We start from the raw sequence: 72,089 nt of genomic DNA on the forward strand, positions 1-72,089 counted from the left end.
ATATAGAAAGTAATATACTTGCAACGTATAGTAGACATGCCCAATATAAAAACACTTTGATGCCTATCCTATAATCATGCCAATTACCAATTCAATGAACCCGTACGAAAAGAACAGTTTAGGAGTTGGAAAACCGGTAATCATGCTGAAATTGAATTTCTTGAAAAAGAAATGTTTTATAACAGATCTAATAATCAAATAAATGTATGACTTAAGCAGTGTAGTTTATCAATCTGATATAAGTACCAATACATTGTTAACATCCTTGTAGCAAAATTATATCATTTGATTCAGCTCCATCAGAACTATACAATCATGGCAGTTAACCAAAGAACAATTTGTGACAAATGCAAAGGGTCTGTATTACTGGATCACTTACTAATTTTCTGGTCATTACCGATTTATTCATTTATTTGGCAACGATACGTTTTCCCCAAGTCAACCATCAAAGTGATAACTGAAAACCACAGCTTCTATCCAATCCTTGCCATTGAAGATTCTTTGACAAATGATACTGAATACAGAAGAGGAAATGATAAAAACATGGGGCTAAGCACAGATTAGCTCCATGGTAAAAAAAAATAGGCGAAACGAGGAGGATTCCAGCCCAGTCACTGCCCAATGCAGAACAAATTTTCACACTGCGTTCTATGGTTAAAAAGTGCCCGGGATGCCTGTCATGCCGGATGAAGGTAAACCAGCATGTAGACAGTTGCAGAAGTCCAGTCTAGAGGTTATCCGGTCATGGATGATATTTTCTGCACCACCTCATGTAAGACAATGTCTGATCTCAGCAATATTGTGGAGCTGGTAATATGCAGATTAGCAGACATCTGATGTGCATTTCTTCATGCTCATTGTTCTATCAAAGACTACGCCAAGAGATCTAGCCTTGCATACTGGAGATATATAGCTTCCTCAACTATTAAGACTGGAGTTGTAGTCATAATAATTACGCATATATGGAGATGACAGAACAAGATACTTCGTTTTTTATCGTTAAGCTCCAGGAAGTTGACCTTCATCCAAAATCGAATCCTCAATGGCAGCACCAACAACAGCAGCTGCACGAACCTCTGTATCTTTAATAGATCAATAGTTAGGTATACAGCTGGATGACATCAGCATAGTATACCAAGACCATGAAGCCACATTATAGAGCCAAGAGGAAGATTAAGGGACCAAGGACAGACGCCCAAGGAACTCCATAGCAAAGGGTAGCCACAGGATACTGCACGCCAGTGATGAATAAAGCTTCATACAGCTATGTTGGCAAGGTAAGAGGAAAGCCACTGGAGTGCAGAATCATCAATTCCAAAACAGACTGTCAGTTTTCCAAAAAGAATGACATGTTCCGTGGTATCAAAATCGGTTGTCAAGTTAAAAAATAACTTTGGCAACTGTTTTCCTCATAGAAACAGATATCCTGGCTCTGCAATCGAAGAAAATTCTCGACCTAGACTTTGATGGTGAAATAATTATCAGACTCGCATGCCTATCAGAGCTTTGTAAGCTATTGGATGCTGTTGAGTTTAATACCGATCAAAAGAAGTGGATTAATAATAACCTACAGGAACGCCAAACATGTCAGGTACCCACCATCCTCTGAAAGATATCTTCGTTATCAATTAGAAATAGTCTATCTTATGAAGATATGAAGATGTGTGAATATTAGAAGTTTGATAAATGGCCAAAGGGACATTACATGATTCACTGCGGTATTAAAAAGGTGCACTCCGAGCATTTTAACACCTGAAACAAGATCTGGTCAGACAGCAGATTCTCTCTCAAGACAAAAGTTTATGTTTCTCTATGCATCTGTGACATAAGAATCGGACATAATCTCAAAAACACAAAACACGATGACTTCGATACGAACTGCCTCCGCAGAATACTTGTACTAAATTGGTTCGATTTCAACAATTATAGATGACTTTTATGATATGAGGCTGCCCTGTATCAATGAAATATCGAACACAAAATCGAGCTGACATTGATCATACAACAGCACTAAGGTAAAGGTGTATATCAAGCTGGGGGAAGCTGGATGCCTCTAAGTTGGATGAAGTGACAAACCGTGATAGGACAGGTGCAGTACTGCATTGGAAAAGATATATTATGGAGATGCACAAGTAATCTATTAACGAAGTCCTATGATCAAAATTTGTTATTGAAAGGATATGCAATGACTTATTCGTTGTGGAACTTTAGGAAATTACAGTCTGGCTTTTAAGACATAGAAAACGGTCTAATTGTATAGGTAAAAAGAGATATTAGATGATTTATATGCGGGTTCAGTTCTGATAATTTCTTTTCAAAATTGGGACTTTTTGACAAGCATAATGGAGAAACACACAGGACATCTCATTTCAGCAGACTGTTTTCACTTCATTTTGCTAAAGAAAACACACTAAATATATATACATGTATGTGTGATCAGACTCTGTTGGTAGGGGAACATAACTACTCCAAAGGATATTAAATGCAACCATGATTGACTATTAGGAGTTGAGAATTACAGTACTGTCATAATTCAAATTTAATAATTCATCATCTAAAATTGTAAATATGAATGAATTGATTGATATCATAATTCAAGATACCATTTTGTAATCAAAATTTAAGCAATTAATAGTGACACTCGCTTGAATACTGATCGGTTCGTGAAACTCGTTGGATCTCCACCAGTGTGCTATTAAAAAAAGGAAGGCACTCCCTGGACGAATTCACCTTTGCAGATATGGGTGCACCTGTTTATGCCCATGGATATATACGAATAAAAAATGTAAAAAAGTGATTACATAATTAAATAATTGAAGCTGATTATTTTCTTCCAGTGATAATCAATACCTTGACAGTTCCCATAACAAACATGTACAAAAAGGTACAAAATACAAAGAATAACATGTGAAATTAAAAAAAAACAATAAAATACATTATTTTTCACTGTGATATTATATTCTAAGGGCCGTACAATTATTTGTAATGATGCAAATGCTATTTGTACCAAAAATATAAACATTTGAGCTGAAATTATCAAATTATAGCATAATGATCCAAAATATGCATAAATTTGCATAATTAATTAGCCGAAAACAGAAATAACAAATTTTCCAATAAGGTACACGTATGTATGCAGGATTTTGCAGTATTTATGTCTGTGAAAGCAAATATAATTAGAGAACATTGTCGAAATAATATTCTGAATTGTCAATTTGGCAGCCATTTTGTTTATGCAAATTAGGTGGTCAAAACATGAGAAATCAGCTTGGGAACCGATCTTATCAGATTCAGCATATTTGAATTGTGTGAAATAGTCCGGTTCCCAACTTTTACCCCAAAATGCTTCTTAAAGTTTATATAGGCCTCTTTTTCCTGAATGTTTCTAGTCTACTTGTACGATTTTTGTCAATTTCAAGTATTATTTTGTTGTTTTATTTTATTATACTTATTTAAATCCTATTTTCAGCCTGTGGTATCCTTCGAAGAGGGAGGAAGAGAAGGTAATTTGATTGATTTACGGATTAATCTTATTGATTCCATTATTTTTTCAAATTGATTCTAAAGTCAATGTTAGTGAGTTATGATATCTGGCTGCGTGACGAGATACGACAGTCGGCACACGCCTCATGCGCTGTTGTTTATTTGTCAATTGTTACCGTATTTACACTTAATCGGCATTTGAATCGGCTCTTGGTTCTGAACCAAATGCCGAGTGGCGGACCCGGGGGCGGTGGGTAGCCAGGCGGCTTCTTGAGAGTAAAAATCATTTACTAATGCCAGCCTGACACTTGCACGATTTTGTGTCACGCATTGGCACGACTCAAGTCGTGCCAGTGCGCAAACTAGTCGTGAACTGGCGTGAAGTGTGCGTAAACACGTCGTGACTGCGTGCCATGTCGGGACGAGAATTTTGAAATGTTCAAAATTTTGGTCACGACAAAATTTAGCGACCGGGTCGTGAACTATGCGCAAACTGTTCGTGAACTCGTCGTGAACTCGTCGGGACGATGCGGGAGGATGCGTGCCAGTGCGTGGCAGTGCGCGCCATGCCACGACTGTCACGAATAGTTCAAGAACAGCTCACGTCGTGTTCACGAATAGTTAAGCACGACACCGTCCGAACTGCGCAAACTCGTCGTGCCAATGCGGGAAGTGCGTAAACTATGCGCAAACTATGCGTGAACTCGTCGTGCCAGTTCGTGTCAATGTCGACACTGACTGGCACGCATTCGTGAACTATTCGTGAACTCGTCGTGAACTTGTCGTGAACTATGCGTCAACAAGTGTCGTGAACTATGCGTCAACAGCAACTATGCGTAAACAGTGCGGGAGCCTCCCCGTTCGTGCCCCAAAATGGCACGACTTTCCACGACAAAATCGTGGCCAAAAGTCGTGCAAGAGTCAGCCTGCAGGTCTTCTTTCTCATTGACCCAAACGACGGAAGCCAAAACCTGAAACTTTCACCCCCGAGATTTCTACTTTCCTTCTAAAAGATCTAGACCTAAATCATGTACATGAGATAAAACTTCATTTCCGACATTTCTACGCTCTCGTTGTTATTTTTTGAACAAGAATTCATAAAAAATGAGAAAAATAAGAAACAAGATGGCGGCGTAAACATCGGGCAAGCCTCTTCCGTCTTTTCACAATATTTTTCTCATTTTTTTTGTATTCTGGTTGGTTGGTGGGTTGGTGGGTTGGTGGGTGGGTGGGGTGGGTTGGGTTGGTTGGTTGATTGATTTTTTTTCTTTTTCATTCCAAACTTTAACAAAAGTTACAATGTAAAGCATAACACAAAAATATCTTATACAGAAATGAAAAAAGGGAACCCACTGGAAAGCAAAGCTTGTTAGTATGGGTTCCCTGCAATAAATAGTTAATTAAAGAATATCTTTGATCAGTGAAATAATTATGATTTTATAAGAAAACTGAAAGTGGGGATGTGACATTATCAGCCCACCTAATGAATATTCATGACGACTCTTTTAAAAAATATTGCTAAATGTTGAAGTTCAATAACTTTATTTGTTATCCGATTTTGATGAAATTTTCGGCATTTTGTTCAGTGAATTCTACTTTATGTATTAAGATATTCATATTTTCAGCCCGGACCATCCCTTTAAATTCAACCTTGAGAAAATAAGCTCACTTTCTAAGCTCCACCAGCCTATTTGACTCCGTCCAAATGGAGATGAGCAATGTGTACGACAGCCTGTCTTCAAGTTCTACCGACACAAGTAGCTCCACAACGCCACTCAGCCCTGGCCCTCCACTAGCTTCTTCATCTCCTACCCGTCGAAAAACCATGCGGAAGCGAGGTCAGGTTAAGCACAAGATGAAAATCTTGAACATCAATTTCCAAAGTATCAAGAATAAAAAGGAAGAACTTGGTTCTCTTATTGACTCTACTGATCCTGATATTATTCTTGGCTCTGAAACATGGCTTAACAGTTCCATATGCAGTTCAGAATTGTTCCCCCCAGGCTACGATGTAGTTCGGAAGGATCGTCTTGATGGGTATGGAGGAGTATGCATTGCAATAAAGAACAACCTTGTATTTGAGCGTCTAACCTACAGACTGGATCGGGAGATAGAAGCAGTCTTTATAAAACTTCATCTTGACAGGCACCAATCCCTAGTTATCTGTGCTATGTATCGCCCACCATCCAGTTCGATTGCTTACATGAATGACCTTTGTGAAGTGATAGAGGACATTAACGCTGAGCATCGCAACGCTGTTTTGTGGCTTGGAGGGGATTTGAATCTTCCTGACATCAATTGGACCACCCTAGCTATTGACAGGAACCAATATCAAAATGCTGTCAACATGAGATTCTTGGACATGCTTCATAACTGTGGGCTTGAACAAATTGTAGATTTTCCAACAAGGCAGAACAGCTTTCTTGACCTCTTCCTTACGAATAGACCTACCCTTGTTGACAAGTGTTCTCCCCTTCCTGGAATTGGTGATCACGATATTGTGTCCGTGGTGTCCTCTATTAAAGCTAGCAGACGCAAACCTGTGAAGAGAAAGATCTACCTTTGGAAGCAGGCAGACTTAGAGAACCTGAAGGAGGATTGCCTTGTATTCCAGAACAGCTTTACTGGTCAATACTGTACTTCCAGCTCTGTACAAGACATGTGGCTTGACATCAAAACAACTCTGACAAAGCTGCTGGATAAGCATGTACCGTCAAAGATGTCATCAACTAGATACAACCAGCCCTGGATAACTCGCTCTGTCAAACGGCTCTCAAGAAAGAAGAAAAGGTACTATAACAGAGCGAAGACCAGTAATGACCAAGCTAACTTTGAGAAGTACCGGCAGGTCAAGAGACATTCCAGAATTGCCTGTAAACAAGCTTACAACAAGTACTTGACAGATATTGTCAATCCAGACACCACAAGTAATCCAAAGCGTTTCTGGAGTTTTGTAAACAGCAAGCGCCATGATGCCTCAGGTGTAGCACCATTAAAGTCTCGTGATGGTCTGACTACTGCTGACAGTCTCTTTAAGGCCAACATCTTAAGCCAACAATTCTCATCGGTCTTCAACCATGATGAAGATATGACCAGCCTGAGAGACAAAGGGCCTAGTCCTTACCCATCCATGGATCATATAATCATCTCTCCCCCAGGGGTCCATAAGATTCTTTCTGAGCTTGATATCCATAAGGCATCTGGTCCTGATGAAATTCCTGCCAGACTTTTGAGGGGACTTGCCACCGAATTGACACCAATATTCTCCATATTCTTTCAAGCCTCCCTAGATCAAGGTATTATCCCTGCTGAATGGAAGACGGCAAAAATTGTCCCCATCTTCAAAAAAAGCGACCGTAGTAAACCAGAGAACTACAGGCCTATCTCTCTGACATATGTGACCTGTAAGATTCTAGAGCACATCGTTCTTAGTGACGTCATGACCCACCATGAAGACCACAATGTATTGTCTGATGCTCAACACGGTTTTCGCAAGAAACGTTCTTGTGTTTCTCAGCTGATTCTTGCCGTCCAAGATCTTGCTAGAACCATTGATGACAAGGGCCAACTGGATATGATACTCCTTGACTTCTCTAAAGCATTTGACAAAGTACCGCATGGACGCCTGTTACACAAGCTTCAGTTTTATGGAATCCGAGATCACACTCACCATTGGATAGCTGACTTTCTGAGTAATAGGACCCAACGCGTTGTACTGGACGGATCCATCTCCAATACCAGCCAAGTAACATCAGGCGTTCCGCAAGGCAGTGTCCTCGGGCCAATGCTCTTTCTCATCTTCATAAATGACCTGCCAGAGTATCTCTCCAACAAGTCAACAGTAAGGCTCTTTGCTGATGATTGCATGGTTTATGCCAACATCAAGACAGAGGAAGATGCAATTCGTCTCCAAGAGGACCTCGACTCCTTGCAACGATGGGAGCAAGATTGGCTGACAGAATTCAATCCACAGAAGTGTCAAGTACTTCATGTCACAAATAAGCGCAAACCTATCATCAAGCCTTACTTCATCCATGGACAGACTATATCTGATAAAAATACAGCAAAGTATCTTGGAGTTGAGCTGCAGAGAAACCTCAGCTGGAATCAACATATAAATGCTGTAACCAAAAAGGCCAACTCCACGCGTGCCTTCCTCCAGAGAAATATCCGGCCATGTCCAAGAAAGGTCAAGGAACTGTGCTACAAAGCTCTCCTGCAACCAATCATGGAGTATGCCAGCATAATATGGGACCCTCACACGCAAGCAAATATAAAAAAGCTTGAAATGGTGCAGCGACGCTATGCACGCTTTGTCTGTAATGATCACCGTAGGACAAGCAGTGTTGCAGCCATGTTGAACCAGCTCAAATGGCCAACTTTACAAGAGCGTAGGGCACAGGCCAAGGTGGTGATGATCTACTGTATTACCAACTCACTCATTGACATCCCACCTACTTTCCTCACTCCATCCACATCTATGCATAGAGGTCATTCTCAGAAGATCCTTGTTCCCTTTGCCAGAACACTTGTCTACCAGAGGAGCTTCTTCCCAGATTCGATAAGACTTTGGAACTCCCTCCCCCAAAGCACAGTTAATTGTACCTCTCTACACATCTTTAAACAAGAGGTACAAAAGACCCAGCTCCGTTAATAACGGTGGTTTTTTTTACTTGCACGCTGTAAGCAATTTTTTATTGGATAATGTACATACACTTGCACGCTGCACTTCACCAGTACGACAATACACCAGACGGTGGACTGTACTGTTTCCAGAAGAAGAAGAAGAAGAAGAAAAAGAAGAAGATCTATATTTTTTAATTTAAAGCCAAAGCAAAATGCACTTGACAATTATCACATCAAATACCTCACACGATAACATGCGTCGATCTGTATACGTTGATAAGTATAACAAAACAGGTTATCAAAATTCGACTTGATACTTAATAATCTTATAAAAATACATTATTTAGATAAACTAACCTCTAGTTATGCCTTTCTGATGATATCAAATGTATAAAGGATGCTACTAATAAACGTGAAATTGTAGCACATCATTCAAACTATCCTATTTCCTGTGATCCGATGATGAATTGTGAAAGCTCGCGGATGAATACACTTTCGCACTCGGGCCAATCTTAAGCTGGCGGGGGCTAGTCTGCAGGCACAGACCCTCATTGGAACTTTGATCAACAAGTGTGCCTCCACGCAAAGACTAGCACATACAAAACTTGCTTTTCCAATACAGGAGAGAGCATTCAGTACACAAGGCATGAGTAGGCTGCACATTCAGACCCTTATTTCGAGTGAAGGGTTTGCCAAGCAGACTAGGCGGGGGCGTGGCAAAACGAAATGCTTTATTCATGCATGTCTGGCGTAGCAACAATAAACTCAGAATATTGTATCCATTTATACATGTATGGCTTCACCAACCTTTAATTCAACAACCTTCCAACCTGGCAGTAGTCACTAGGCGCGGATACAGAATTAAATAAACGAAGAGGGGAAGGGGGTCAGATATTGATAACCATCTCCCCCCTCCCCCTCCCCATCCAGGGCCCTGGGAGCGATTTTTTTAGTGGGTGTGCTGAAGTGAATTTTACAAGCAACAACCCCCCCCCCCAAAAAAAAAAAAAAAAAAAAACAAGGGTTTCAATCCCAAAATAGAAATTTGACAATCACAAGGGGGGGTCCTAGAAAATGTCGTTCATTTTTATTACATTTCTGCCATTTATCATATCTTACAGATTTCCAGGGCTACTGCCCTATGGAAAATAATACACGCAGCATCCCCAAGAAAAATTTGGCGGTGCACCGCCTCTTCATGCCTCGATCCATTTATTGTCAAAATGGGCAGTTTGAAAAAACTGAAAACACGATAAGAGCCAATTATGGAAAAAGGCCTCATAGTTGAAAACAAAACTGTCGCCATGTTCAGCAAGAAAAAAAGGATGATGATTTATAGGCTTATGCCGAAATCAAATACAAATTATTAAACTGAAATATCTATAAATAAAAAAAACACATCAATATTAAAACCGAAAAACATGACCAACGCATAAAAACGCATCAATGACTTTTGTTAGTGGATAAACTTCAAAAAAATAATTCGGAAGAATTTCGATTAAATACTCTCTTTCTTCCACCTATTTTGTCACTCCCTTGAAATATGGGCGATATCCTCCCTGCCCCCCAAACCAAATGGCGTCATCCATGCACTATTTTGTCAGTGGATATATACCTGGATAAAATAAAACGGTCATTTGGTCATCTTCCCCCAAAAGAATGGCTTGACAGCAAAATATCTAATCTTCCTGCATTTTTTTACTGGCCGTTACCAGGGGAGTCATGTTGTACATGGTTCGTGAAACAGAACAGACAATAAGTGATTTTCACTCACCCAATGAGATGCAAGGGTCTTAGTAGCCTATGACAATAGTCTATGAAAATCACTGTCTAATCGTTTCTTGTTGTTGTTGTAGCAGGTGATCAGCATTCCTATCCAAGATACAAGTTGTTTGTTTCTTGACCGCTTGTACGCACGAAATTACAAATAAACTTAAATTTCTTGTTAATTAGTCTTTTTAATTGCTCGTGGAGATGAACGAACAATGAAGGAAAAGAAAAAAAAACATGTTGAATTTCAAAGGAACTACTTTTGTAAATGCATTGAAAATGATTGCCTATAGATCTTTTTAAATGCTCAGTATTTTTTTTTTTCAAATCATTCACCTAATACCTCAGTCACATTTGCTCTGCTGTGGCTGTACGGTGAGTACCAGCTACATATAGGTGGTATGAATAATAAAGAATAAAACGGCTGTTTTTTACGAGTCGTGCGGCCGCCATAGGGAAATGTGACTGTAGCATTAACATTTAGAGGCCATTTTCTTTTTCATGCTTGCCCGGCCCATGCAGTCCTTTACCAAAGAATTTCAGTCATCCCCCTCTCTTTTCCAAGTGTGACCATGAATATTCAATTTGCTTTTAATTAAGTTTTGTACTGATTTCTACGAAGCCCTTAATATGCCACCGACTTGACGACTTGGCGAGATACGTTATCTTGCCATGTCGACATCAGGGGCCGCGGAACGGTTTTCAAAGTGGGGGGGGGGGGCTGAGCCAAAAGTGGGGGGCTGACCATGCAAAAAAATCACAACCATATGGTAATTTTTACGTTTTGGAAAATGGTTTTGGAAAAAAGTTACCCCCCCCCCCGCTTATGGGGCCCCTGGACATTATAACTTTATTATATCGACATGGTGAGATACTTTATCATGCCATGTTGACTTATAAAATGTTATATGTCAACATAGCGAAATATTTTATCTTGCCCAGACGACTTATAGAACAATATATGTCGACATGGCAAGATATGAAGTGTCCAAAGCCCGACAACAGTCAATCAAATGAAAAATAATCAATACATTATAAAGAGTTCTGCATGATAGTCACTCGAGCAAGGCGCTTATCCACTAGCGTACGATTGTAAAAGAAATATTTTCAGCCTACTTAAAATTATATAAAGAGAGCGTCTGAATTATATAGGTGTCTAAATTATTCCAAATGGAAGGTAAAAGCAAATGATTTAGGGGCAAGAACAATGCTCACTGGGGAAATATGGAAATTGTGTACTTGTCGAGTTAGGTAGGAATAGATATTTTGATTTTGAACAAGCAAATCAGAGAATTAATATCGGGATATAATGGGGATATTTGTAGCACATTCCATAATTGTGGCAATGAAAAATATATCCATGACATAACTAGTATGAAATAAGTAATGCAAGCCCGAAGAGGGGCTGAAATATGTGTATATACACCTGAAAGGAGCATATTGAGGACTATTTGCAGAAATATATTAACGTGAACGTATCTCTAATACGAGCAAGGAACGCGACCTGTTTTTTTTTATATTCATCTGTAAAAGTTACATTTTATCAAGAACATTTTGCAAACGAGACAATGAAATATATCTTTTCAAAGAAAATATTCCTTAACTCAAAAGAATTTTAAAGGACTATTTGCATAAATGTTGAACATGGTATTGGTACGTATCTCATAGTAATGCGAGCTTGAAGCGCGTCCTGAAATATCTGGATATGAACTGAAAACGGGAAGTTTATATTTTTTTTTTTTTTTTTTTTTTTTTTTTTTTTTTTAAAACAAGTGCACACCAAGTTACCAATAATGCATATAGCATTTCCATTTATTTGAAGGCAGGATAAAAGAGCATTGTACATTAAATACTTTGCTCACGGGCATAGGTGCCGCGGCCGGGGATCGAACCCCGGATTTTATATGTATAGCCAGGCGCCTTAGACCACTCGGCCACGGCACCTCTACTATATTACAGGAAACAATCGATATAGAAGAGATAGTAGGCAGTGGTAGGGGTCGCTGTTATTTGACTTTCTTGCAATGGATATTAGTAGTATTCACGCGATAGGGCGGAGCAACCGCGCAAGATTTATTTAATATTGTTTTTTGCGACTCATTAACTACGGAGTAACGATTGTGATTAAAAACCGATGCTTAATAATCAACAGTGAGCGAAAGAAATTTTTAGTACATTGTCAATTCACTGGTTTCCATAACGTTTTTCAAGGGATGTGTTTGAAAGGGCCTATTATTGGCAGAGAGCGTAGAGGGCGGCGTTTAAAAAGTTGCTCTCATTCGCTCAATTTTTAGAGTAAATTGAAGGCCTAGGTCACTCTCGATGGGGGGGGGGCGGTAAAGGTAAAGATTTTGCGACCAAAAAATCTGAAATCATTCCCACTTAACATGTTTAAGAAGTGAATTTGATATTAAATGAGGGGCTTATGAACAAGTTGGCCCTCTAAAAAATGGGGTTGCTTGGGAACTCGCAAAAAACATGAATGGGGGGGAGGTCTTCGAGAACCGACGTTTGAAATAAGGGAATTAGGAGCCGGGTGAAAGGGTTGGTCTGTGAACTAGACAAAAAATTATGAGCATAGTATCTGCTAGCAAGGAGTGGAATTGGGCCCTAAAGCCCGGCGCACACTATGCGATCCTATGCAACGCGATTTTTAAATAAATCACATTTTGCATTAAATATGAAAGTTTCAGGAAGTACAATGATATCTTTTGAAGTTCGGCATAATGCTGGGGATAAAAAAATCATAATTTTGCTTTGCGGCAAGCCCTGTGGTCAGAGTAAGGTCCAAATCGGCTTGAAGTCGCAGCCGACGATGACGTCATTATACGATTAGGATTTGATTTTTTTTTTTCATTCCTACAGGGAGGCTCGATCTACACTGATTCTTTTTTTCCATAGCCCTGCCACTATTCTGAACTCTGTTTGCTAATATTAATTGGTTGGAATGTTCATATCAAATTGAATTGCAATTTCTTTGAGATTCGGATTGCAGTAAATCGCATGTGCGCCGGGCTTTATTATACGTGAGTGCCCCCCCCCCCGTATAAAAAGAAATGATACTTAAAATGCGTTGACGAGTAAATGAGGATCGAGCAGTCTATATCTAGGCCTTTTTCATTCCATCAAGCATGTCAAGAATCATTTTTTCCTTAATACTCAGATGTAAAATGAGAATAGAAGAAATTGATCCTGAAATAATAAAAGTGCCTTTTGAAAATCAATTATGGGCAATGAAAATATAAGTTTCGCCCAAAGTAGCTTAGAACATTTTTCTTGCGATATAGTGGATCCCATCTTTATAACATATACGTAGGGACTTTTGAGGACGAAATGTGACAGAAATATGTCATGGAAGATTGAGAGAGGGAGCGGAGAGACAAAGTGAGAGACTTATTTAGAAGTCAAATTGAATTCAAACGGCTTGAATAGCTTTCATTCGATAATTGAAAATCATCATCTCTTTCTTGAAAAATAGGAAATGGTTGTAAAGGCACCCCCTCCAAAATGTGTGTAGGGGATATTTCCCCTGGCAGCACCCCCCACCCTCCTCTGGAGTTACACCAGTGCTCCCTATATAATATTTAACTGCATCCTTTTTTTTTTTTACTTAGCTTTGCATTCTTCTGACTTTGCTTGCTTATCGGTGATCATAAACTCATTGTACTTTAAACCCTTCAAAGATAAGGTGCAATGGAGCCCGTTATCGATTACATGTATAACCAAGCAACGCAGATCTTATGTTCTGTTTATTATTCAAATAAATCTTTAATCATTCGGTTTGGACGAATTCCCTAATTCTAAGTGGGCACAATTACCAGTCATTATCTCGAAGAAAATGGCCTCCAATCTCTCCGAGACTCGACTTTCAACTCGTGGAACAATACAAGTTCACCGTACGCTTGGTAACAAGAGTTTGACTGTTTATGTGAAATCGATCGAAGATCTATTGTGAAACTATATATATATATATTGCGATTATGCCTATATTATACTGTTCATCATGTTCATGATATTAGTGTCATATAGAACTCTTGACTAGTTTGGTAGTTCGATGGAAGCGATGGGGCATAATCTTCCTAACATCGAGCCAACTGTAGTTCGAAACTCGTCAGCATAGAGGAGTTTCAGTTCTGATATATGGGACTGATATCAACGATACCATTCTCTGTCTTTCGTCATCCTTGATAAAAGAAGGCTTTGATCTTATTTTTGAATTAGGGAAATAGATCTTGACTGAAACCAGAAGCGAATTGGATAGAAGTAAGCCTAATATCTTGGATTTAGTTCGACGATGACTTCATGCCATTTTTTTTAAATCTTCTTCTGGCATAAAAGCCCCCGTCCTATACAGACGTATCTTCTGAACTGCTGAATTCTTAGTGAGCATATCGGCTATATTGATGGAGTGATCTGACTTCGGAATTTTACTTTTAATAAACAAAAAAAAAACTGTTGGAAAAGATGACTGTGAGCATTTTTTTATATAGGAATTAGAGGAGGAAAGCTAACCGCCTAAAATGTCTCGAAAGAAGCACCAAGTTTCCATGAACCCGTCCCGGGCCCTCCAAGCCTTACGGCGCATCAAGGACATCCAGCCCGACGACCTAGGGGACCTTGGATTCATCCTCTCGTCAGAGACGAGTTCTTTAGTGCGGTGTAACAATCATTCCTTCACTGTCGCCATGCAGAAACAGATGGATATCTATTACCGGCATCACGTGACCACGATGCGTAAACTTTCTCACGGTCAACAGTCGGAGTACCGAAATCTGATCAAAGTCAAGGTAAGGAAATCGATCCTCATTAGTCCCTTACAACCCCCTCCCCGGGCTCATGCACGGCGTATGGAGAAAGATTTCTAAGAAATCACAGGCTTAAGAAGTGATGACCCTCTTGATACTAAGAGCTAATTTTGTGATAGATTTTGACAATATATTACGGAAAAAAACACATTTTTGCCATTTTCCTATCCTGAATTCTGTATGTGCAGGCGGATGATGCATTTTTTTTAATTTATCGTTCGTGAAAACATTTATCTTCATCGTTAGCCCTCTTATAATGATTTAACTGTTGATTATCAAACACCCTAGTCAAGTAAGGAAAAGTTAAACTTTTGTTCTCAACACACTTTCTCTCTTCTCCTCCATGACATACAGACAGGGGTGGGCTTTGGGTTCATGCCCCCCCCCCCCCCCCACCGACACAAAACCTTGATGACCAAGGAAAATTACAGAATGGGAAAGAAAGTGAAGGGAAAGAGTAAAACGTATTGTCTGAATGTCATGTCAAAATCTAAAAAACAAACAAACATATATTTTGTATTATATTGCATTTTGGGGTTCGCTCACGTTGCTCGCTCGCACTTTTTTTTATAAATAAGATTTGTTCTATCTGCCATATCCGGCCCCTCAAAGGTTTTGTTCATTACGCCACAGCTTCCTTTTGTCATTCTTTTTACAGCTTCGCCTTGTTTTATCAAGATTTGTTGCGATGGGTAGTTTACATATAAATTAGAATTGATTTAGTGCATTGTTTGTTCGCTTGTTTCTAAAGATCAAATGACGCATTCATAATCATCATATTGTACACTATCTATTCTTTGTACATTTGATACAGTGTGCCAGTTTCAATCATCCCACAGAATGAATTAAAGTATTGATTTTTACACGCCACAATGTGCTCACCCCAAATAATTAGGGTCTATATCACAGGGGTTTCTCTGAGAAAATACAATATCTGAATGCTAGCAACAAATTTATAGATAGAGAGATAGATAGATAGATAGATAGATAGATAGATGAAATTGCAAATCAACTTTCTCTACTTCAGCAGAGGAGTGTGCACAGATTACATTTCATATAACAATAATCATATTAGCTGGATTTAATGGACTCTTTTTTGCCAGAGGTATACACCAGGTATATGCCAACTGCAACTATTATCATTCGACTTTTGCACGAACTACTACTTTATCAGCTGCAATCAGTTCATTCAAGGAATATATCCGACCGGGTACCCATTCTCCTCACCTGGGTCGAGTGAAGTACAATTTGGATATTTTTTTGCTAAAGGAAAGCACGCCTTTGCTGGCATCCAAACCCACGTCAATTCATTTAATAATAACGGTGAATGGTTTTGTAAATAATTCTAATTCTGTTTCACAGAACGAGAAACGAAGGATGTACCGTTTGGGCATGCTGCGACATCGGGAGGAGGCGGAGTTCGATTACCGAATGAAGACGGAAAGAGATCGCAACGACGCCGAAATCAAATTATTGAACCTCAAGTTAGAAGATTACGGCACCGCCATCGGAGATGAAAGCGATATGCTCAGAAAAGAAGCCGACAGAAGTAAGTTTCGGATGAAATATACACATAATTTCCTCGTGTGGAAATATTGTTTGAAGTATATTATATTGCCATATTATTTACCTGTGATTCATTATTCACAACACAAGTCATGTGCTTGCTTTGCTCTCTCGCGGACATAAACTTTTACAAAATGCTAGCCCATCCTCGGTTAATGAAAATGCCCTTTTGATTCCCTATCCTGACATGCGAACGGTTTTGCACTGTTTCCTAATTTTCTTGTTTGTTCTTCTTTTTTGCTCCAGGTGGATGGTTACGTATCAGAAGACGGGATCCGACGAACTCAAGCGGTCTCCTCCCGACGATCCATGACACCAATGACGAGGCTGATGATGACGACCCACAACGAGATGTGCCGAAATCAAATTTATTCAGTGATCAGGAATCTCCATCGGGTACCCTCATTGCCGGCGGCGATGGTGGCGACCATAGCGAACAGTTCACGTCAACAAGCAACCGTGTCCTTGGTCATGTTGGTACTGATGATGTGAACTTAAGCTCCAACATCACACCTAATTACAACGACTCACAAGATGCGTTGCGGACATCCGATCGACTACATCATGCGTTGAACGATCAGAATGTGCAAGGCGCTACTGAAGTTAAAGCCCACGTTGATCATATTATTGATGATGAGCATCAATCTAGGACAGACATCCCAGTTAGTCATGTAGGTGAAAAAACTAACCAATTACAGGAGAACAGAACAGAGAGTACCGAACACCGTTGCTATCTCCAGGGTAAGATACGTCCAGATGATGGTGTCCTAGAGCTGGACGATCCAGGTGTGGCACCACAAGGCTCGGGACATCACCTCAAGGAGACGGACGATTCTCATAGCAATTCAAAACCTTGTCGGACAAGGACAACTGGGATGACCTCTCCAAACATTGTAGCCATACACCCAGTAACCGATTTGGTGACGAAGGGACAGAATGGACAAGGGGTGCCCAGGGTTCGACGTTCGAACGAGAAGACAGGTTCAAGCCACCGTGGTGAGCACGGTGAGAGGAATGGCATTGAGATCAGAGAGAGGCAGGCGTGGGGTATGACTAAACGCGTCCAAAAGCTGCCAAGTCTGGACCTTCAGCCAATTGATCAAGTTATTCGGTAATACTCTCTTAATTAGTGGAAACTGCTGGTTGTCATTTTTTTTTCACAAAGTCAAAGATCACTTTGACAAATCTGTTAATGGCTTCAGTTAAATTAACCAAACCAGAAAGAAAGACCTGCCAATAAGCGCAAAAAAGGGGGCACTCTAAAAATTCGAATGTTAAGTCAACATTTGAAAGGTTTGAGGAGTGACAACCTTTTCCATTTGTTACATCCAACCTTGTATAAAGCTGAATCCAACATTTTAAGTGTTGGGTAGAACCATTTAAAGTGGTAAATGCAACATTTAGAAAATGTTGTCACTCCTCCAACCTTTCAAATGTTTAGTTAACATATCTTTTTTTTAGAGTGGGGGCTATATACGAATTAATCAATTAATCATCGAGAAGGATATAGAAAGTACGAAGGAAAGAAGCAAATGAAGGTAAATACTTAAATAAATAATGGGGAGAGAAATGAAGAGAGAGGAAAGAAAAGAAAAAGAAGGACAAAACCACCTACCTCGAAAATGATAATAGGAATAATGAAATAGAGAAAGGGGAAACTGCATCATTAAACGTTCTAGGTAGATGCAATAGTGTTGCACCTTGTGAAAAGAAATCACTTATTCCATTAATGGTTTTATTTATTTTCATGCCGCAATTAATAGGAATAAAGATCATAGACAAGCTGTGGATACAAGATTTTAAACTTAATACTTGGATCTTGCAAAAGGGAATAGCGCCACCATATGACTTTATTGATCAAAACACTTCAAAAATAAAATGGCTCTGACATTGCTTCCTTGTGTATTTTTTTCACTTTCCAGCGATCTTTACTTTATTTTCATGAATAACATATCACAAGCTATCAATGTAATAACCCTGTTTTCGGTCATTTTCACAACATAACCAAGATTTACTGCCTTAAACTGTAACTTAATATGAACAATGTCAGTCTCATCGAGATGGGAGATTTGTTTGTCTCTCTTTAGTCATGCCAAATAATAGTTTTTTAAAATATATATCATGTTTGTTATGTTATGGAAAAATGTATTGTAAAAAAGATATGAATTCAAAAGAAAAAAATCAAATTTATATATATGGCATATATAACAATTACATTTCGAGTATACTTTTAAATACCCTCACCTTTATCATCTTCATCTTCACACTAAAAATATTGCATGAATTGATGTTTCGTATTTAAAAATATATATGCCCATTCTGCTTTATATATGTATTAATTAATTTAATTATCTTTTAATAATCTTTTTTTTCAAGCTTTATGATGACTATCGATCCTTCTCCTGCAAATTGTGAATATCATATAATAATTAGGTAGTTCATCAATTTTGTCTGGAATTATTTTTATTTAATACACTTTATTTATGATTCATGCCAAAAAGTGCTATCATATTATGTTTATTATGTTATGGAAAATGTATTATACGAATGTTCCATGGATGCAGAAGAAAACATTAAATCAAATCAAATTAATAAAGATGTTTGCCTTACACCTTTTTTTTATTTAGAATTCAGCAATTACTGTATTGCAAGTAGAGTACGTACCCGGGGTGAATGTATGAGTATCAGTAGTTGAAAAAAAATCATTCTCACATTCTTATTTCCAGATACCACCGCCATGACGCGGGCAGAGATCTTGTCGGGACCGTCATTGCTGTAAAACCGTCGGCTGAGAAGTTTCCTTTGCCCTCGAAGAGGTCCAGTTATCAGAGGAGGAAGGCGCTACAGTGGCATGTCGAGCAAGCACCTGAACTGCATAAGAAGATTCATGAGTTTCTTACAAGTAGGTTTGGCTGGCGATATTTATGATCAATTTTATGCTGCCATTGAATCATGAGAGGGCGTTCGTGCCAAAAGAAGGCCCAAAAAATGTTAATGAGCCCTCTTTATAGCGCCCACCCTTTCTTGTTTTGACTTTTACAGATTTTTTTTTCATTTTCCAGAGCATCATAGTAAATGAAGTAGATTTGAATGAACAACTGAATGGATAAATAACTAAAATAATTCAAAGTAATAAATCATTAATATTCATTGTTGTTTTGTTTTGTTTTCGTTTTTTACTCAAATATGAAAAATTGTATTTTTCCTGGCTTTAGCGATGGACTCTCGTTGCGCCAGGTATTCCAATTGATCCAAACACTGTCATCTCATTTTAATTATATTTTTTAGGCATAAAATACGCGTTGTCTTGTAATATTGTAATCAGTTTTGGTGATTATTTTATTTCTTTGTTGTTTGATTGATTGTCGCACACTGTCTTAAAACATGTTGCATACACCTTATGTATTTTCACTCCAAATTTCAGAATGCGACGCAGTGCCTCGACCTGCATCCAGCCTTCACTCTCGCCCAGTCTTCTTCTTCTCCCGTCATATCCCCACCGTATCAAGATTTGCGACGTCGACCGCGACCACGGACACGGTTCAGCGAACGAAAGAGAAGACGATAAACGGTAATGATAATGATGATGATCTAGTGACTTTCTCCAATGAAAGAGCACCATCTACGATACATGGTCACAGCGTCGCGATCACCATGGATATGATGAATAGGAAACGCGGAGTGGTAACTCCTCATAAATGATGCCTTTATTCATTTCCAGCCAACAAAATGTGCGTTTGAATAATGTGATAATGGTTGCAGAAAAAAGTTTAATATAAATTTCCTTGCCAGACACCCCCAAAATAAAGTCAACTACTGCAAGAAATTTTGAGAATCTAAGTTCAGTATCATTATGTTTGAAAGCATGTGTGGTGTGAAGTTCTAAGGTAGCTTGAGGTAAATTTAATGAATGTTAAAAATGTATGGCTTGATGAATGTTTTTATTGGCTAGGTGTTCATACAAAAATAGATTTTGTTTAATATCATTTTTATCAAGTTATTTTCATTCGTTTGTGTATTGTTTTTGTAAATATTTGGAAAATAACTTTTCCTTCGTATGATATCATACTTTTCTGAAATATGAGTATAACCTAAATTTTGTTTTTTCTCAAAGAAATGGCTATCTTTGTATTTTCTTTTATCATGTCACCGCTCAGTTGCATTGCATCTATAATTGCGCCCTCTATCAACATTAACTATATAGGTAAAACGAAAATGGAAAACGCAATAATTTCATGTCCTTCGTAGACTGCGGGATGCAGATGTTATTTGCTGTTTTTTAATCAGGAATTTCTGACGGGAATGAGATATGTTTTCCTGAATTCATAACCCTTTTTAAATTGAAGTCAATTTTTTTTAAGTCTTATTTTCATTTAAATATAACTCCTCGAACAACGTTGTGAAACAACACCCGTATAATGCTGCAGAATACGTTGGAGCAAAAAGGTTTTGATACTGAAAATGCGAACTTTATGAATTTTATTATACTATACTCTTATTATAGAGCATTGTATTTATTTTGTTTAATGTATTTTTAGTTGTATTTTATGTCTATGTATTTTGTTAACCTGAGAATCACTTTTGATACGGTGGAACTTTTTTCGGAGAGAATAAAGAAAACGAGTAGGATATGCCTTTAGGATCAATCTACAGACCCCCCCCCCCTCCCCACCCAACAGCCGCATTCCATCATCAAAGTCCTTTTATCCTCCAAAATCATAATATTTCAATCTGTGAATGTACAATAAATACATTTTGGGCCCATTAATGTGAAGAGATGCATTTTGTATTCGATACTGATTGTAATTTGTTTCATATGTTTTGGCTACACCCCCCTTAAAACCCTTGAAAGTAAAGTTTAAGATAAATGTATTTCCCTTTTCTTTACTGAACGAAATGACATGAGATTGTTAACTCCTGGAAATTCACCTCTTGTGAAACTTAGCATATATTCATAGTAAAAGTTTAATGGACGATTCGTTGTAGATTCAATTTTGTAAAAGAAAAAAATACAATCCAAACCGACGCAACAGAAACAAGCGAGCGAGAGAAGTGAGAGAACGCGTAGGATGAGGTTTTTCTTTCGATATGAATTCCCTTTGGCATATTTGTCACCACCATCAGGGATAGAAGGAGAAAGAAGAGAGAGATGGAGAGATTTCTGTTTGGAGAGATAGAAGGGGGAGGAGGACAAGAAAAGGAAAATAATTTTCACTTTTCCTTTCTACCTTCTTCACTTTTATTTGCCATTTTCCCCTGTATTTTATTTATTTATTATTATCATTTCTTTCTTTGCCGGGGGGAGGGGCAAAGGCATTTTTCGAATTTGCCGATGAATTTTTCCGCATTCCTTTAGCTACAATGTTGGGGCATACCCAGCCGCCCCCCCCCCCCCCCCTCCATTATAACGCCCAGGAATGTAAGAAAATCCGTTTTAACTCTGGAAGTTTGATAATTAAAACTACTTTACTCAGTCATTCACACGCGACTGGCAGAAAGAGGCTAATTCTTCATGACCTTCGACCCTATTGTTGAAATGAGAGGAGTGTGATCTCAGCAGTAATCGATTTGTTTGGGGAAGGTTTTCAGATGGAGTAAATAAACGAGAAAGCCCCTAAAATCGATTTTACGTTTTTGAAAAGATTGTATCGACACTCGGCAAGAGCCTGTGAAAATGATTAGTTGTCAAGAAAGTAGATGCAATTGGAAATGACTGTTCCGTGGGCCACGCCAAATGAAATATAGTATTGAGGTGCCCATTTTCACATTCTATTATTAATAACCTGACATTGATCATCATACGAATGTCTTCATGCGACTATGAAATATCATTTAATCGAAAAAAAAACTCTGCCGCTTCCTCTTTTGTTGCTAATTACTGTTGTCGCTGATATTGAAAATCTAATTGACATAAGGCATTAATAAACAAACGATATATTCCCTTACACCTTTTCTATATTTTGTTTATTCTTTTTTGTCTGTCTAGTCCCCCATCCTCTCTCTGTATCTGTCTCTCTTCCTCTCTCTCTCTTTGCCCTCCTTGAACACACATACACCCAACACAGACACGCTCTTTTAAACAAAATCCTTCCATCCCCCTCCTTCTGTTCATGGGAGCGTTTAATCAAAATTTGTCATCCGACAGGTTAGTTGTCAGATCTGACAATTTTCCTTGATTTTGATTGGCTGAGAAGCAATGCTGCTGCGGCAACTGTTTTACCCGACCGTGGTTGCCACAGTAAGCAATCAAAATTCAAGGAAAGTTGTCAGATCTGACAACTTGTCGGATGATAATGTTGATGAAACGCTCCTCTTATCTCGCTCGCTTTTTCCGTCTCGATTTATCTATTTCTGTTTTTTCCCCTCTCCCTGTCTTTTTGGGGGGGCAAGCCAGATCAACCTTTCCCCACAGGCTGGTCGACCATCCTGTTCTTCACCACCCCCCTAAAAAACCCAAATATTTGATAGCCCCCTCGTAATTATTTCGGTAATAGTGCCTAATCGAAATCTAATCTGAAGACGTAGACCCACGCACCAATATTAATAAATGCTTTGTGAAAGAGATTTTGGCGCCGGTATTTCATTAAAAGTTCGGAACGTACCTTAATTAACAATATCAGAATAAAAAGGGTCCAACAAAGCAGCATTAATTACCCCGTATTCTATTCCTCTTCTTCATTAAATGTCTTTATTGATAACACGTATTCATGTTCATTGTGAGTTTGAAAGTTGAGGTAGATCGATTTGGGACCGAGGTAGACGTCTTGTCAATGAAGTTTTCGTTGTCTTTTATTGTCGTCATTGTGTGTTGGTTATATCAGTTGTCCCCTATTCAACTCGAGCTTCGCTTAGGTCTCATTGTACCCTGGCTTGCCAAACCGCTCAAAAACAGAACATATGTTTCTCTTATTGCCTCTTATAAAGGAGTCATGCATCGATTTCTTTTGGAAGGACATTTGAGTCACTTTGCCAGGCTAGAATTACAACATTGTCTGGTAGTCGCGCTTCCTTTTAATGTGGCGAATTCTTAAACATGTTAAACTAGTATCATGGGTCTTCTTGCAGAAAACACCCATGGCACTTCTTCAATTTAATTAATTTTGTTTTTGTATTATGTTCACTTATGAAATATAATAGGTCCATGGTAAAATAGAGTCAAATTTAAATACAATTACCCTTTCACAAGATCACAAATGATCTACAATATACATGCAAGCTTCCCTTACACAAGAACGCCCATAAGTTATATGAAATACAATAAATTCAAGAATTGTGATGACGCAATGTGGCATATTTTGTTCATATACTAATTTTATTCTCTACTGCATGCAAGAGGTACTTGGATCATAAGCTGAGTCGAAATAAATAGTGATAAATTTGCTCACTTCCCTTCTAACCTCAAGAATGTTTGGGTCATATGTATATCATATTTGTCATATTGTATCACGTAAAAAAAACGCTGTTTAAAACTTTAAGCACGTTGTTTAAACCAGTCATTCTAACAACATAATTGTTCAAAATGTTAGACAAGGTGTTTGAAATATTCTTATACATATTATAGGCTGTCTAAAACAGTTAAAACGATTTTTTTAAAACAATGTTAAAAAGTTTAAACAGCTACTTGATTGAGTGACGGGCTCAAACAACGTGTTTCATATTTTAAACAGTGTTTTTATAAAAAATTCTTTATGAATTTATAAAAAAAATTCACACATTAACTAAAAAGAGTGAATTTAAAGGTTGGATTAGTCGATTAGGTCAGACAAGATTGCACTGAGGTCACCTTCGTGAGTGGAAAATAATACTTTCAAACTAAATATATTTAATCTACATTCACTCTATTAGCGAATTATTGAAGAAAACATTAATTCGATTAATTTAGGTCAAATGTATCTGTATCACTACACCCTATAGCATGCACTGCATTCAAGTCGCCCTACAGTAGAAGATTCATAGATGCAGGGTAGCAAAGAAAATCAACATTTCTCTTGAAACCTACCATCGGCACCGTTTACACAAAGTTTTTTAACAAGTGGACAAGAGTCTCCAGTAGGCACAAGAGGACCCGCTTTCATAAGAGTATCAATCAAACGCAACTCAAAAATATCAAGCTCAGCTCGATTTTCAACCAATGAAACGCGTATATCAGGAACTTGCGATTGATTTCTTGATTTACGTTTCAATGCAACTCTTTGTGTAACCTGCCCCTGATGTTCAAGCGAACACTCGAAGGAAGAATGAATGAATGAAACCAGAAAACTGTAGAAACCTTCAAGAGTGTTTGCAAAGGCTCCTTGCTATTGACATAGCCGTATACACTGTCAATTAGCTAGGCAACCTTACACGAAATTGATGGCAAATCAATAGGTGAAATGCAAATAGACGAATTTTAGCGGGTTATTGCCGATAAATATCCCATTTTTTGCATATGGGCGATTCATTAGGAGGCAATCGTGATTTCCTGGCTGTAATACATTGACTTATGCAATAATGACAATAAGTGCTTGAAGGGGCATTTTTGATTAATTTTCCCTTAAATACCGTCTCTTAACATGACTCAGGAATAAGACTTATTACTTAGTAATAATTACAACGTAGACCTATCTCACAGTTATATCTAGATATTAACCCATGGATCGATACGATCTATAAACGTTATCAAATATATTTTCATTGTTACTTAACCAATATTATTGATCATATAGATGTAACACGAATATGTAACCTACTAGATTGATTTAATCAATTACATTTGCCAATTTTACAATAGGCCAATAGTCAATAATCATATAATCATATCGATAATCAGTGTCGTCTGATCAGAGTCCGTTTTTTCACACCTTCTTAACATTAGACAAATATGAAATCAGGTATATGCTCGACATAATCAAACAGAGTTGTTGATAATCAATATTGCTTTGAAATATAAATCCATCATCAACATGATAAATGTAAACGTGCAAAGTATATATACTTTTCAATTGTCGCTTGAAGCTAAACACAATCTTTCTCTTGCTGTTGCTATCACTATGACAACGGTAAATATTTGACTATACTTTTAATACCGTGTATGTCGTAATTTGTAATCTCTGCACAACATGTGTACCATGTATAATGGCAATCATAACCATTTTTTTGCTCGGAAAGGAAGGCAAAAGGGGATTACGGCATTTGAAAGTCTTCATTTGAGAGCATCTTTGTTGGTCATGCGTGTAAAGCAGACTGAAAAAATACACATAAGATAAATGAGTAAACTTTTAAGGGCTTCTAGGCACAATGGGTCAGAATTTATGCTCTATAAGATTTAAATAACATGCAGATTGAGTGAAGATTTCAAGGATGAATGGTGATTGTCCTCTTCATACATGTACCCAATTATTTTTATTGTCTCATTTTGGAGACGGTAATTTCTTATTCAGAGTTTGCATATGAAACGTATAATGAATAAATTGCCAGTATCATTGCTATAGCCAAACTTAAACACGGACCAATTGGAGAATATCCAAAGAAGTAAAGCATGTAAAAAAAATGAAAAGGAATGCACAAGTGAAGGTTTCGTGACCATAAGGAACGATTAATCTATTTCCATGAGACCTATATTTAGTCCGAGTCTGTATCGGAATCATTACCCTGCCATGCTGACGTTGGAATGGAGATAAGACTATCATGTTGAGCGATCCCACTGGCCCTTGACGCCAATCCATAAGCCATTGATGTCGGATGAAGCGGGGTGTACGGATCATGCTCGTAATCGTCATAATTCCGATTGACGTCACGAAAGGTGATCGTGTTCGCCTTCAGGTTCCCCATACTCCGCCTTGCGAGGTCGACGTCGTAGTCGGAGTCCGGCATGTCCCTTATCCGCTCGACGTTCTTCTGTGTACCTGAAATCGAGGATTCCTCGAGAAGCCGTGCCATGTAGTAATCAACGAACTCATCGGGATCTGTCTTAACGCTAACAAGACTGTTGACGTACTCCTGGATCCTCGCTCCGTGTTGGGCGCGCTGGTGCCTTGCTCCGTCGATGTCCATGATCGTAAGAGACTTCTCATCGCTGAAAATACTCACCGCGCTCTTCTTCCGTTTTGACTTCGCAGCCGCAGACTTGCTACGTCCCGTGCTCGATGATATTGATCTCCGCCGATGGTTACCGCTCGAAGTGGACTCGTTGTCGGATTGATCACTAGGATTGCCTTCGGATACCTTTAAAGATGTCCTAGGTCTTGCAGGTTTGGCAGATGTTCTTCCTTTTTCTGATCTGGAGCTTGTGCTAATGGCAGTTTTTGGTCTCAAGATTGATTTCTTCAGCGCGATTTTCGATTCACTTCCAGAATCTTTAGTTGGACCATTTTCGACGTCAGTCTTGACTATTTCTGGAGAAGTTCTGTCACAATGAGTTGTTTCGACGGGATCCGTGCTTGATTCAGAAATGTTTTTATTATTGTTTTCATCCTCCTGGTTAACCTCACTTTTCGGTGCATTATCACCATCATCATCCGCTTTCGTTATTTCTATTATAATTTCTTGCGACTTATTCTTATCATGTGTAATACTCTTTTGAGTACCATTCAAGTGGTCTTTCCTACCTCCTTTGACATATTTAAGGTTATCCTCAGGAATCGATCGTATTCTGTCCGCGACTTCTGAGGTGCTAAGAGGGGTAAATCTCTTTGTTGTACTCGGTAACACTGTCCTAGGTCTAGTTCTGTCAACACCGGCTGTCCTGGGTCGAATCTTAGTGCCCTGCCCGATGGTTAATAGCTTAGCATGAGTTATCCTTTCGATGGCAGTCATCGGTCGAATGGTTGAGCCTGTCGGACCCTCGGCTTTTGACTCTTGAGTTTCCTCGCCTGGCAGGTCAGGAATCTTTGCCGACGGTGCAGGTGTCGGAGTCACATTTCGAAAAGTCATCATCTTTTCCTGTGACTGGCGATGAAGCACTCGCTTCTTGGCCAGGTCCTTCTCTCGGCGTTTATTGAGGACATCGACAGATGTGGTGTTTGTGTTGAAATCATAGTTATCCTTGGTGATGAGTTTCTTGAGCATCTCCCGGTCACCCCTCATCCTGGCGTGGAAGACCTTGGAATGGTGAAGCTTCACCTGGAAGCGTTTTTGAGCGACCACTTGGTCCATCGAGATCCGATGTTCAACTCTATGCTTAGAGGTATCCAACATATTCAATTCTTTATCCAGCATCGCATCCAGCTTCCAGTTGGCGGAGTACACAGAGTGGGACTTCTCCCCCACTAAACCAGATTTCTTCTCACCTTTAGAACCCATGATTACCCCTTGCTCCACAATACAATCTTTGTCATCACATCATTGCACATTAATGTAACATTTTCTCCATATCACTGTGAACCACATTCCAAAATAGCAATTATGATCAGTCACCATTAGGCTGCGAAATGTCATCACAAGCATAACATATCAATAATCAGGGAAACGAATAACTATTGCCGATCGAACTCCAGTTTAATGTGTAAGTCCAGCAGTGCAGTTCAGGAGATACCGGAACTCGAAAGAAGTTTCAAGGAGTATCCGATTTCTGATCTGTTCATCTCGGGTTATCCTCCAAAACCCTGGTATCAATCTCCTCTTATGTCAGTATCCGTTTCACTTGACCTGCATAGTCACACGTCACGAGGTTCTCGAAATGTCAAGTCAAACGTCCTCCAAGGAATTCCGTTCCATCCAAGAAAAACCTTGCCAAACATCGAGAAGGGTAATTGATGATCATCAGGAGACACACCTATCAGAAATGGGCAAAGTCCGAAATAAGAGGGAAACGTTAATAATGTCTAGGATTACCCTGCAATTCAGAATCGAAATTCATTGATGATTGATCCTGACAAAATTACAGTATTACATCAGTTAAATCATTTTAGTATATTATTCAATGACAGATATGATTTATCTTATCATACCTTATTACTCACATCATAGAATAGCAAGCTCACGTATTTGACATTTTTTTGTTAATGATTTTACTGTATTCACATATAATTATACGTTTTTTTTATTATATTATATATTATGAAAATAAGTTCATTTTAAATGTCCTTGTTGTGAATTGTGAACTGATCCTTTAAGCAAGCTGTTGGTCAGTACTTATTCATGTAAATGATATGCTAATGAATTAACAGATCGATAACTGAACAAATGACTAAAAATATAGAAATGAATACATAAATATGTAAATGAATGAATGAATGAATGAATGAATAAATAAATAAATAAATAAATAAATAAATTAAATAAATAAATAAATAAACAAAATAAATAAATAAATATAAGTACAAATTCATCACATAACACAATAGGAAAGTGGGTTACGGGGGGGGGGTCCTTCAGTAATTCATACTTATGCATGTAGATTCATATTTATTCATGTAAGTGAAAGGATAGCATCGTCGATAACAAAAAATCGGGAGTAAAATAAAAATAATATGTTAGAGACCTTTGTCGAATATCAGGTTTAGAGGATGTCTTCAACTCGAGATCAAAATAATGTAGCTTTCTTGTTATAAGAGTTAAAATGAAAATGGTAATATGATACTGAAACTAAGTATGGGGACATACTGAATCGAGATTTATATATATATATGCATTATCTTACTTTGAGATATTTTTTTTTACCATATTGCACTTTATGGTTCAGCAAAATCAAAGAAAAGGAAAACCGATGGTTATTAGAATTTTGAAGATGAAATTCTGGCGAGGTAGCCGAAAAAGGAGTATATGGTAAGGGATTAAGCCGTGTACATACACTAAAGCCATATATTTATGATAACAAAAATAACAATTATGATCAAGATGTACTTCGAAATCGTTTCGCAACACGTGCTTGAATGTACGAATCATTAAGAGACAAAAATGAGAGCGTATACCTACTTACCGAAATTCATTAAGCTTGTCAGCGAGATCTCGGCGACAGTTACCCATTGGCTATCGCGCAAATTAATAAAATCTCTCCTACAAAATAATTATGCTCCCACTCCAGCAAAGCTGCCACTTTTGTATACGGCTGGTGTCGCCCTGTTTTAACTGAGTGTTTGGTCACAATACACCGAGCCCCGATATGGGAAGCCAATGAAAGGACATATAATAATGGCGTGAAGCAAAATGCATCCTTATTACGACTTCTCCTCCTTTTGTTATGGGGGTATTGTCTGTCAATTTTTGGTGAGGAGCCGAGTGGATCGAAACTTTTTGTCATAGATGAATGCCTCGTGGATGTACCATAGCGACGGGTAGCATCAACAGGCATCGGGCTCACCCAGGGGGTGTTTGCCTTGGTTGGGGACGTCCCAAGTCGTTGATCAGAGGGGATATACTTCGGGATTCAAGACAATAACCTTTTCTGAGTGCCCGTGTACCGTGATTATATTTAAAAAGAATTACCTGTTAAGCTTTGATTTTAGTGAGGAATGAATTTTTATTCAATTGATTTGAATGATTTGCCAAGCTTGAATAAAGCGTGTGAAAAAATAAAGGCGTAGGGTGAAAAACTGTCAAACATAAAAGTAGATAGACAGGATAATAATGTAACCAGCAACTATAACAATAATAATGATGATAATAACAATGCTATAATAATGATAAGAAGAAGTATACAATAGCAAAGAGATTTCTGACTTTACAAGATAAAGATCAAAGTTCGAGTTCTTTTATATACTGTGGAGTCCTAATCAAATAATTATTTACAATGCTTTCATGCAACTTATTCTGATAAACATGTCAAGGATGAAATGAAATATGTAATATTTTATTTGAGAGTTGAATCTGAGACTCATTTTTAGAATGCATATATATATTTCTAGTTAATAAGAATGCGCACAGCATTTCCATTTGTTTGAATGCATGATACAAGAGCTAAGTTGCCGTGGCCAGGGATCGAACACTGGACTTTGTATGTAAAGCCAGGCGCTTTAGACCACTCGACCACTTTACTTCCACCGTTATGCCATTATAGTGACCGATACACAGACTCATGATTAAAACCTTTGTGAATTTGGGCCATAAGTACATCGGCATATCCAGATAAATGGTGGTCGAAGGATGATCATATATTTTGAATTAAGAATAAACTACAGAAATATCTTAAGGCAAACAATTATGTATATATATGTCTTACTATGTACATTAACCGCGTAGCCAGGATTTAAATTTGGAGGGGCGGTAAGTGCACGCGAAGCGTGTCAACACTTACAAAGCGCGCGAAGCGCGCTCCCTTGGCGAGGGTGCATGGAGGGGTGGTACCCCCCCCCCCCCCTCCCGCGCGGAGCGCGAAGTTTTTGATATCTCATCAAATCAAATCAAAAGAAAGCGACTCTTGCGTCTCTAGTACCCTTAGCAACTCGAATTCAAATGAATTGCTGTGATTAAAAATATGAGCGTGAAGATTTAAAATAAGATTGAATAATTTGAAATAATTGTATTTCAAATTATCATTTATCGGAAGCTAAAACGTTTTATGAAAATTGAGAGCAGAAGTGGTATGAAATGTCTACCTTGGTTGGATTTGAATTTTGTTAACTCAAGTCGCAAAACAGAGTAGAAAACAGGTATATATTATGTACGGAGGAAATATGTATTCCCGCAAAGCGCTAAGATTTTGATGTCTTATCAAATTCAAATCAAAAGAAGAGGACGTATTCTGCGTCTCTAGTACCCTTATTAACTCGAATTCGATTGACTTACTGCAATTAAAAGAAAACTGTTTTCGAAAGAAATTATTATCGCCCCAAAACTGGGAAGAGATTGAGGAATTCGAAATATTTTTTCTTACCGCGCGAAGCGCGGAAGCTAAAATGTTTTACAAAAATTGAGAACAGAAGTGGTAGAAATGCATATCTTGGTCTCATCAGATTTTATTGAAATTTCGTTAACTTAAGTCGCAAAACAGTATAAAATTTGATATCATACATATTTTTGTATATAGCACGGCACGAATTCAATGCCTCCCATGGGTGTCGATCGGTATTCTTGGTTGGGGGGGATGATTGACACAATTTTTTGTGGATGGGGATCTTTCAACATTACCCCCACTAAAATCACAAATAAGGGCATCTGGGAGTGGTTGATATGCATGGTGATCTTGGAAATTCCTTCATTGTTGTAGTGTACTTTACTTATATATTTTTTTAATTCAAATTGTTACAAGTGAGCCTATTCTAAACTCATGCGAAAGAAAAAAAAATTGTCTGGACCATGTACATAGTGATCTGTTTATTGAGCATGATGTATACACAGGGGCGTCGATCCATTTTTCAGATGGGGGGCAAAATCATGAATCAACGTTCTAAAGGCGCTCTATCACTCAAAACGAACAAACTCACCCACCCACACATTGGCTTATATATATATATATATATATATATATATATATATGTATGACTCGTGAGAAAGAGACACATATCTCACCCTCACCAACAATGCGAGCGCGAAGCGCGAGCTGAAATTTTTTAGTATGACATGAAAACAGGAAAAATGTACCTGTTTAGGTTTGTTTGTAGTAACTCATGAGGAGGATAGATACATGTATCTCACTAGAGAACGAGCTAAAATTTCTTTATATTTTGACCTGAAAGCTTGATATTCTGAGCATTTTTGGTACCAATGATTGAGATGGTTATTTAGAAGAACAATAGATGCGAGCGCAAAGCGCGAGCTGAAAATTTTGATATTTCGATCTGAAAAAAGACAGATTATTGGACGTTTTTGATAAAGAACAAGATATATATCCAACAAAATATTATTGCAAATCGAAGCGGGAGTTCTTTTGAGGTTTAGAACTGAAAACAGGACATTCTATTCACCTATTTAATCATGAATAGTATTGGTTTTTGGTACAGAAATGATGCGAGCACGAACTGAAAAGCTTTATATTCCAATCAGACATTTTGAGCACGATTTTAAATCAAAATCGAGTAGGTATCTCAATCTCGCTTGCTGATTTAAGTGTAGCATTACAATCTTATTTTTTAGTTGCACATGCAGAATTATTGAGGGTCGACGCCTCTGTGTATACAACCCGACTGGCAATATCTTTTTTCTTCTTAATGCATAATGATAAAATGCAGATTCGGACCAATTGAATTGAATTGAATTAAAACTAGCACAAGTTACAAACTGTGTGGCTTCTCGTGCACCATCAGGCTAACCGTCATTCCTTAGACGATTTATCTTGCCACCATTTTACTCCCGTTTATTTTTCCACCCTTTTGAATTAATTGATTTATTAAAATTAATTTACTCACCACTGGTGGGATGGAACACCCTATCAACAAAAGTTGTTTTTCGTTGGGGTCCTTTTATGCCATGTGTTAAAAATATATAAATAAACATTTCATTCTTTTTCATCTTGAACCTCCACCCATCTGTTTAAAAGTCCTGGAAAACAATATGTATACACAAATTGCGAGGGAAACAAACTGATATATGGCATACTATAATCATCATGATCAATCTTTTCATTTTTTCATCATTATTATAATTTTTCTACCCTAAATTATTGGGGGGATGATAATACAGGCCATCCCCCCACTTGAAATATTGGGGGGATATATCCCCCCATCCCCCCCCCCCCCCTTGATCGACACCCATGATGCCTCCCCCTTTGAGCAGATATACTTTGCCAAAAAATTTCTGTACAGGAATATTTGAAATATGTTTTGTTATTTATATATGTCAACATGTACAGAAGAAACTGTAATTGTTGAAAATGGAAATAAACGAATGAAATGAAAAAAAATCACTTGATGAAAAGCGAAAAAAGGGAAGTGACGGTAGTGATTACCCGCTCCGAACAGAAGAGCCGACATTGTGTGTCAATGCAATGAAAAACAATGAACTTTTCATACTTTTATACAACCATATATAATTTTATAATTCCTTGCAAGAATATTCGATTCCCACAGCCGGGAAGGGAAAAACGGAGTAGAAAAAAGGTGTGGGAAACAAAAGGGAAAGGCGCTTTCGATATATTTCCAGCGCGGAGCTCGGAAGCAGTTTTGTATGAAGAGAGAAGACCAACGTTTCGTTTAGGTTTTTATTCTTTTGACACAAAAAATGAAGAAGGAAAAAACAACAATGCTATACCTTTCTTCCCGTTTCTCCTTTCTCTTTTTCTTTTTTCATTTTATCGATCTTTTTTTCTTCTTTTTGGTTGCGTTTTTTTTTTGGGGGGAGGGGGGCGACCGCCCCAACTGCTCCCCCGGCCACGCGCCTGATATATATATATATATACAGTGCGACCCAGAAAAACGAAACCGAGATTTAGCGATGATTTATCTTAACTTAATCATAAATAAAATAGACAAATGACCTACCATTGTAAAGCTTGGAATCTCCTCTTTTATCTGGTATTACTTAGATTATTCCTCATTCACGCATGAGTGAGCAAAAACAATTCGAAAAAAAGGATGCAAAAAAATCATTTGGCGGGGTTTCTGAATTTCAAAAAGAAAATCATATGCCTAAAAGATCAATATCTGCACTTTTATTCGATACCTTAATCACAGAAAATAGTCAAGAAGTAAAAAAATTAAGATGATCCCTCGAAATATTGCTTGTATTTCCATAATTTCATTCACCGGTTTCCCACAGAAGCTATCGCACGGTAACAAAAGACTTAACATGGCTGATCGTCAACAAAACGGAGAGTCGAGGAGTGTGAACGCTAGCCCGTAAAACCTCTTCCTTTTATGAAATTATTGAAATTCAAGCCTTATTTCAATTAACCAGAACTTTGTCATTCTTGACCATTTTCTGCAATTGAGGTATCAAATTAAAGAGCAGATATTGAACTTTTTAGAAATGTGGTTTTCTTTTTAAACCCCAGATACGGCCCACCAAGTGACGTTTTGATATCCCCCTTTCAATTTGTTTTTGCTCACTCATGCGTGAATGAGAAATAATCTAATCAATTTCAGATGAAAGAGGAGATTCTAAGCTTTAAAATTTGTGATTAATTTGTGATTAAGTTATGATCAAATCTCGGTTTCGTTTTTTGTGGGACGCACTGTATATATATATATATATATATATATATATATATATATATATATATATATATATATATATATTCTTTTATTAAACATCATTGTAAACTTGCCTCACATCCTCTGACATTGGTTTTACCACACTTTTCATTTTTTTAGAAAGAATTTGCATGTGAATTGAGTGTACCGGTTACTAGGATACTCGATATATCTTTTAGACAAGGAATAGTACCTTCACAGTGGAAATTTGGTCAAGTAACTCCCATTCCAAAATCTCACCCACCTTACATCAATAATTTACCTCCTATAGCTTTAATTTCACATTTTGCTAAGCTCGCCGAATCTTTTATGGCTCAATGGTTATTGAAAGACACTGACAAACGAATTGATATGCATCAGTTTGGTAACAGACCAGGATTTTCTACCTCACATTATTTTGTTGGTCTATATTACATCATCTCTATGACAATGCAGAAAACAAAAAGTCTGTGTCCACTGTTGCATGTACATATTTTAGAAAGGCGTTTGATCGCCTGGATCGCAATATACTAATTAAAAAAATGATTAATATGCACATAAAACCATGGATCATAAATTGGATTGTAAGTTTTTGGAATATCGCAAGCAATGTACGTTATATGATGGAATATTTTCTGATATCAAAGTTAATCATGCCGGTGTGCCCCAAGGGACACGACTTGGCCCAATCCTTTTTTTAATTATGGTAAATGATTTATGTGAAAATATTCCTATACACTATTTTAAATATGTTGATGATTTGTCTTTAGTACAATGTCGTAAATCAACCGACACTTCGCAATTACAGTCAGTACTTAATTCAGTGCAATCCTGGTCACAATCAAATAATATGTCACTCAATCCCTCAAAGTGTTTTACCTTACATATAACTTTTATGAAAAACCCCATCACTCCTGAGGCTCTTGCCATTAATAACTCTGCCTTATGTAATGTAGAAAGTAATCAAATTTCTAGGAGTTAATATGATTTGAAATGGAATTTACATGTCGATGACTTGGTTAAGAGGTGCAATAGAAAATTATGTTAAGAAAACTGAAAAAGTTCAATTTACCATAGAAGGATTTAGTGACAATATATATGGGTTGTATACGACCAATTTTAGTATATTGTGCTCCAGTTTTCCACAGCAGTCTCACAGCAAAACAAAATAATACTATTGAAAGAATACAACGGAGAGTATGTAAAATTATCTTAGGACATAATTACGTTTTTTACACAAATGCATGTCAGGTGTCACCCCATTATACAATTATTTTTGTCATTTGAATAAGTGTCAGTCTCCTCTCCTTCAAGTCTGCCATTATCATATTACATTCACTCATTCATGTTCATTTCCTTTCATGCTTTATTTAAACTTAACCGTTTTTAATGCATTTTACTGTGTATTTAAAGGGGAAGTTCACCCTGACAAAAAGTTTATTGTAAAAATAGCAGAAAAAATAATAAAAAATATTGCCGAAGGTTTGAGAAAAATTCATCAAATAATTAAAAAGTTATTAGTATTTCAATTATTTGATTTGTGACGTCATATGCGAGCAGCATTCCTACATAGCGAATGGTAAAAAATCAATGAAATGTCATTTTCTCAGAAAATTGGAAATTGTTTTCACTGTACCTTCTTTATATCAATAGACAAATCATTTCACACCCGATCATGATAAGAAAACAAGATTAAGTCATCAAGAACCATACAAAATTTGAAATTCATGCATTTCATATTACATAACAAATGGGGCAGCTGCTCGTTTATGACGTCACAAATCAAAAATTTCGAACTCTAATAACTTTCTTACTCTTTAACGGATTTTCCTCAAACCTTCACCAATATTTTTTACTATTTTTTCTGCTATTTTTACAACAAAGTTTTCTTCAGGGTGAACTTTCCCTTTAATGATGTGCCAAAACCAACTTGTAAGCATGATTTTTCCAGCTCTTGCTGTTTGTTCATGTATGATTGTTAACATGTTTGATTATCGATAAAGACCATTTTTTTTATTTTTAATTTGATTTAATTAAAACATCATTGTACACTAGCTTGCTTCACCTCCTCTCAAGTTGGCTTCACCATAATATTCATTCTTAAAAAAACCCCGTCATTTTTATGCACTTGCCTCACCTCCTCTCAAATTGGCTTCACAATACTAAATTAATCTCCACTTGGCTTCAACATAATATTCATTTTTTTAAAACATCATTGTACACTTGCCTCACCTCCTTTCAAGTTGGCTTTACCATAATACATATTATTTTTTTTTTAAATATCATTGTACAGCATGCCTTACGTCCTCTCAAGTTAATTGGCTTCACTATAATATTCAGGTAATATTCATTCTTTTTTAACATCATTGTTCACTTCCCTCACCTCGATCGATTGGCTTCATATACTACCTTTAAATCTACACTATTTTTCCCTTTTTAAAGGACAAGTCCACCCGAACAAAAAATTGAATTGAATAAAAAGAGAAAAATCAAACAAGCATAACACTGAAAATTCCATCAAAATTGGATGTAAAATAAGAAAGTCATGACATTTTAAAGTTTCGCTTAATTTCACAAGACAGTTATATACACATCCTGGTCGGTATGCAAATGAGGAGACTGATGACGTCACCCACTCACTATTTCTTTTGTATTTTATTATATGAAGTATGAAATATTTTAATATTCTCCTTATTGTCAAGTGAAATAGTGGTTAATCCCTCTCTGAACATGTGTTAGCTTTGTTTAATACTTGTTTCAGTCAAGTTTGTCCCTATGATCATATATGTAAAAATAAAATATTGTATAATTCACACAATAAAAAAACAAAAGAAATAGTGAGTGATGGACATCACCGACTGACTTATTTGCATTTGACCAAATTGTGCATTTAATGTAAAATAAGCGAAACTTTAAAATGTCATAACTTTCTTATTTTACATCCGATTTTGATGAAATTTTCAGCGTTATGCTAGTTTGATTTTTTTTCATTTATTCAAATCAACATTTTCTGGGGTGGACTTGTCCTTTAAAAAAGGAAGAATATAGTGTAGATTAAAAGGTATTATATGAAGCCAATTGATCTAGGTGAGGGAAGTGAACAATGATGATGAAAAAAAAAAGAATATTACCTGAGTATTATGGTGAAGCTAATTAACTTGAGAGGAGGTGAGGCATGCTGTACAATGATGTTAAAAAAGAACATGTATTATGGTGAAGCCAACTTGAGAGAAGTTGAGGCAAGTTTACAATTATGTTTCTAAAAAGAATGACGAATATATATATATGACATCACTCACTCACTATTTCTTATGTATTTTATTATATGAAATATAAAGTATTTTTATTTTCTCGTCATTGTCATGTGAAATGAAGTTTCACTCCTCCCTGAACACGTGGAATTCCATTATTTTAACATTTTGTGCTTCAGGCAAGGAGGTCCTAATCGTCAAATTCGTAAAAATTGAAATATTGTATAATTCAAACAATAAAAAACAAAAGAAATAGTGAGTGAGTGACATCATCGACTCTCTCATTTGGATGTAACTGGCTGGTTCATATTACTATTTCGTTGAAAATAAGCGAAACTTTGAAATGTCATAAATTTCTTATTTTACATCCGATTTTGATGAAATTTTCAGCATTATGCTTGATTTTTTTCTATTGATTCAAATCAACATTTTTCTGAGGTGGACTTGACCTTTAAATAAATGTCCACAATACTGGCGATATTAATATAAATTGATTGAATCACGATGAATGACAAGAGTCACTGTAAGAAGTTGAAATATCTGTGAAGACGATGTTGATGATGATTAAACAGTCAATTTCAGCAATCCATGGGTTGAAAAGCGTTCATTAAAACAGCTTGATGATATCTCGATGAGAACTGAGAATTCCTCTCTCAAAGTAACTGCAAACAGTTCATAATGGCGTGCAAATAATTCCATAGAAATGTTGTATTCCAGGTGGAAATAAAATATGCTCTGACATAAAGTCTGGCATGAAACTCTGAGTTCTGATGTGATGTGATAATGATGATGTCCTTGAAGAAACTGCCGGCTTATATATACATGTACAAATATTAGTTTCTATAGATCACTGTTCTGGAAGCTTCTGGTATTTCCTTAAAAAAACATTCTCCTTCTTTCTGGAGCAATCAAATTCTAGCAGACTCTTGAATGACCTCAGTGAAATTAACAATTGTAAACGAACTAGCTAATCCTATATTGTCATTTTCACTGCAGGCAGTCTGCTGTGTAGCAATCTATTGTTTAGCAGTCTGTGTTTCTCTTTGGACATTCCAGAGAAAACAAAGATTATTCACAGATTACTCATGTCCAACAAAGCTGTACTGGAACATTCTTAATCATTCTATGCTATAAATAAGAGGAAATAACTAAATGAATGACTAAATGTTATTGCTCTTATAACACTCTGATGAAGTGTTGCTGCCCTCTATAGCTACATGTCGTTATTAATTAACCACTGCTGTAGATCGAGTGACGTCAGAGTTGCTTGGTTTCTGACAACAGTTTATCGAGGATCCGGAAAAGGAGTAAATATTCATCAAATTGTTATATTGGTCACGCACTATGGTTCGTAAAACTTCGTATTGTAATTGTTTTGTGTGAATTTTTACATGTTAGTAGAGTTAGGATTGTGATAGTAGTAAATTCCTGCTTGTTCTGATGTTTTTTAACGTGCGTATTGACTCACATCGCATCGACCATGGCATGGCCATGGGCTGGCATTGCGATTGAATGAATGTCAACGCATTGCCATTGGCATTGCCATTGATTGATTGCCTTCTTCTTTGCTGTTCTGCCCCCGGTGTTCGAAGAACAGCGGCTATCCGCAGGATGGTTGTCGTGTTCCCAGGGGGGGGCACTCGACCAAAAAAGTGGTGGGGCCTGGGGGTGTGCCGCGGGCGAGACAAAAAACGGGGGCCTTGGAGCGGGCTTATCGTAAAAAGGAGGGTCCTCGGAACAGGCTTCAGAACGACAAATGTTTGTGAAAACGGGGGTCCTTGGAACGGATCGCTAGCGGAGTGCGAATGCATCCCTATGGCTATGCCTATGGAACGGTCATGTGTGCATGATGCAGCTAGCGCGGCCTCTGCCGGGGGAGCTCTGCGGCCGCTTTTCACCAAAATTGCGGGTCATTCAATGCGATTGGAGCGGCGCAAAAAAAATATGCGAAGCTTTGGAGCGGATTTCTCTCTTTTTTTCACGATAAGAAGAAAATGCTATGCCTTGGTCCTTGGAGCGGCTTTCTTTGTTCTTTTTCTCAACAAGGCAAAAATGCTATGCCTTGGAACGGAAATTTGAGTGTGAAAATGGGGGTCCCCTCCGCGGCACATACCCACTATGCATTATATACTGAGTGCCCCCCTCCCCCCGGGGTCGTGTTGTAATAATTTCTCTAACTCTAAGCGAATATAATGAATTTTAAGAATGTATCTGAGGCAGTGGGTCATTGGCAGCAAGAGTTTCAGATAGGTGTAAGGAGGGTAATTACCCTGGGCGAAGTTCGAGCAGGCTCATAACCTTGTTCATTGAATGAGTGCTCCACGGCCACTCTAGTCTCTACTTCACTTCCGCTATCCCTAGCCTAGGCTAGGCTATGGCTATTGTTGGAACTACCCCTTATCGACCACCTAATTTTCGAACCATATCTGCGGAAATATTTATTAGTATTACATAGTTTTCGTCTCATTTGTGCAGAAAATTGAGCAGATCAGATTCCCATGTTTTGATCAGCAACTCCGATTTAATTTGCGTATACCGGTAGGTCTAACGTTATCGGCGAACAACGAATACAACAGTTTTGCATTTGCTCATTTGCATCCTTCTTTTGAAACCGACCACCTGCGATAGTGGCGTTACACTAAGTTTACAGCCGATTCAAAAAGTGGTTTATTGAAAAATCAAAGAAAAGAAATATAATGAGAAAGAAAAATAGCTTAATTTCTTACTTTACACCCTTATTTTACTCCGTGTCCATCCTCCGGTTATCCTCAAAATAATTGGAGATTTTGGGCCAGTATCTAATTCCTCACACGTATTATTCATGGCCAATTTCAAAACATTGCATGCGATCGGTCGCAGGCCAAACAGCATAAATATTAATATTATATTACATGTAGATGGCTCAGAAATACCAGAAATATTCTAAGAGTTTGGGAAAATATTCCAAGAATCAGTGGAATAATTTGTTCTATTGAAATGAATGACAAGGTTGACAGTAATTTTGATGTAATTATTTTCATGTTTTATTAAGTGTTTTAAGCATGAATATAACTTGTAAGTTGTAACATGTATCATAGTTTTGGGAGTCGGCAAGCAATATTAGTGAACAGGTTTATTATTTGTATATTGAGTGATTATCTGCAGTCAGATGCTCCCTTTGCTAAAACGTTTTAACTTCTATTCCGTTGTTCCGTTTTTAAGAAGGGACGGAAGATTAAGATCCAAACTTGACAATTTTAAACTGATTTGCAATGCTTTGATTTTAGCCTGACTCAAAGGCTGCAGAGAAGGTAGCGGTGAAAGTGGTGGCAAGATGTCGACCTTTCACAGATACCGAGAAAGAGAAGGGTGCTTCACGAATCATCAAGATGTCTGGAGACAAGACTACATTGCAAAATCCACAACAGGGCGGCACTGGAAAGGTTTGTTCAATCTATCCAAGTAATTAATTTGTCATTTTCTAATCTCTTCCGTTGCAATATGTATGTGTACATTTGTTTTTCTTTTGTAGCAAGCTGTTTGTATATGAGGGATAAGGAATTTTCTAAAACTTCTTGTTTTTACCCTTTTTAAAACAAAATTTTGATGTATAACCTTTGAATACCATTTGCACCAAACTTATAAATGTAGATTATGACTTTAACTTGTGAATTTAAATTTCATCGCATTTTTCATTGTATTATTCTCATGTGTCATATCCTCTACATGATTAAGATTTCAACAGATGAAAGATATATATTTACCATCCTCCCTTAGTTTGATATTTTAGTAATTACATTAATTTTGTGTTTTTGCTGATCATTTTACTATATATAGGAAGCTGTATTTGCGTTTGATGCCAGCTACTTCTGGGATACAAGAACAGTAAGTATTTCTTTCATTCATTAAGTATTCTTTGAGACAGACACACATGTGGTGCCTTTTACTTATTGTGAAATTTCATCCATTGCCCACACCGTGCCCCAACCTTCACCTACATGTATGGTACTGCCCACCATGTTAAAAATATTTTGCAAAATATTTTTCATTTGAGGTACCCCTCAAAATTAGAATTTTTTATCACTTGAACCCATAACTGGGTCTCTTTTGGGAGACTAGTCGACATCTAGAATTACGGTAAGTGATGGCATGTGTGGGGAGTTGCCGGGGCTAAAAGAGATTACATTGTTTCAAAACATGAAATAATTTTGGCTCCCACCGCTATCTTTCTCTCTCTCTCTATCTCTCTCACCCAAACACAGAGATGGGGAGGGGTCAATTTGTTTCTGAAGTCACAACCTTTCCATAATGGGAACGCACTGTTGCTTCTTTCTTTGTCTCCCAAAAGTTTCATTGGCCATGGAATGTATAATCACATCGATTGTCGATCAGCGGCAAGCCATTCGAACCATTTGATCAATCGATGTTTACTCCCAGGCCTAATTATCATTATTATTATTATCATTATTATTATTGTTATTATCATTATTATTATTGTTATTGCTATTATTGTTTGCTGCAGAGTTTGGTATACAAAGAGCAATGTGAACCCTTATTGAAGAGAGCAATGGAGGGCTACAACGTCACTATCATTGCGTTTGGACCTACAAATAGCGGCAAGACCCATCTCATGTCTGGGCCTATGGAGGATCCAGGTCTTGTTCCAATGGTAAGAGATCGGTAGATTTTTCCGATCTACTTGCATATATACAGTGTGTCCCAGAAAAATGAAACCAAAACAGTTTTTCAGCTGTCGTTTTTTGAGTCGACTTGAAATTTACAAATTTTGTTATGTTAACAAATACTTTCTTTTGTGATTCCTGACAAAACAAAAAGCATCTTGATCATACATGTATCATATCCATAAAAAAAGAGAAGAAAAAAAATGGAATAGAATATATCATTGATTGTCTTCTATCAACAAATGAATAAAAAAAGGAAAATTGTGCATCCAGTTGGGCATTCAGGATATAAAACCTATATCAAATCCATTCATTGAAAAGAATATATCTTCATGAAAATGAATAGTTGTATCAATAGCTAAGTACAGAAACATGAAACATGTTTTATAAATATTGCCTAAAATATAAGTAAATTAAAAGACAAAGGACAGAAAAAGACAAAAGTCTTAACCACTAGACCACGACGCCCCAAATTAATGGTAGGATGTAGTGAGAGAAGTTTGTCTTTTTCATTGAAATCTACTGGGCCCCACCCCCCAGATTACTTATAGCTGTTTATATTCCTTTGCTAATTGAGATACTCTTCTTTTCAACTTCTCTACGTACATCATGCCATTCACTGAGGATTAGGTACAGCATTATTAAGTATTCAATTGACTAAGATTTTTTTTAATTCTGAATATTCCTCCTTTTATTCCAATCCTTGACAATAAATGATAATATTTGTTATTCCAGATCAACCGAAGTCTCTTCAAGCAGATCAAAACCTCAAAAAAGCAGTTCCTTGTGACAGCATCGTTTCTAGAGGTAAGAGCCAGATGCATATCTGGAGCCCATAACCCAAAGCTTAGCAATGATGGTAGAACATTTTTTTCTACAATTGATTGCATTTACTTCAACGTACAGTCAATCATGAAAATCAAGCTTACGATTAATCACTAATCTTTGTGTTATGGGACCGTGTTTTGTGGAGCATCTTGCCAATGATGTTCATTGACAGATTTGCTTTGTGCCAATCTGATGCAAGGATTTCAGTTGCTTCTAACAAATAGTAAAGAAAATAGAAATGCCTTGAAGTAAACTTTATGAAATAAACTTTGTACTTTGAAGTTTCTCAAAGTGAGTTTTTGAAATGTCATCATAACTTAGAAAATATATGGACCTAGTTCATTAAACTTGGACATAAGTTTAATCAAGTATCACCAAACATCCTGCATGAGTTTCACGTCACATGACCAAGGTCAAAGGTCATTTAGGGTCAATGAACTTTGGCCGATTTGGGGGTATCTGTTGAATTTCAATCAAAACTTTAAAAGTTTTTGGATCTGATTCATGAAACTTGGACATAATAGTAATCAAGTATCACTGAACATCCTGTGCAAGTTTCAGGTCACATGATCAAGGTCAAAGGTCATTTAGGGTCAATGAACTTTGGCCGAATTGGGGGTATTTGTTGAATTACCATCATAACTTTAAAAGTATGTTGGTCTAGTTCATAAAACTTGGACATAAGAGTAATCAAGTATCACTGAACATCCTGTGCGCATTTTAGGTCACATGACCAAGATCAAAGGTCAATGAACTTTGGCCATAATGGGGGTATCTGTTGAATTACCATCATAACTTCGCAAGTTTATTGATCTGACTTTTGAAACTTGGACATAAGAGTAATCAAGTATCATTGAATATCCTGTGCAAGTTTCAGGTCACATGATCAAGGTCAAAGGTCATGTGAGGTCAATGAACTTTGGCCACATTGGGGGTATTTGTTGAATTACCATCCTATCTCTGTAAAGTGTATTGGTCTAGTTCATAAAAGGTGGAAATAAGAGTAGCCAAGTATCACTGAACATCTTGTGCGAGTTATAGTAGTTTTCAAAGTCAGCACTGCTGCTATGTTGAATCGCGTGATGCAGGTGAGACGGCCAGAGGCATTCAACTTGTTATGCTAATTTGTGCGAAATTAATTTATGCATATTTTTTAAAATTCACATAAAATGCTTCTATTTTTTGACCGGTTTTGATTTTTTTTCTTGCATCTTGTAGAGCTTCATGAGGTTCACCAAAATTCTACACAGAATTTAGAAATTTGGAGTAGAAAATTATCTATGCTAATTTATGCGAAATTTATTCATAAATCACAGAAAATGCCTCTTCTTTATTTGTTGACTGAATTTCAAAATGCTTCTTCTTTGTCATTTCAAGTCTGATTTCAATTCTGTTTGCTTTATATGATAGCATTAGGTGGGGGATTCAAAAGTTTTACACAGAAACTCATTAAATATGCTAATTTATGCTTATTTTTAAAAATTCACATAAAATGCTTCTTCTTTATTTGTTGACCGATTTTGATTTTTTTTCTTCAATCTGGTAGAGCTGCATGAGGTTCACCAAACTTTTGTCTAGAAAAATATTTATGCTAATTAATGCAAAATTCATTCATAAATCACAAAAAATTGTTTTTTTTCTTCATTTGTTGATCAATCTCAATTTTATTCGCTTTATATGATAGCTCGAGGTGATGATACAAAATTTCAACACAGAATTTTGAAATTCATTAAATATGCTAATTTATTAATATATTTTCAAAACTCACAAAAATACTTAATTTATTTGTTGATTGATTTTGATTATTTTTGTTCCATCTGAGAGCTACATGAGGTTCACCTAGGTACTACACAGAGTTAAGAGATTTTGACGAGAAAATTATTTATGCTTGATTTATATGAAATTTATTCACAGATCACAAAAAAATGCTTCTATGTCATTTCTTCATCAATTTAAATTCTATATCCTCAATTTATGTCACCAATATAATTCACTACAGTGTCAACTGGGCTGAAATGTGTTAAATTTTGTTGCGAGATGAGCTCCACATCATTGATGTGCTAGTTATTATTTTGTCTGATTTTCAATCAAACAATATCCTTTCTTTCTGTTCCTTTATTTTTCTCTCTATCTAGGTGATGGATGAAAGTATGACTGATTTACTCAACCCCCACACTGACGACATGCAGATCAGACAACACCCTCAGATTGGAATGTAAATAGTCTTTTATACCATAAGAGGGGGAAAAATTATTCAGGGGCTCAGGCCGATTTTGCCCCCCCCCCCCCCTCCCTCTCTCCAAATGCTCAAAAGCCAGAGACCTAGAAAATAAAAGAGCCATGGAAAATCTCCATTCATTGCAATGTTACAGCTTATCCAATGTAGCAGATTTACCTAGGCATTTAAGTTGTGAAAAATAGCCCCAAAAATTGAAAAATTAATTGTTTGCCTTTCACAAGCATTATTCTTAATAATAATGGTAATAATAATGATAATTATAATACTAAAAAAAAAACACAAATTACAAGGCAGTTAATTCTCTTAGCACTCTAAAAGGTAGTCTGAGAAAGAAAGATAAAGAGAATGAAAGAAAACATGATTTTAAGATCATAAGGCTTTGTAAAGCTATCCCAGAAAAGGACAATGATAATGATGGCTCAATTTATGTAGAGCTTTTCCCAGAGGATACAAATCACAAATATTATTATCGTGGCTTTAGATTTGGCTTTGAGTGGCTTACATTATAGAAAGTACTGATATTTAATTTACTTTAATCCAACAAACTTCAATGTATCATGTCAAATGTACAGATAGAGTATTGTCATGGCTTTCTTGAAATTCAACTCAAATTGCTTTATTGATGGTTTTGTTTTTTTGTTTTTTTTTGCTTATGAATACAATATTAAAAATGGCAAAATAAAAAGTTTGTATGAGACAACCTGAAGACACTTGACTTGAATGTGATATGTTAGATGCAGTGGTACGGAATGCAAACTGAAATTCAAGTTTTAATTGAGACAATTATTTTGCCCCTGTCAGATTTGTCGATGGTCTGTCAGAGCTTGTCGTGAAGAGCGGTGAAGACCTGTCCAGGTACTACGACCAGGGTAGCAGAGCTAGGAAGATGGGCGCTGCTGATATCAAGGCGCACAGAGCAAGGTAATAACAATAATACCATCATGCTTATACAGTGCGTCCCAGAATAAACGAAACCGAGATTTAGCGATCATTTATCATAACTTAATCATAAATAGAATAGACAAATGACCTACCAATTTAAAGCTTAGAATCCCCTCTTTCATCTGATATTACTTAGGTTATTTCTTATTCACGCATGAGTGAGCAAAAACAATTTGAAGAAAGGATACCAAAAAGTCATTTGGCGGGGGTATCGGGGTTTCAAAAAGAAACCCACATTTCTGAAAAGTTCAATATCTGCTCTTTAATTTGGTACCTAAATTACAGAAAATGGTCAAGAAATAAAAAAGTTCTGGTCATTTGAAATAAGGCTTGTATTTCCCTAATTTCATGAGATAAACGTGTTTTCACTGGTTTCCCACAGAAGTTTTTGCATGGTGAACAAAAGATTTAATGCATGGCTGATCGTCAACAAAACAGTGTCGAGTGAGTTTGAAAGCCATGCTGGAGAACCTCTTAATTTTATGAAATTATTGAAATTCAAGCTTTATTTCAAATGACCAGAACTTTGTTATTTTTTGACCATTTTCTGTAATTTAGGTATCAAATTAAAGAGGAGATATTGAACTTTTCAAAAATGTGGTTTTCTTTATGAAACCCAGATACCCCCCGCCAAATGAGTTTTTGATATCCTTTCTTCAAATTGTATTTACTCACTCATGCGTGAATGAGAAATAATCTAAGTAATATCAGATGAAAGAGGAGATTCTAAGCTTTAATTTGGTAGGTCATTTGTCTATTTTATTTATGATTAAGTAATGATAAATGATCGCTAAATCTCGGTTTCGTTTTTTCTGGGACGCACTGTATAGCACATATCACTGCCAAATGCGTCCCTATGCGCTTCATTGGATATTATTACCCTGGCTTTAGCCCCGCAGCCTTTTACAGCGCGGTGGCATTTCAAGGAATAAATTCCTGCCAGGTACCCATTTGCCTCACCTGGGTCGAGTGCAGCACAATGTGCACAAATTTCTTGCTGAAGGAAATAACGCCATGGCTGGGATTCGAACCCACGTGATAAGAATGAGTCTAGATTCTTCTCTTTCTCTACATCCTTTCATTTATACATTTCCTTCTCTCTGTTTCATTTTCACGTTCCATTGCAATCTTTGTTGTATTTTATTTTAGTCATATGATGTTATCTATGAAGTGTCATTGAAGAGGAAACAAAGGAGAGAAGGAAGTGAAGAAGGAAGAGGAGAAGAAGAACATGAAGGAAGAAGGAGAAAAGGGAGAAGAGGGAAGAAGATAAAGAAGAAAAATAAGGGGAAAAGAGGAAGGAGGAGGGGGTGGAGGAGGAGGGAAAGAGAAGGAGAAAGAGGAGATGGAATAGGAGGAAGATGAGAAGAAGAAGGAGCAGCAGCAGAAGTAGAAAAAGGAGTGGGGGAAGTGGAGGAGGAGAACAAAAAAGAAAGATTAAGATGAAGAAGAAAAGAGGATATGGAGAAGAAAAAGAAGGAGGAGAATGAGAAGGAAAAAGGGGACCAGGAGGAAGAGAAGAATAAGGATGAGGACTCTATGATGAGAAGTAGAAGAAGATAAAGGAAGTGGAGAAAGAGGGGAGGATTATAATAAGGTGGTGGAGAATATTTTTTTAATTATATATTGTTTTCATCATATATTGTTAAAAGTGTTTGTTGAATTGAGAATGATCCAATATGAGTGGATTTCGATCAATAAATTTTGAAACTTTGAATTGCTGATCTGTGATAGAATGACTCTTTTTCATTCACTCTGTTTACAATCTAGGGCTCATGGTATCTTCACGATCAATATCGAACAGAGAGATGGAGATGGTGGTCGGGGTCTGAGGAGTAAGATCGTCCTAGCTGATCTTGCTGGTAAATAAATTGAAACATGGCCATTCATGGCGGGGGGCAGTATCGCCCCCCCCCCCCCCAAAAAAAAAAAAACATTAAAAACTTGCATTTCTTACTGGAAATTCTCACAAGATTCACCACAAGAGTGTATACAGCGATCCTTCAATTTCACTCTAGAATAATCAAAAGCGCACCCCAATGACAAGCTCAGTCCCCTTCACTTCCACAATCTTGGTTTCTTTGAAAGTTTTTTGCGTCTTGCCCCCCCCCCCTATTAGGAAATTTTTTGCGTACCTTCACATGAAGACCCTCAACAGGGACAAGAAAACTTTATTACTCCCCTCCTACTTCTCATGATCCAATAAGAAACATTTACTATGTTTTTATTTTGACGAAGCATTAGAAAACTGCTTGATTTGGCAGTGCAGAATGAAAGCATATTGGAAGCACCAATATCTGATGAATTTAGGGTCTTGCCTTTTGTACAAGCTTTGCTTTTTTCGGCAAGACCCTCCGTTTTACTTTCAAATACAAATGTCATATTAGGTTTTTTTATTTGTTGAATTGTGTTCCTTAAGACTAAGATTATGTTATATATATTTTACTAAGTTTTGCAGTATTTTCGACCTTGTCATGTTATATTTATCATACTTATGTTGTGAAACGGAAATCAATAAAATCAAATCAAATCCCATTGGGTTATCCATAGGTTATCCTTATATATGGTTGTTTAGGTAAATCTTAATGTTGGGATGATATACGTACAGAACGTTCTTTCAATAAAATGCAACTTTACAATTGATAAATCAATTTTAAGTTCAGCAAAATCAATGATGTTAATATTTATTGGTCAATTTTGGCTATAGCAAATTCATAAAAAGTATTTTCTCTTTAAACTTTTTGTTGCAAGAAACTGGCTATCAAGTTGAATCAGTTGTGAGGCTTATGATTGATTTATGCACAGGTCTTAAATCAACTTTTTATTGATTGTAAGGTAATTACAGTGCTACATATATCTTGCTTTAATTCTGGTCTTACATATATTTATATTCAATGAGTTGTTACATAGGGACACATACCAATGAAAGTCCTTATTTACTGCTGCTGTTGGAAAAAAAGATCTACTCTTCCAAATCTTTTGTCTTTGTTTCTTCATTTTACTGTGATTTATTTCATTTACTATAATTTTCTCTTTATTTCAGGTTCAGAAAGTGTACAGAGTAAAGACAAAGGGTGAGTATGACCACTCATCTCTTTTTCATTAAAGGAGAATGAAACCTTTGGAACAAGATAGCTTGCGTGAAAACAGAAAAATCAAAGAAACAGATCAACGAATGTTTGAGAAAAATCAGACTAATAATGAGAAAGTTATGTGCAATTGAATATTGCAATCACTAATTCTATGGAGATCCTCATATTGGCAATGCGACAAAGATGTGTGATGTCACTTGTGAACAACTCTCCCCATTACTTTAGTATATTTTTCACTTAAACTGCCTCTTTTATCACATCTATCAGTAGATCATGTGTTCTTTCTATATGAGGGCATGTAATACACATTTTCAAAGAATACATCATGGATAAAGAGTTTGTATCACCATAAGAAAAAGGAGAAAGAAACATTTGGGGGGTATTTTATAGTCCATCAAAGGGAAAGTTGTTCACATGTGACATCACACATCCTTGTAGCATTGCCAATAGGAGGATCTCCATGGCATTAGTGATTACAATATTCAAATGTTCATAACTTTCTCATTATTTGTCTCATATTTCTCAAACTTTCTTGGTTCTTATTCTTTAAATTTTTCTGTTTCGACACAAGCCTACATGTTCCAAAGGTTTCATTTTCTTTTTTAAAAAAGTGGTTATTTTGTCACAGTGTTTATCAAAAAAAGATGTCTTTTCGTGCAAAATGTAGAATAAAACTGAACTTCATGAGGATCTATGCCATACAAAAAATCAATGGCTCAATTGGAACTCAGGTTTAATCTAAACTCTGTTCTAAAGTTGTAGGTCAACTATGGTTTATCAGCTCATGTCAGTAATAATGTTGTGCCATCTATCTTGTATTCTGTCGTGGGATTACTTGTTACTTTAACAACCAAATTTAACTGATTTTTGTCAATGTTTCCATGTATCTATTGATTTTATTTTCTGTATTGTATAACTTGTCTTATGTTAATTGTGCGCCTTGCGTGTCATTAATGACAGATGTATGCGTTATATCAATTTTAAATTATTTTTTTTCTATTCATGTTTTATATTTCTACTTCATTCGTCTTTAGAATAAGCTCTGCCAGCTAGGGAGCATAGTGTTGACTGCATTGTATCATAAATCTTTTGCCTCCCCATCTCACAGACTTGGTGCCTTGGGGGATGTGATCAGCGCCCTCGGTGATCCTCGGAAGAAAGGGGGCCATGTTCCTTACAGGGATTCAAAGGTTACACGTTTACTGCAGGTATTATGATAGCTTCGTAATTTTTTTCTCCCAGCCCGCCCTCCTCCATTTAATAAAGATTTCTTTTGAATAGTTTGCTTTGAAGGCTTTCATAGCTTGAAGTTAATGATACAAAGTTTTGTTTCAAGGCGTTTTTAAATTTTTCACTACCTATTATGTTATAAGCTACTGAAATTCTTACAGTCAATAATCTGTCTAGTTTATTTTACAGTGTTTTCTTAGGTGCCATCTTTACCTTCATATTAACAAAGTTTAAATGAGCCTTTTGGGTCCTCTCATTTTCTATGTTGTATTTTACTCATATCGAGCAAACTTGAATTTTGTTTGATTCCATTCTTCTTCTAAGATCATTAACTATTGAAAATTGTTTTATCATTCAACTATGAAGTTCATGTAAAGTCAAATGAATTGGAAAGGGAGACCATTGGATTAAAGTTATTTAGTTAATCTTTCTCCTGTCCCATCATGTACATGACTGTCCTTATCCTATTGTTTGTATATGTTCTTCATATGTTCGTTGATCGTGTCAAATAACTATGATAGTAATGTATTTCCATGTATCCCAGGATGCCCTTGGTGGGAACGCCCACACGCTGATGTTCACGACCATCTCCCCGTCCGATACGTGCTACAACGAGACCCTGACCACCCTACAGTACGGGCAGTATTGCAAAAATATTATCAATCACCCAGCAATAAATGTGGTATGTACTCTTCTTGCTCTTGTTAAACAATGTTTTAAAAGACATGCCTTCAAGAGCCTGATTATTGATATGAATGCTAAGGAAATTCAGTGAATTTAGATATAGTTGAAAGCAAACATAGATAGAAATTGAAATACAAAATAGTATTAAGTTTTTGGGCGGGATGTTTCCTCTTAAATAAGTTTAATAAACTCGAATTTGAATAGAGGAGGCTTGATGGTTCATTCAGTAACCTGGTTCAATACCCACTTAGGGCCCTTTTATAGGGCATTATTGCCATGACCAGGTCCTTCGGAGAGGACCTTAAGCTTTTGGTTCTTCCTTGCTTGCAAAGCATTCAAGCTTTCTGAGCAATCAAGTAAAATATGACTACCATTTCTTTTTGTACATTCATTTTATTTGAGTAGAATTGAAAGAATGTGAAATACATTCTATTAAGTGACTTCAGAGTCCCTTAATTGTTTGTCCAAGAGAATTTTTGACTTTTTAAAAATCTTGTTTGACCACATGAATTTTTGACACTTTTTCTCCCCAGGATGACAGTGAACGACTGACCAATCAACTTCGTGAGGAGATCTCTCGTCTGCGGGAAAAGCTGACCGGTACTTCACTGACCGAAGCAGGAAGTAAGGAAGACGTGGCCAAACTGCAGGTAAGTACAGGTCGAATTTTATGCCTATTGATAGTTTAAAATCATCTTTAAAGTGTGTCATTGTAGAGGTGTTGTGGATCAGTGGGTAAGTCTCTGGACTTTGCACCACATAACATGGTCACGGATTCAGATCACATCACAGCACCTGCAGCCTTAATCATAAATGCTGCATACCATTTTTTTTTTCTTCAGATTTTAATCAATCAGGTATTATTTATTCATTCATTTATTTATTTAACCATTTATTAATTCATGCATTATTTTACTCATCCATCCATTCATTCATTCATATGAACTAAAAAAACAATATGTGAAGTTAAGATAAACAATTTCAAGCAAATAAGAAAAAATAAAACAACACAAAGGGCCAGCTCATTTACTAAGGCTATTATAAACCAAATTTATTTCTACCGATCAGGATTTGATAAAGGATCTTCAGATTGCAAAGCGTCAAGGATGGGAGGAGAAGGAGAGACAGTCAACTCAGTATGAAGAGGAGAGGAGAGAGAACCTCGCTAAGAAGGTAAGATTTATCAACTTTTATGCTATTCAACAATATCTTATAATTTGGCCTACAATCTCCCCCTTCCCATCCGCTCAGTATAAAGAGAAGAAAACCTTGCTGAGAATAGTAATATTATATAATAATATTTCTTATTTACTCAGGGTAACCACTTCAGCTCTAATAACTGTTCTCTCAGCTGGCCCTGCATAACATAATGCTATTATTACCCTTCTCCATTCTAATACGTTGAGAGAAGGCAGAAGCCCGGTGGGGTCACTCAATATGACTTGGGGACCGCATGACCTTTACCAAATCGCAGGAAAAGGGGTCAATTTCACAGAACGTCCGCGGACAGAACACTCCTCGAAGTAGTGATCACGGGAAGTAAAATCCGCCGCCGAGTCACCAGCCGCAGAGGGCGCGCTCATCATGCTCTGTATCTTAATGTGGACAACTCTACATTTATTTTTACAAAGAATTCTACTTTTCTTATTTTTCAAGAAAAATAAAGTTCTTTTGGATTATTGTATCAGTATGACATGGCTCTTGGTCATCTTTAAGGACTGAGCACTCTGATGCCTGTGTTGCAATTTCCTCTAATGAGGAAAGGGTATAAATGCCCTGTCCTTGAAATATGGTAAATAGGGGTAAGTTTGCGAAATGGGCAAAAGTGTCCTTACAATTTTATAATTAGGGGTTTTTCAAGGTACCATTTTACCGCAATTTTGTTCTTGTTTTGCGTGAAAATAGGGGGGTAAATTTCACAAAATGTCCTTGAAATTGACTGCAATAGGGGGTTACTTGCATTTGTGGTAAAGGTCATACGCGTCCCCCTCTGCGGGTGAGTGACCCCACCGGGGGCAGAATGTCCCATTTTTTTATTAAAGTCTTTGGTATGACTCGGCTAGGGAATGAACCCACGACCTCCCGTTCAAAAAAATGAGTAGATATATGAAAAGATACTTAATTGCATCTGATCACCATATCTAAACTTTTCTAAGAAGACACAAAATGGCTTGCTTTAAAATGAAATGAATTCTGTCAGCTAATAATGAACTCTTTTGGTTTGGATGGTTCATGAAAGAGATTTCAATATGTGCAATAAATTGGAATAGTATGATATAAATTGCCATTTTAATTATGAAAAAAAGTGACTTGATGAAATTATATATTCTTTTACAGGGTATTCTACAGTGGGTAATGGCAGAGAGTGTTCATAGAGACAACAGAGAGATGCAGGAAAGAATCTTACTCATGCAGAAAGAAAAAGATCAGGTAAATAATGTAAGAGAGAGAGCGAGACATAGATCTGATTTCATTCATGTATCTAAACACTGAGCAGCTACCTCAGCCATGGTACATGTAGGACTGTTTTTGTCTCGACTGCATAGCAGAGCAAGACGTTAGGCGCCACTTTTCTTACAGCGGCGGCGTCGTCAACATTGAAATCTTAACCAAGGTTAAGTTTTTGAAATGTCATCATAACTTAGAAAGTATATGGATGTAGTTCATGAAACTTAGAATTTCTGCCAGAGTTTCAGGTCACATGACCAAGGTCAAAGGTCATTTAGGGTCAATGAACGTAGACCATGGTAGGGGAATCAATATCAAAATCTTAACCAAGGTTAAGTTTTTGAAATGTTCTCATAACTTCGAAATTTTGTGGACTTAGTTCATAAAACTTAGACTTAAGGGTAATAGTGTATCACTGAAGATCCTGCCTGAGTTTCAGGTCACATGATGAAGGTCAAAGATCACTTAGGGTCAACGAACTTTGGCCATGTTGGGGTATTTGTTGAACTGTCATCATGACTTTTATGGATCTATTTCATGAAACTTAGACATAAGAGCAGCAATGCACATTTCAGGAACATGGCCAAGATCAAAGGTCATTTAAGGGTCAATGAATTCTGGCTGTGTTGGGAGTATGTTTTGAATTGGCATCATAGCTTAAAAGTTTATGGATTAGCTCATGAAACATCGACATAAGGGTAATCAAGTATAAATGATTGTTTTGCGCATGTCTTAGCTCACATGGTCAAAGGTCATTTGGGGTCACTGGACATATTTTGTTATCATATTAGTGTTTTCTTCTGTGAATAATTATTCATTAGCTTTTTCAAAGGCAGCACTCCTAAATTCTCATACTTTTACTGAACAGGACCTTCATACATTTCAATCTTGTCTTTCACTCTCGTAATTCCTGCATCTGCATTGTAGTGTGAAGCGAAAAAGCTTCTCCTACTTTCACTAAATATGTACCTTGGTGCAAATAATTCTTATCTTTTCAGTTGCAACATGAATACAAGGACAAACGATCTTTAGTGGATAGACTGAAAGAGGATCTCCAAGCTAAGATTGTAGATTACACCAATATGGCCGAAAGTGGTAAGAAAGCATATTCGCTGAATAACTTGTCGTAGATGAGATTGATAACTTGGAGAGAAAATTATTTGTAGAGAATTCAGTCAGCAAGTCAGTAGTCCAAAGTTTCAAGTCCAAAGATTCACCTCAGAATTGCGGCAGTAGCCCTTAACCCCTTGCTCTACTTTCCACTCATCCTAACCCTCCGACTCCTCTAACTCCTAGTCTTCTTTGGTCATCCATTATTGTGGAAAAGCCATGGTGTAGTGGTTCTGGCTCCTGCCTTGTAATCAGATGGTCGTGTGTTTGAATCCCACTGTAGCCTAGCATCCTTTGGCAAAACACACTTTGCCACTCTCCACCCAGGTATATAATAAATGTACCTGATAGGACATGAAAGTCATTTTAGCTTGCCCAGTACTGTGTGCGCCTCAATGGCAAGTGGCTGGAACACTCCCCAGGGAGTGGATTAAGTGCATTGTGTGTAGGAATGATTGATTAAATCCAAATGACTGGGGTAATAATAAATCTGTTAACCCTTTGAACCCAAAAAGCCGCAATACCGGCTTCACCATGAACGCGCATACACCCGAAAAGCCGCAATTTTCATGTTTTTGTCTCCCTTTGACAGGTAAGGGAAGTGAGTCGGAGACAAAGGCAAGAGTGAATGCCATCCACGAGGTGAAGGAAATGATTAAGAAAGAGAGCGAGAATCTGAAAGACGTCAAACAGAGACTCAAAGAACTTCAAGAAAGACAGAAGAGAGAGAAAGAGGTGAGGAAATTAAGGCGATTCTATCTTTGTGACGATAAGGATGCATTCCAGGAGGGGGGGATCTAGGTAGGCACTCAAATTATATTTTTATGTGCTTCACAAAACCCTGAAATTGGGGTCTTATGACTTCAAGGTGTAAAATGTAGGGTCTTGATTCTAAATATTTTTTTGTATTTGATCCGATATAAGCATTGACATTCTAATTTGTTCTTTCAAAACTGTACTAGGTTTAATCAACTTTCATTTAATAACAACCATGCCTTTGATTAAAGCATGGAATATGCCTCATTTGTCAAACTCATCAATTGTAAAACACAGTAGCTGTGGTGCTATTACAGTAATATGTTACTGAATATTTGATAAATAATTGGTTGATATTCTTGATCCTAGAGCCTGTTGCATAAAACTGTAGTCACTATTGTTATTGCCATTCAATGGTAACTTCACCAAAATCCTTGATTCTGATTAGCTGTTGAGTATCATAACTATGCTACATGGTAGTTACCATTGAATGGCAAAAAGTATGATAGTAACTTTTATGCGAACAGGGTGAGAATACACATTCCTTCAATCTGTTATTACTGTATCCCAGGATATGAGAAGCCAACATGCTGACCTCCACCACAACTCAGAGCTGCGTCGCCTGGCTCGGGCCGAGGAGCGCAAGCGAATGGAGGCGGAGCATGCCCTCTCACTGGAGGAAGAACTTGAGAGAATGCGAATGGAGGTCGATCACCAGAAGGCAGAGATTCAGGTAATAATCTTGTCTCCTGGAACCATTGTTCCCTGTACAAAGCCTATGGGGAATCACAGATATAAGTTGTCAACCCCGGGGGCCAGTCAAATGTATTGCTGTACACACGCGTGGCCAAATTATTTCCAAACACACCCCAAACAAGTTTTTCTCTGTGTGCAAAATAACCCCATAAACAAGTTTATTGCGGGCTTTATTTACGCATTTCTTACGCACAGGTGTAGATCATAAGGCAATTTTACATTTCTAGAACCCTATCCGATAGGTAAACTGTTGTGCTTTGCTTGTTTACAGCTAAGATCAGCCAACGGAGGAGCTGGGTACAGTCAGGAACAGGCCATGCAGATAGAGATGAGTCTTGTGAAGGAGAGAGAGGAGCGTCGGGTGGTGACCATGCAGCTCCAGGCCATGGACGCAGAGAAGGCCCTCCTCATCGCAGAACTCGACGAGGCTTATCTCAAACACAAGGAGGAGATGGAGATCCAACAGCTTCAGCATTTTCAGGTATAAGAAAAATATAGTATAGTTATATGACTTAGTGGACACCTGTCCAGAAACCGGTCTTTAGTGGCCATTAAAGTTATCTCCCATTTTGGAAAGAATAATGCTGTCCGTTGACAAAAGGAAACAGCTCTTTGGAATGAATTTCTTACTAAATGGGGTATATATGTCTTTAGTGTCCATTAAAATTATCTCCCATTTTGAAAAGAATGTTGGGAATGACTCGCTGACAAAAGGAAACAGCTTTTTGGAATGATTTTCTTAGTAAATGGGGAAAATGCGTCAAAGACTTTAATACTTGCTTGTAGTAGTAGTAGCAGGAATAAGTATTTGGTCATTTGAAAGAATATAGCATACCTACTGATTGCCTTCAGTCAATATGGACATCACTATTTGAGAATGGGTGGGAGAAAAAATAAAGTAACAAACTTGTACCCTTGTGATTCTTTTTTCTGAACTCTAACCAATAAGTTACTAAAATTTGACCGTTAGAATCTTTTTCAGTGGATGCTATTGCAATCCTTTCAATACTTTCACAGCCAAAAAAAATTCATCCATAAGATTAAACAACAAACAACTTTGATCTTGTTATATTTGTTCACTCAGACATTCCGTAACTACCGGGAGGCCTTTGAGGAGCAGAAGATGGCCCTAGAGCAGCGATACCGGACCCTGTTAGAAGATGCCATCCAGGATGCAGTCTTTCTCTCCGCGAGAAACTCCGAACTGGAGCAAGAGAATCAAGCTATCAAACAAGGCAAGTATTCCAAGACACAAACAGCAGTATCTGGCTCCTCAAGGTTCACCTTAAGGACATCAAGGTTATTTCATGAAACAAGTGCTCCTTGAGACTGTGTGACCTCAAGGACAGTTAGTTGGCCATGATCTGTGCCTTGGATGTCTAGGCCATTGCCTCGCTTGGCCTCAGAGGTCGAGCTGAAGTCTTTGACCTTGGGTCTAATGTGGTTTTGGAGTCAATGGCATCCATGATCATGGATGCCACGATCCATGGCATTTGCATTGAAGGTCTTAAGTCCTTAACCCTTGGCTTTGGCAGGAAAATTTTCAGAAAAGGAGGTAATAATAATTTCAGGAATTCATAATAATATATTCTCATTATCAAATGCAAGATAAACAATTATGTTTGTAAATTTAATTATATAATACATGTAATCAGGGTTCAAGCTTGGACCAATTTTGTGCAAGGCAAGATAATGCACCAAAAATTTGCATTGTGCAAAAAACTGACTATGCCAGCTGGAAATACGATTGAATTTGGTACACATTCAGCAAATTTTAGATCTTTTTTTTTTTCAGAAAATTTGTGCCAGGCAACTCATCCAATTTGAACACAAGCTGTAGGGTAATTGCTGGGTGACTCCAGCCAGCATGGTTACAACCCTGCATGTAGTATTATGTTCTTGATGGTTTTGTTGACAGATGTCGCTGAGTTAAAGGACAAGGTTTCTATGCTGGGAGGCAGTTCAAGGAGCAGGCCGTCTTCAGCTGCAAGCTTACGCTAGATCCACAATCCGTGGGAGCGATCGACATCCACAAACACAGAGGGCAGAAAATGGACAGAGAGTTTCATCAGTGGCCTGTTGCAGAAAGGTCTTGCATTTGAATGCAACCCAAAAAAAAATCAAGCGCACCTACCCAACATGCACATTTTATTGGATGAAAATCAAAATGTGATTGATCGCCATGCTTTCTGCAAAAGGGCCCAAACTGTGAAGTTTGCCGTCTCATGTATCAATGAATCAATTCTTTTCTCTCTCTCTCTCTCTCTGAAATTTTCCATGGTAAATGAAGTTTTTTCCTTCAGGGAATTTTTTAGCGGTGGCTACTTTTCACAACCTTCTGCCTAAATCCATAACACTGGATAAGCAGTGAGTAATGATTTTCCTGTGCTCTTTTGAGCCTTTCGGGGGCAAATTCATTTCTTTCCCCCTGCTCCGCCTATTTTTCGAATTAGAAATTATGAATAGTATTTTATCCAGAAAGAAAAGTTCCTCTATCTGAATTGTGCTTACAGCACCAAAATTATCGTGGCATAATTGATAATTGATAAACTTGAAATGACATGATCATTACTGATGTGGGAATTGTTTCAGAAGTAGACCAACAAAGGCGGGAAGATAAAACCAAAAATATTTCCGCTCAAAACGTTATGAAGATCTACATTGTATTTCAGCAAAATCTTATAGTGCAATTAACATTCTACTGTTTTCTCAGTGCAGCAATTTTGTTAGTTCGTGGAAAAAGAAGAGGTTTTTCAAGCATTTGATAAGTTGCAGACTTTTTCCACTTACACATACACTTCATAGAAAATTGTTGGATTTTATAGTGAATGTATTTTGAGACGGATATATCAGACAAATTTATATGGATTAATACAGATTGAGCCTTTCTAGTTGTGATTTTATTTATTGCACTTATCAGGAAAAGGATATATTGACAAAATTGTGGCAGTGTGCTCCAAATATTCTTAGAATTTACCAAGTGATATCAACGTTCGATGATTTATGCAAGAATTAATACCACCACCTTGATCAGCAAATCCTAATATCTCATTGCAATTCCGTCCTATTTATGATTGTATAAAACTTGAATTATGTGCAGCTATTTTTATGAATATTATCATATATTTTCTGGAAAAAGAAATATGTAAATATTTTCTTAAATTTTGCTATATTTGCTGTGAGTTTCTTTTTTACCAAAAAAAAAATCAAGATCAATCTTGAATATATATATCTGTATATTTTGGAGAGTGATTAAAAATATATTTATTCTTGTAGATGAATCACTTATTGAAGTAAATATGTCAAGTAGATTTCATTTTATAGATGATGCATTACTGTAGAATAACTATGACCTAATTAAATAATTATGACCTCTCCTCAGTGTTGACCAACTCAAGTAGATTAAGATTTTTTCTTCTCACTTAGTATATTATGGAGATGAGTAATACCAACATCTTTCACCCCCCCCCCTGTCATTCTTTGAAGAATGATCAACATGTTGGATGATGAATAATTGATATATATATATTATTTATCTTATAGTAATCATGGTTAGAAATATAATGGCCCAAATTTACGAAGATGGATTTGAAAACCCACGGTTGAGTCCATGGTTTATGTAGATTTCCTGTATAAATTACTCTTATTTTACTGCGTATCTGGCGCGTGTATAATAAAATATCCAATTCTGATGCGCGCTTTTGTCACAGTGCACCAATTTGAGGCCTGTTGCCCTGGTTATCCACGCTATTTTATTCACGAGTCCACTCTTCCAAACAGTGGACTCGTTGATAAAATAGGGTATAACCATGTCAACAGGCGTCAATTTGGCCCACTGTGAAAGAAGCGTGCATCAGCATTGGACATTTTTTAAACATGCGCCCGAAACGTTCTAAATTAAGCGTAATTTATACAGGAAATCTACATAAACCAGGGATTCAACCGTGGGTTTTCAAAACCACCTTAGTGAATTCGGGCCTATATCAAATGTAATTTCTTTGAGTATGTATGTAGGTGTTCCATTGTCTTTTTATATTAAATTTATTCAATATAATTCTTGATGTGTAACTGTGTCATTAATATCATAATGCTCATTGCAGTGTATCTTCTTAATCATAAAGCCTATCTTTAGTTTGGGTAAATCCCCAAAAGTTTACGTCACTGTTCCAATTCATTACAGAATTAAAAGCAGACACAAACCAGGAACCTCGATGACATTGCCTCAAATTTGGCCAGGTGGGTGTTTCATAAAGCTGTTCGTAAGTCAAGAGCGACTTTAAGAACGACTGGTGAACCCTTCTTACGCGCTAAACCATCGCCAATTCAATATACCATTTACCACAAGAAAGGTTCACCAGTCGTCCTTAATGTCGCTCTTAACTTACAAACATCTTTATGAAACACAACCCAGGTTCATTACCCATAAGATAACATTCTGAGCATAGGACTACAGACCCAATTGAATGACAATACAATAATTCACTACTTTATACACCCATACCACAATTACACGTATTTTACCAAGTAGCAAAACGAGTGCATTTCCTGTCAAATTGTTGCATTTATGGGCTATTTCAAATCAAATACTGGCGGGAGGGGTTAGTTTGAAGCCCCGCCTTCAGATCATGCCCGCTGATTCCACGATCACCAAAAAAAATTGCCAAGCCAATTGTAAACTACAACTGTTAAGTGAAATTTTCAACTAGCACATCAATGATTTGGAGCTCATCCGGCATCTCGCAAAGAAATTTTACACAATTCTTAATTTCATCCCAGATGACATGGTAGTGAATTAAATTAGTGACATAAATTGAGGAAACAGAATTGACAGAGAAGCATTTTTTGTGATTTATGAATAGGCCCTAAATATTGTATAAATAAGCATAATTTCTAGTCAAAATCTCTAATTTCTGTGTAGAACTTTGATGAAACCTCATGTACATGTAGCTCTCAGATGGAACAAAAAAATTCAAAATAAGCATTTGTGATTATGAATAAATTTCGCATAAATTAGCACAATTTTTTCTAGTAAAATGTCAAAATTTTGTGTACGAGTTTGGTGGACCTCATGCAGCTCTATCACATGGAAGAAAAAAATCATAATGATCGTTCAACAAATGAGTCATTTTCTGTGATTTATGAATAAATTGGCATGAATAACTTTTTACTCAAAATTTCAAAAATGCAGAAGTTTTAGGAACCTCATGAAGCTCATCAGATGGAATGATCATTAATAGCATAAAATAAATCCATTTAAACCAACAAAAGTAAAAAGAAATCAAATATTTTTGAATTTTGGCGGAAAACAATGAATTTGCATTGGATTTTGTAAACTAATTCACATTCTTGAGCAATTTTAGATTTAACATGCACTAAAATGTGACATTTTTTAACCGCATACCCCGAGATCACAAATTTGGTCTCAAAAGTTGCCCGAGATCGAAAAGTAGAAAGTCAGTGAGTGATGCGGTCAAAAAATTTCGTGCTACGGATTGATCACGAAATATGGTGAAGATGGGGGGCTGAATCAGCCCAACTCCCCCCCCCCCTGAGTCTTATTAGGATTAAGCTACCCTATGGTGGCACAAATGAATTGTGCATTGCATGGTACATTGAAGGGATGGTCCGGGCTGAAAGTATAGCTTAATAAATAGCGTAGAATTTACTGAGCAAAATGCCAAAAATTTCATCAAAATTGGATAACAAAGTTATTGAATTTTAAAGTTTAGCAATATTTTGTGAAAACAGTCGTCATGAATATTCATGAGGTGGGCTGATGATGTCACATCCCCACTTGTTCTTATTTTATGATATGAAATTAGGTTTATTCAAATTTTATCCTCAAAGAACTTGAAAAATTGGATTGACAACTAATTTAATGCATTAAATATGTATTGCTGAAACTTACTTCATTATAAAGGAGACATTCAATTATGAAATGAAAAGAAAATATGATTTTATGTAATAACATAAGAAAACGGATAGTGGGTATGTGACATCAGCCCACCTAATGAATATTCACTACTGTTTTCACAACTTTGAACTTCAATAACTTTATTTGTGATCTGATTTTGATGAAATTTTTCAGCATTTTGCTCAGTGAATTCTACTCTGTATTAAGATATATTTTCAGCCCGGACCATCCCTTTAAATAACTAGTGCACATGAAATTTTCCCATCAGCATACACGCCAGTGTACTCTCTCCCATGTACTCTTTTTCTTGGAACGAGTCTTGCTTCTACACTATAGAGTACCTTCACCAACATCTTACATTATGCCTCATCTTCACAGATAACATCTTCTGTTCATTTTCCTTCTATTAAAGGTCAAGTCCATCCCAGCAAAATGTTGATTTGAATATAGAAAAATCAAAACTAGCATAACACTGAATTTCATCAAAATCGGATGTAAAATAACAAAATTTATGGCATTTTAAAGTTTTGTTTACTTTTCACAAAACAGTGATATGCACAACTCAGTGACATGCAAATGAGTCGGTCAATGATGTCTATCACTATTTTTTGTTTTTTATTGTTTGAATTATACAATATTTCATTTTTACAGATTTGACCAGAGACCGACTTGACCCAAACATATATTATTAAACAATGCCAATTCCACATGTTCAGGGAGCAATTAATCACCGTTTTACTTGACAATGAGAAAATTAGAATATTTCATATAATGAAATACAAAAGAAATAGTGGATGACGTCATCAGTCTCATTTGCATACCAACCAGGATGTGCATGTAACTGTTTTGTGAAATTGAGCAAAACTTTAAAATGTCATAACTTTTCTTATTTTACATCCGATTTTGATGAAATTTTCAGCGTTATGCTTGTTAGATTTTTCTCTTTTTATTCAAATCGATTCTTTGTTGGGGTGGACTTGTCCTTTAAGGAGGCAGTTATGATTGAATACATTGTCTCCACTGTATAGGTGCAACCTTTATGACCATCCTTTCTCCTGCTCCTGTCATCTCTCTGCTCTTTCCTTTCCGATGAATTTATATTTTTTCTTCACTTAAAATTATATATCCACAGGTACCTCAGGTACAGGTGTCTCAAAATTAACACCATGTGCATAGTCAATTGCCTGTGATCCCATCTCCAACAAGTGATGCCTGAAAACATATCTACATTTGAAATGGATAGGCTATTTAATATTGACCAGAGTGGGACAGGTTATAAGGAGACAATTACGATTCCTTTTCTTTTCACATATGGAGGTAAAGCAGCAGTGGTTCTTATGATCTATAATTAATTTCCCATCTTTCCTGCCTTGGCTATCGGCTCGAAAGCTATCCCCGGACTTGCCAACTTCTAAGCCCAGGGATCGTTACTTCAACATTTTCGTCCGATATCATCCATCATTCCATCGATTTCTTTTTACTTATTTGATACAATGCAACACCTTACAGCCGCACTCATTAATCAATAATGAATCATCTAATACTTGATCTATAATTAGATTTTAGTTGACCTCCCGAATATGATTTTCTCTCGTTTTACCAGTTGATTTCATTATACATTCTTCCCGTCTATTTAAGCAATATTTGATTTTATGCGATTTATGGTTTCACTTACACTTAGAACTCCTTTATGTAATTTGATCCGTCATATTGAAAATCTTTGCGTAATTAAATCAATTATGTATTGAATCCATTTTTTTACAATTGGTCTACTCTTTGTGTAACATCTTTACATGTTCTTATATTTGGGAAACATGTATATTTCAGCCACTGGCTGCCAATCATGTATTGCAAATAAACCATTACTATTTTTTACTATTCTACCTGTCCCTGATTTTGATTGGCTGAGCAGTGTTGCTACGGTAACTGTCCGATAAAAAGTAGACATGTCCTGTCATGATAGGCTCCTAAGATCTTGGCTCGACTCCCAACATTTGACAGCTCAAAGCTGGCTTTCATACGCATGTACCTGGTAAAAATTTCAACTGAATACAAGTGGAGGAACAGGAGAAATGCGCAGCATACAAGAAACATGCTTTTCACACCAATCACACAAAGGCAACACATAAAAAAGAACAAGAACACATATCATCTTTATTTTTTACATTTTTTATTTTGCACGGATTATGCAAAGTTCGCTCACTGATGTATGGCAAACGGTAATTGGACAAGTTTCTGTAAACAATGGCGGTTGGCGGTGAATGGTCAGGACCGTTTTCTCTTCACACAAGAGATAAGTCCCTTTGTGAAATGGTTTGGAATGGGATCGACTGTGGGGTGTGTTCTCTGATGTGGAGTTGTGTGTCTACACGCTTTCTTGTACAGGGGGTTCGTAGCCGTCCGGCCTGTCGACCTGGGCGCCTGTGTCGTCGGTTGTGGTGGTCTTTCCGGTACCAGATCCCTCACCGTGGAGCTCCATAAGACGGGATACTGTAATCATATTTTCAAAAAATACAAACAATTTGATTTAAGCTGGAGTACACAAAAATATATGTAAGTCAATCTTACCAGGGACCTGTAACACAAAGCTTAGCAATGATCGTAGAATACTTTTCCCACGGTTGATTGCATTGACTACAATGTACGATCAATCGTGAAAATCAAGAGTTCGATTAATCACTAACCTTTGTGTTACAGGATTCAGGTCTTAAATTCTGTTGTTTTTTGGGGGGAAGGCAAATTTTTATATATTATACAACAATTTGACCCCCCCAGATCTTGGCCGCTGATCACGCGATCGCCACGAAAAATTTGCACGCGCGTAGAGCCGGATGTAAACTACAAGACAATATGGTAACATTTTTGAAAATTAATTTTTTATATTTTAATCAATTATGCAAATAAGTGTATGAAATTTGCCATAAATTTTGTTTTTTGCCAATGTTTTTTACTTTAGCTCAATTTACATAGCTAGTAGAACGCTAATTTTTGGTTGGAGTATCAATTATTACATTTCTAAATAGCTACAAAAAATTGCAAAAATATAATTAATTTTCAAAGTATTTTGTTGTTTTTTAAATTCTTATGTATTTGTTTTTTTTTTCAAACCTTTGTTTTTTACTGTTTTTTCCAATGAACTTTGTCAGACCCTCCTGCAATCATAAATAGCATAAAATAAATCTACTTAAACCGACAAGAGTAAAAAAAATATCATACATCTATGATTTTTGGTTGAAAAACACAATTTACATTGACTTTGTACACGGAACACACGTTCCTGAGCAATTTCTGGTCTGACATGCACTCACTAAATGTTGCGTAATTTCAGAACCGCGTCCCCTGGCGTAGCAATTTTGGTCTCAAAAGATGCGGAAGACTTGAAAGTAAAAAGTCAGTCAGCGGCACGATCAAAAAACTTTGCGCGACAGCGTAGTGATGAAATTTGTCGAGGGGAGGTGTCAAATTGACCCCCCCCTCCCCCCAGTTTAATAAAGGTTAAGAAGGGCACAAAATTATCCAAGGGCGAAGAGATTGGCATGTGGGGTGGGGGGATGCATGCCATTTTCCACAATTATTTTATAAACACTTAAAAAAATATGGTAAAAACAGGTGAATTTGGTTTATCAGCCAGTATTTCTGACCCTTTAACACCAAAACCAACGTATGGGACCAACCATACAACTTTTTATTGAAAATGAAGAGAACAAATGGATGGAAAGCAAGGGTCTTACCGTCAAACTTGGGCTTCCTGAGGACCTTGACCTTGCGGATGTGGACATCATGGAGAGGGTAGATTCGGTGACAGGCCTTCTCAATGTCCCTTGCAATGCTGTCTGGGATCCTAAAAGTAGATAAGATAGATAGGACGATGGTCACTCACTGGACAAATCTATTCTTGAAATGGATTTTCTTGTGAACTTGTTGGGTGCTATTTGGATGCAACACAGCTTTTTTCTAAATGCCATCCTCATACTTTCATACGTACTATCAATCATATGATTTCGTGCATGCCTGGGGCACTGGTACCAGTGATTCCGCGATAGGCCTCTCCGTCCCTCAAGACTTGTGATTATGGCAACTTTCCCAGTAACTACCATGAAAACCCAGATTTTCATTGTTTATGCTACCATGGTAGTTTCTATAATGGCAAAGTTACCAAGAATGTATTTTTTTATCAAAGAGGTCCAAGAACTTAATTTTACTTACAATACTAAAAAGGAATATCGACTTACAGTTTGTTGACGACTTCCTTGAGGTCGTTGGCTGCGCACTCACGGGCCATGATCTCGACCATCTTCCTGCGGATAGCACGCACCTGGGTGCTCTGGGCATACGAGGTCTTCTTGATCTGGTTCTGCCTGCGCTTGGTGAAACCGATGCAGAAGAGACGGAGGAGGTAGCCGTCTGTGGTACGCACATCCACGTTGGCATCGATCAGAGTCTGATGGAAAAAGCCACAACAGAAATTCAATATTACTCTTAGTTGCTACAAAAGTCCAATTCCCCTCACATCCTCCACCGAAACCTTCAAGCATAATATACTTCAAAACAAAGTAAAGCAATAACTACAAAGCGCCTTCTCTCCACACAGACAACAGCACACTCCCTGCCCGGTTGAATTCAACTTTTGGACACTGGGCAGTACAGCAAAAAAAGGAGGCAGCACCAGATGAGTAGAACTTAGAAATTTGTAACACTGGGAAAGTATGTGTATGAATTCAATATTACCGCTGTTAACTGAATTTGTGAGAATATAGTTATTCAACGGTTTAGTTCAAATATTAACGATATGACAATCTTTTGATTTTCATGAAAAGAGTGATGATTTACAAATTTTGTATCACATCACATAGTCATACATGTACCTGCCAACGTTTAGTAATGAAAAATATTAACAACCAATGGCTAGGGGTCCAGGAACAAAGCCCCATATGGGGGCCAAGAAAGCAGTGGCCACTGGATCTCCTAGATTTAGCAACTTCATCCCAATAAGGACTGGGCTATTTGAGATGCATTGAGGACTGGGGCATGAATGGGTCTATGGCGATTTCTCTTGAGTTTCTTTTTCCTCACATGAAATTTCAGAAATCAGGACAGTTGGCAGGTCTATGGTCTGAACTGGGAACAAACAGAGAGCCTTTCTACACAGCTAGCCTCTAACACAAAATCAAATCACTTCGGTCATATCTAGACACGGGGGTTGCAATTTCTTTTCTTCCTTTTTTTACAAACCTGCCACTTCTTGACCATGGAGCAGTACTTGTCCCTTGTCAGGTTCATTCCATGGAAGTTGGTAAGGCAGTTGCGCCCACGTACGTCTTCCACCATCAGCCTAAACTTGCGGAAAGCAACCTCGTCATTCTGCAGATCAGCAAGGGAGACCTCGAACACGCGTCCCTTCAGACCATCAGAGGCGATTTCTGGTAAAGTGACAGGTAATAAAACTTAGGTTAACAGTAAGCAATGAAAAAAAATAAATGTTTTTTTTATATACTGATTATAGCGCACATCAAAAACTCTGTGCACATGTTCTCCTGTGCTAGAAGAGCTCCTGAATTGCTTGGAAAACAAAAGAATTATTACAATGCTAATAAACACATCAAAATAATTTGTTCTAACAAGAGCGCTTCTTTCATCCAACACAAAGAAAACTTTGTGAAATTCACGAGATGGGATTTAACAAACTTACCAGTTTATTTAATTGATTGCCTCCATAAGGATGTAGTTACAAAGTTAAAATTAACATTTTAAACACACCTATTGATCAAGTTCAAAGAAGCATAATGCATGAATGGACTCAGTAGCAGTCAAGCAAAGAATGACCATTTGGTTTAATCCCATCTCATTTTCATTGGTCTTTCTTTTGACATTTTATGACTTTGGATTCTGGAACCGATTGATTTGAGGGGCTACAGTCTATTTGTCGGCAAACATATCTCTTGTGCTCAGTAAAGATGATGGAAGCTAGCCTGTGTCAACATTTTGTTCATTTGGACCAAGTGGAATTTGTATAGTGTGCTTGTGAAATTTGATAAGTTTCTTTTGGAACCCAGTTTATTTCCCCAAAACATCATACACTTCCTGTGTAATGTGGTGAACCGTGAAACCCATACAGCACTTCCCCCCAAAAATGTTCCTCTAACATGCAGCTAAATTACTTCCCAAAATACAAATTATCCTCAATGAAATGTATGGAATTAGGAAACTCATCTCATGTTCTAACTTATATCAAAATATATTTTCATCGGTCTCGCTCAGTGGTTTTGAAATTCCCTGATCTGCCCAAGGAAATCTCCATGATCTAACCACTTATCTCTCCACTAACTGGATGGCAACAATAACGCTGATTGGCCTATTCTGTGTTGAAGCACCGGAAGTTGTACCTCCTCATGCAGAGTTCCCCCGAAAAAGCCAAAATCAAAGTAGAGTCTAGATAACGTTCTCGGCAATAGTGTCAATTCGTAATTATACCACACCAACCCTTAGTACAGCCCTTTTTAATGTGAATTTATATGTGATACAAAGTTAAAGGTAAATGCCAGTTGTGGTAATGATATCAAAATGAGTTTGTACAGAATCCAATGAAATGATCACCAAAATGTCTGTTTGTATATAAATAAAAAATATGTGCCAAAGGATTCTGGATGAAATTGTGTAGTTGCTGAGAAATTAGCAAATAAGCACAGGATTCCGGTCAAGTGTCGGCCGACATTCAGAGCAATAATAATGCACTGTCCCACATGCACTTATCTGTGTTAGTGATCTTCAGTGTGAACATTTTTCAGTGTAGATTTTAAGCTTTCACACAAAGTTCAGTTTATGTAATTGTATCAGATCTAGATCCTCGATGACATACTGACAATTAAGCCTGGTTTTACAGACTTTCTCATGAAATCAGTGTTCACAGCAACTACTGGTATTTCTCTTTAAAGATGCCGTCCTGTGCTGCGTATGATCGGGACGATTCTATTACGTAATGTTTTCATTATTTGATTACAATGGTGATATTTATCTATGGTTTGGAAGGGGGAGGGGTTCTGGCATTTTCCATGTGGAATGCAGATGTTAATTATCACGTTTTCAATTGAGATTTTCCATTTTATAAGATATGTTGAACTTACAAATCATGTACAGATCATTCACATTTTCTTTCAAGTTGGGGCACTGATTCCCCTTTTCAATCACCAAACCAAACAAACACAAGTTTGTTTCTTGTCCTTCTAAAGATAACAGTGTGCATTCAAGACTGCTGAAGCACCAATGAAATTTTCATCGAAGTTGGTTCATGAAATGAGCTTTCTACTCATGAACATTTATTTGAGAATACTACCACATTTTAGAATTAATTCAGCCCAATGTCAGAGGGACATTTTTTGGGAGACGCGCTAAACTGCATATGCTTGACGTTTGCAACCTGGACGTTTGGTCTCACAGCACTCTTTGTGAAACACATCCATTTACTTACTTGTTCCCTGGGTCCTGGTGACAAGGGTCTTGCCGATGTTACGGATGTTAAACATGGCCGGAGCTTTCACATCGTACCATTCCTTCTTGGTGAATGGATCCAGACTGTGCACAAAGAAATTAATTGAAAAAAAAATACATTCACTTACCAGGACAATTGTATTTGGGGGGGGGGGGCTACCTTTCACAATTAAAACAAAAATCACCACCACCAAATCACCTACTACTGCCTAAATACAGTATTTTCCAGTAAATAAACCACATTTCCCCCCTCCCCTTTATCATCTTGAAAAGTCAGGTGTGGTTTATTTATTCAAAGAAACATTAATTTGTCATCAGTGATCTGACTAAACTTCTTCATTGTAGAACGTTCAAGAACAACCAAGAAACAAAGAAATATTTAATATTATACAAATATTCAATGTTGATGAGGGGATCGTTCCGAATATTGCATTAGTGTGCAAGTTGAAACTGTCTATTCAACGACGCAAAGCGGAATTGAATAGACTGTTTCAACTTGCAACGAATGTAATATTCGGAACGTCGCACGAATGAAAAAATTGAATATTTGTTTTATACAACATGGATAGCTTAGTTAGACTAGATCTATATAGGCTAGATCTTTAGGTCTAGTATTTTGCTAAGAATGTTGTCTTTTTTGAGCATCAGGTAGATTTACTCCAGTAATCCCAGGAGAGTCAAGTACTTTCAACATAGATCCATAAAGATCCATGAAGTTCAATTTGTGAACGAATTCCATAAAATCCAGAAGGTAGGCAGCTGTACCCTGGGAATAATTAGCTTAGCAACGTACGTACGCGCATTGTGTTCAGCTTAGCAACGTGTATGCGCAGTGCTACGTACATCGGTCAGAGATACAAAAACGTGACAAGGTATATGCGCGTATACCGCTAATTAACTTAACGTGTACGGGGCATGTCCATGGATTCAGTGTGCCCAGGGATCTTGCAGTGCTGGCTCATTTACTTCAGCGTGCTATAGTGGACTATAGCACGTGTGTGCAATAGTCGACTATACTACGGCTAGCATATCTTAGCGTGCTATAGCTGATTCCTCTGAATGTCATGTGACACGCTTTCATCCAATCAGCTGTCAAGGATCTATCCATGTGTTGTATAAAACTACTTGTTGGTTACTTAAACAAGAGAGCAGATCTATACTTTGCAAAGTTTTGATTAAAAATCTTCTTTAACCCTAAATCTCCCGGGGTAATTTGATTCTTGTCATTCATGGGGAGGGGGGGGGGCCATTATGGCCCCCTATTAAGATCTCAGCCGCGGATTGCGCAATCACGACGAAAATTTGCATGATGGTAGAGAATGATGACGTAATCTACGCAGTTGCATTGGTAAATTTCACTGAATTCATTCTTTTTAATTTCATATGAATTAATTATGCTAATTTATTCATGAAATCATACTAATTGCTCTGATTCACTAAATAAAGCTCCTAGAGTGCTATTTTTTGGTGAAAATATTCGTTATAACATTACTAACAATTGTGAATGAAAAAATTCTGGTACCAAGACCGATTTCTTATGTACTTTTTTTTTATTTATGTATTTCTTTGTTGTTTTACTTTTTTTTATTGTTTTTTCGATGGAAATTGCTCCACACTTAATTCTAATCATAAACAAAGCAAAATGAATTAATTTAAATCAGTAAAAGTAGAAATAATGATACCTTTATGAAAAATTTTTTTTAGCTAAATATACAATTTGCATTGGATTTGTACAAGAAATCAAGTTTTTGAGCAATTTTGAGTCTGACGTGCACTTACATAATGTTGCGTAATGTCGTAACCGTGTACCCGGGCGTCACAAATTTGGTCTCAAAATTTGTGCGAGACTTGAAAGTTTAAATTCAGCTAACGGCGAGGTCAAAAAATTTTGTGCAGCGGATATATATCGCGAAAATTGTCGAGGGGGGGGGGCCATAATGCCCCCTCCAGGAGAATTAGGGTCAAAATTTTTCTATGAAAACTTGTTTATTCACAGCTAAAAATGCATGAAAAATGCTCTACAATATGTATTTTAACCAAAAGATTCACCTATGGCAGTTTGTTCACAGCACATTCACACGATTTGGTCGTTAACTTCAACCAAGTGAAGCAAAGTCTGAGACTAACATTATCCAAGACTGAGGATCCGAACTATGACATCGTGATCAACGTCGAAATACAAATGTGATCGGTATGACCTGCGACCGATAGATCGCATGCGATGTTTTGAAATCGGCCGTAATACATGTGAGGAAAAAGATGCTGGCCAAAAACCACCATTTTGAGGATAACCAGAGTATGGACACGGAGTGAAATATGGGTGAAGAGTAAGAAATTAAGCTAATTTACTTTCTCGTTATATTTTTTTTCTATAACTTTTACAATAAATATTATTTCCATCCCATCTTTGTCATCACTCA

At 37.1% G+C, this 72,089-nt stretch overlaps 4 protein-coding genes across 4 annotated transcripts in view; 2 read left to right on the plus strand and 2 right to left on the minus strand.

Moving 5' to 3' along the window:
• Positions 1 to 13,615: 13,615 nt before the first annotated feature.
• On the plus strand, positions 13,616 to 20,896 carry LOC121430538. The gene is made up of 5 exons (XM_041627843.1): positions 13,616 to 14,666; positions 16,047 to 16,233; positions 16,497 to 17,361; positions 18,977 to 19,152; positions 19,675 to 20,896. Exons 1-5 carry the CDS (start codon positions 14,400 to 14,402, stop codon positions 19,950 to 19,952), a joined length of 1,773 nt encoding a protein of 590 aa, XP_041483777.1. The 5' UTR covers positions 13,616 to 14,399; the 3' UTR covers positions 19,953 to 20,896.
• A 3,789-nt stretch (positions 20,897 to 24,685) lies between these two features.
• Positions 24,686 to 29,441, minus strand: LOC121413341. The gene is made up of 2 exons (XM_041606128.1): positions 29,149 to 29,441; positions 24,686 to 28,002 (listed from the first exon to the last, which is right to left on the minus strand). The coding sequence occupies exon 2, from the start codon at positions 27,528 to 27,530 to the stop codon at positions 25,851 to 25,853; it is 1,680 nt and encodes a 559-aa protein (XP_041462062.1). The 5' UTR covers positions 27,531 to 28,002; positions 29,149 to 29,441; the 3' UTR covers positions 24,686 to 25,850.
• A 9,324-nt stretch (positions 29,442 to 38,765) lies between these two features.
• LOC121413351 (kinesin-like protein FLA10) lies at positions 38,766 to 60,324 on the plus strand. The gene is made up of 20 exons (XM_041606141.1): positions 38,766 to 38,871; positions 40,791 to 40,946; positions 41,341 to 41,388; positions 42,026 to 42,172; positions 42,921 to 42,992; positions 45,149 to 45,228; positions 46,054 to 46,173; positions 47,965 to 48,056; positions 49,238 to 49,268; positions 50,395 to 50,494; positions 51,061 to 51,198; positions 51,734 to 51,850; positions 52,269 to 52,373; positions 53,538 to 53,630; positions 54,647 to 54,743; positions 55,351 to 55,493; positions 56,086 to 56,247; positions 56,542 to 56,751; positions 57,355 to 57,505; positions 58,189 to 60,324. Exons 1-20 carry the CDS (start codon positions 38,869 to 38,871, stop codon positions 58,269 to 58,271), a joined length of 2,148 nt encoding a protein of 715 aa, XP_041462075.1. The 5' UTR covers positions 38,766 to 38,868; the 3' UTR covers positions 58,272 to 60,324.
• Positions 60,325 to 64,337: 4,013 nt separating this feature from the next.
• The window catches only part of LOC121413357 (40S ribosomal protein S3a-like), a 10,192-nt gene continuing 2,440 nt past the window's right edge, over positions 64,338 to 72,089 (minus strand). The window contains exons 2-6 of the mRNA XM_041606153.1: positions 69,650 to 69,753; positions 67,417 to 67,604; positions 66,417 to 66,625; positions 65,916 to 66,025; positions 64,338 to 64,674 (exon numbers count right to left, since the gene is read on the minus strand). Of these exons, the coding sequence (XP_041462087.1) occupies positions 64,550 to 64,674; positions 65,916 to 66,025; positions 66,417 to 66,625; positions 67,417 to 67,604; positions 69,650 to 69,753 (736 nt within the window). The 3' untranslated portion in view covers positions 64,338 to 64,549. The remainder of the gene's footprint in view (positions 64,675 to 65,915; positions 66,026 to 66,416; positions 66,626 to 67,416; positions 67,605 to 69,649; positions 69,754 to 72,089) is intronic.

The sequence above is a fragment of the Lytechinus variegatus genome, chromosome 1 (genome assembly GCF_018143015.1).
Source record: "Lytechinus variegatus isolate NC3 chromosome 1, Lvar_3.0, whole genome shotgun sequence".
NCBI classification, from domain to species: Eukaryota; Metazoa; Echinodermata; class Echinoidea; order Temnopleuroida; family Toxopneustidae; genus Lytechinus; species Lytechinus variegatus.

Excerpts from the sequence above, each read along its gene's own strand:
- LOC121430538 (XM_041627843.1), top strand. The coding sequence starts at position 14,400 with ATGTCTCGAAAGAAGCACCAAGTTTCCATGAACCCGTCCCGGGCCCTC. Across the intron at positions 14,667-16,046 it reads GAAATCTGATCAAAGTCAAG|AACGAGAAACGAAGGATGTA; the intron begins GTAAGGAAATCG and ends TCTGTTTCACAG. Across the intron at positions 19,153-19,674 it reads GATTCATGAGTTTCTTACAA|AATGCGACGCAGTGCCTCGA; the intron begins GTAGGTTTGGCT and ends TCCAAATTTCAG.
- LOC121413341 (XM_041606128.1), bottom strand. The coding sequence starts at position 27,530 with ATGGGTTCTAAAGGTGAGAAGAAATCTGGTTTAGTGGGGGAGAAGTCC.
- LOC121413351 (XM_041606141.1), top strand. Across the intron at positions 50,495-51,060 it reads AGGTTACACGTTTACTGCAG|GATGCCCTTGGTGGGAACGC; the intron begins GTATTATGATAG and ends CATGTATCCCAG. Across the intron at positions 54,744-55,350 it reads CACCAATATGGCCGAAAGTG|GTAAGGGAAGTGAGTCGGAG; the intron begins GTAAGAAAGCAT and ends TCCCTTTGACAG.